This window comes from Balaenoptera musculus, chromosome 19 (genome assembly GCF_009873245.2).
Source record: "Balaenoptera musculus isolate JJ_BM4_2016_0621 chromosome 19, mBalMus1.pri.v3, whole genome shotgun sequence".
In the NCBI taxonomy this organism is placed as follows: Eukaryota; Metazoa; Chordata; class Mammalia; order Artiodactyla; family Balaenopteridae; genus Balaenoptera; species Balaenoptera musculus.
In genome coordinates, this window is record NC_045803.1 from 27,457,770 (window position 1) to 27,528,920 (window position 71,151).

At 47.4% G+C, this 71,151-nt stretch overlaps 1 protein-coding gene and 1 long non-coding RNA gene across 3 annotated transcripts; both read right to left on the reverse strand.

Moving 5' to 3' along the window:
* Positions 1–11,687: 11,687 nt before the first annotated feature.
* Positions 11,688–35,796, reverse strand: LOC118885501. The gene is made up of 3 exons (XR_005017496.1): positions 35,598–35,796; positions 12,217–12,339; positions 11,688–11,726 (listed from the first exon to the last, which is right to left on the reverse strand). It is a non-coding gene; the product is annotated as an uncharacterized LOC118885501 (long non-coding RNA).
* A 1,277-nt stretch (positions 35,797–37,073) lies between these two features.
* On the reverse strand, positions 37,074–53,345 carry SALL1 (spalt like transcription factor 1). Of its 2 annotated transcripts, none has more exons than XM_036834494.1 (4): positions 53,248–53,345; positions 51,518–51,610; positions 39,075–42,502; positions 37,074–37,939 (listed from the first exon to the last, which is right to left on the reverse strand). In XM_036834494.1, the coding sequence occupies exons 2-4, from the start codon at positions 51,591–51,593 to the stop codon at positions 37,499–37,501; spliced, it is 3,945 nt and encodes a 1,314-aa protein (XP_036690389.1). In that variant the 5' UTR covers positions 51,594–51,610; positions 53,248–53,345; the 3' UTR covers positions 37,074–37,498. The 2 variants fall into 2 exon arrangements, with proteins under 2 accessions (XP_036690389.1, XP_036690390.1); XM_036834495.1 differs by lacking the exon at positions 53,248–53,345 and adding an exon at positions 52,887–53,200.
* Between the last annotated feature and the right edge of the window lie 17,806 nt (positions 53,346–71,151).

A 71,151-nucleotide genomic window follows, 5' to 3' on the forward strand; every position in this document is an offset into this window, starting at 1 on the left:
ACTCTGATAATTATCAGTCCTTAAAAATTTGAGGGCCTGAACTTTGATGATCTTTGTCTTCCTTCAGTGATCCAGAAACAGGGAGAGAAAGAGAGAGAGAGGCACAGCCTCAAAGCCATCAAAGGGCATCGCGGTTACCTCGCAGATGTGGGGGGAGCCAGCTTGAGGCCAGTCCCATCCCATCTCTGCCTGGCCACAGAACAAGACAGCCAGGGCTCTTGCGTCTGGGCCTTTTCAAGTTTCCAGTGTCCTAGGTATTTGAATGTTTGAGGCATTTCATTTCATTTTGTATATACATATACATATATACACACACATATATACAAATTACATATATATAATTTTTTACTATTTAATCCACTAAAAGATCTCGAATAATACACAACAGAAGGCCACGACTGGCATTTACTGCCTGCACTTAATGTGTTCTCGGATGTTTCCCTCTCACTTTCCCTGGCCCAGCCCAGAGAGGAGTAACAGGGACCTCCAGACCCACCAGGGGTCCATCAAAACACCTGACCTGGGCCGGGGGCGGGGTCTGTGTCCTGACATCCAGGGCTCCTGAATGCTGCCTGCCCGTTGCTTATGTACCTGCTTCTGAAGTTCCCCCATCCTGGAGACGGGGTGCCGAGGATATTCTTTCCACACATATAAAGCTCATTTTCTGATGAAAACAGGATCGAACCGGGTTATTTATTTTCAGAAACAACCTGTGAGCCTACATTTTCAACCTCTCCTTGCAGTGTCCTGGGGGGCAGCCCTCCAAGGCCAACTTCTCCCTTTCTTTCCCGTATTCATGCACTTAGATAAAGGGACACGTCTGGGGGGATTTTTAGGCCCACTCTGAAAAATCAGTGAGGCGGGGAGCCTTCTTAAAGAAAGCCACAGAAGTAATTTCACAACTACCACCCCCTTGGCCTGCAAATCACTTTTTCTCAAAGCAGCAGCAGTACCAGGCACTTAGGCTGTAGTGCAGGCCTGGGTTGAAGTTTCTATCAGATTCCAGCCTGAGGGGCTGATGAGGGATGTTTTTAAAGTTAAACCTACTCAGAGGGGCCTTGGGGGCAGGCGGAGGTGTCTGTAGCAAGCTCTCTCCATCAGCTCTTGCTTAGAAAAGCAAAAAATAAAACCAAGCAACAACAATAACAACAAACCCCAAAGGAAATGAAACAAGCACAAACCCCGCCTTATTTGTATTTTTTAAAGATTATTTTAAAAACAAAAGTCAGGTTCGTTTTGAAAGGAGGACTGGGGATGGACGGATGCCCAGCTCCCCTGGAAGCCCCAGCAGGGCGGGGCTGCCTCGCTCACCTCCCCCAGCCTCACCCCTCCCTGCCCACTCCGCCCGCCAGACCCAGAACAAGACAGGAGATTTGTGACTGCTGATGTGTGGCCCTTCCCAATGAAGGAGGCTTTTCTTTAAAGAAGTAGCGGGCGGTGTCATCTTCCCCTGAGTCGGAATCATTCACTATTAGCACAATGTGTTATTATTGTATTTTTAATTGAAATGTAAATTCTGGGAACACTCTGACCCAATTTACTCCCAGGGAAAAAAGGGCAAAATTCTCATTTTCAAGGCTCTAGAAATGCAAGTTAGTGTTATTAATGATTAAGCTCTTTTTACCTCCCCCCGCCTGCCTGCCGTGGGGCGGGGGCCGGAATGGGGACCTTCTTATCCGGGCACAATGGTAACGTTACCCCGTCCTCCCTCCGAGCGCATTTGATCAAGGTAGATCCTGGGTGGGAAGCTCGCATATTTCTCCGGCTGGTCCTGGGTTCACACCTGGACCGGGAAATGGCCCGAGTGCCTAGATGCAGTTTCAGGTTTTAAATGACGACGATGATTGATGTGTGATTAAACGATTGATTTGGAGAGATTATTGTCCCGTCTATTTTAAAGAAACTCTCTTTGTAAAAACAGAACCGAGTGGAGACAGGAGGATTCAGGGCTTGATTCAGACTTTGCCCACAAACATTGTACACTCATACCCCATTGGTGGATAATTCTAGAACTTACACTAGAATTCAAAGGGCAGTGAGTATTTGCAGCCCTGACTCTGCAAGCAGAGTCAAGAGGCAGCATTCATACTACCAACAAATATTTACTGAGGACCTACTAAGTGTCAAGCACTAAGCAATGGGTGAAAACGCAAAGATGAATACTTCATATAAGTACTTCTGCCTTCCTGCCTAACTTATAGTGACAGCTCAAATATCACCATCTAAGTGAGAGAGGCATTCGTTATCCCCCAGTCTAAGACACACCCTCCCCCCTCCCATCACTCTATCCTGGCCCTTTAAATATTTTCTTCATAGGGCTGATCATTGCTGGAAATTAGCTTGTTCATGTATCCATTTATTTATGGCACATCTCCTCTGACCAGCCAGTTCCCACCAGAATGTAAGTCCCATAAGGCCCTGCCCTTGACAGCCATTCTTCAGTGTATCCCCAGGACAAATGCACCTGACACCTACCAGTGATTAATGAATCCTTATTAATCAGAGGATGACTACGGCACAAAGTACAAAAAGTCCATCTGACCCAGAGACCTACTATATCTCCTACCATGGCCATTAATTCCACACACCTACTATGTACTTCAGAAATGAATAAACACAGCCTTGGCCCAGAGGGAGCTCAGAGTTAGCGCAAAAGACAAATAATAAATACAACCCAATGTGATAATGCTGTAGACCATGGTTCTCAACCAGGGGCGATTCTACATCCCCCCAGGGAACACTGGGCTACATCTGGAGATCTTTTTGGTTGTCAAACTAGGGGGAGATGCTACCAGCCACCTAGTGGGTAGAGGTCAGGGATGCTAAGAATCCTGCAATGCACAAAGAATTAAGATGGAGAATTAAGAATTACCTGGTCCAAAATGTCAGTAGGGCCAAGGTTGACAAACTCTGTTATAGACAAAGAATCTCATATAGAATTCGTTATTGAGGTGAAAGTTACGTGAACGGGGTGGGTGTGTCCCTTGGCTAATGGTCTGGGTGGGTCTTGCAGAAGAGGCAGGCAGGGCACAGCACTATCACACCCTTAATTCGTGGAGACACCTTTAACTCAAGCCAGACAAATGAGGCTCTGGAAGTCCACTAACCCTCTCTCACTTGTCAATTTAGATATGCAAACTCTTCTGGTAGGAATCCCCTAATCTACTCCATCATTTTAGAGGTGGAAAGGTTGAGGCCCTGAGAAGGGAACAGACTATAAGATCACCTAGTAACCCTTTGGTGAATGAAGGAGGTTAAATCCCTGCTTATAAAGGGGGAGACAGTCTAGTCTGATTGGGAATCGGGGGCATCTTCTCTCTCATTTTTCCCTGAGGTAAAGGAACAGAGTCGTCCCTTGCAACCTGGATGGGTCACATTCACAAGTCAGCAAGGACCAGCTCCAACATCCCTCTTACTCTAGACCTGCCTCTTTGGTGAAGCAGAAGTTGCTAGGGAAGAGATGAGAGCCTTCTAACTCAAGCTTTTCATGTTACACTAAAACAAGTTATTTGTGGCTTCCTAGAAGCACAATGAAAATAAATACAGGTTAAGAGGAGAAAGGATTGGTGAAAGCATGCAGGAGGCGGGGATCTGGGACCTGGAGCCTTCAGGCAGGCAGCGTACCTCAGCCCTACATCAGTGAGCCAGGCATTGTCTGTTATTGGACGATGCCCAGGTTAAATCTTCAGGGGTTGGGGTGGTGGTGGTGATTTTCTTTTTAAAGAAACTTGGCATTTCATTACATCTACTTATAGTCCATAGATCAAATGCTCAAGGCAGGAATGTGGTGGGGCGGGAGGGAGTCAAGGGTGATGTATGGAAGGTCAAGCAACGGAGTGGAGGCGGCGGGAATAAAACCATAAAGAGTCGGTTCCTTGGGGGACTCCACCTTCTCAGAGCCTGGGGCTCTGATGCTGTGGGTTTACAAACCATGAGTCGGGGCTGAGCTGAAAATGCATCTGCCTCCAAACAGCCTGCCTCTACGTCGCCCTGTGAGCTCAGAGCAGACATCTCAGGGTCCCCGCGGCGGCTCACCTCCCTGAGCAGATGTCCCCTTCCACGTGGATTGAGCAAGGTCCCCATTTTTGAAGACACAGGCGATGAAGTGGAGAACCCCAAGAGCTTCCTCTGGAGGCAGAATCCTCCCATTCATTAGTGAGTCTGCAACAGAGCCCAGCCCTGTGCCAGGCACGGGGGGTGGGCAGTGGGGGGTGGAGAAAGAAAAGGAGTTGCCCTACCATTCACGACTGTGTCGTCTAGCTGGGGCAAGGTATTTAGATATGTGTCAATTATATAGCAGCGATTCCTCAATGACCCCCAAAGAAGAAGTCATGCTCTAAGAGTCCAGGGAAGAGAGAGAACTCTGGGCTGGGAAGTGGTCAAAGAAGCTTCTTGAAGGTGGCGGTCAGCTGTTCTGGGGTTTCCTTGAGAGATAGACAGGACTCTCTGGGCCCGGCCCTGAGGGCGGTTCTGAAGATACAAAAGAAGAACAAATTATGCCCCAGGCTAGGAGGAGCTCTCAATCCTTCGGGAGGAGGAAGTTGTCAGGAGTCCATCCTTCTACCCAAGTACGTTTCAGGCAGCATCACTGATGAGCCCATAGGCACCTCAAACCCAACACCTCCCAATCTGAACTCTCCATTCCCTCCTAAGCCTCTGGCTTTTCCTAAAATAATTGTCCCAAGGAATGACACCACTGTCTACTCATTCACCCAACCAGAAATCGGGAAGGCATCCCAGGCTCCTCCAGATCCTTCATCCACTTCTAAGAGCCCGCTGCCCATGTGACCTCCTTAACATCTCCACCCTCTGCTGCAGCGGTCGCTCAGACTCCTGTCACCTCTTGCCCGATTACACTATCAGTGTCCTAATGTATCCCCACACATCCAGGCTGAATTTCTTCATATATGTTCCTTCCTGAAGGAGGTTTCTAAAATGCAGATATGATCATAAAAACAGCTTGTGTATTTAGCACTTACTATGTGCCTGGCTCTGGTAGTAAGCCCTTCATCTCCCCTCTCTCCTGTAGCCCTTGCAGCTACCCTCTGAGATGGGTATTACTTGACTAGGACTTGGAGGTAAGACACATGTTAGCTCAAGGTCACACAGCTCTTCAGTCAGAGAGTTGAGTTTTGAACCATCCCTATTGCCCAAGGTCATACTCTCAACTATAGGCTATCAGCTTCCTGTGACTGCCATGCTGAAAATTCTTCCACGGAGCCTCAGTGCCTTCCGGATGGAAGTTGAACTTGTTTAACCTTGTGGTCTCATTTCCTAGTGCCACTGCCCCTCCATCTTCATCCGCCCTCCCACCATGTCTCACCACCATGTGCCAACCAATCTAAACTACCAGATGTAACGAGCCGCGCTTTTCAAGAAACAGGCCATCCTCGAAAGCAAGCACTCATCCAGCTGGTTATCGCCACATGCTCTTCAAGGCTTAGTGCAAACACCACTTCCTCCATGAAGCCTTCCCCACGTGGTCTGGGTGACGGTGCTGCCTCTGTGTCCCCACGGCGCCCCAGGCATCTGTCACAAGATTTATACTCTATTGTAATCGTCTTCATGCATTTGCAGAGACCAGAGTGTGAGCTTCCTGAGAGCAGGAACCATGCCTTTCTTTTTCCTAGAAGTGATTGGCATGTAGTAGATGCTTGGTAAATAATTGTTGAGTGAATATATAAAGCAGGTCTTTAAAACAAAGATAGTTAGAATGTGTGTTCAATGGTAAGGTGCAGACTTTCAGCCGTTAAGAGAGAGACAAAGACAGAGAAAGACAGAGACAATGAAAGAGACAGAGACAGAGAGAGTCAGACAGAGAGAGAAGGGGGAAATACGCATGGTGGGAGAGGTGTTCCTACAATATTGCTAGCTGCGGCATTCATCTGGAATCAGGCTGTCTCGGAGACTGTACATTCTCAAGGCTGCAAAGAGACAGTGAAGGTTTAGGGATAAGGGAGACCATATTTTTAAGCCTGTATTTTTAAGCCTGGCATCTTAATCAAATATTATCACAGGGCATGTAGCCATCAAACACAGTACTCAGCAGCACGCATGAGTTTTATTATCATCATGTAGTGAAGTCTGACAGCATGGTTTGGCATCCTAGCTCTGCCACGGGCTTGCTGGGTGACCTCAGACAAGTTCCCGAACCTCTCTGTACCTTTGTGTCCTCATCACAAAATAGAGGAGAAATAAAAATATCAACCTTCGGGCATTTCTGTGGCTAGAAAATAAAATAAAACGTGTAAAACAAAGACTTGGAAAATGGGGGCTAATATCATCATTGCACACATAATATCATTGCAAGTAGTGACACATTTCACTAGAGAGGTTTTTTTTTTTTTGTCTAAGAATTTCGTGGCCACCCCCTTCTGATTAGCAGAGGCCTCCCTGGAAAATTACAATGGTAGGGTGGAGAGGCACGGAATGTGCAAGAAGCTGCATCCGCTGAAAAATCCATAAATCAGGAGTTAAACCCAATCATCCACTAGTGAAGAAGAACTATCTGATATCTCGTTTCTCGCTGTGCAAGCTCAGGAGTCATCCGAGACCTGCCATCTTGGGGAGCAAGAAAGCCCCACATTCGGTAACGCAGGGATTAAAAGACTGTCGATAGCTTGTGACAGGCGTTTCCTGAGAAACGCATCCTGGTCAAATAGCAGCAGTCATTAAATATATGAGGATCAGTCAATTTAATCTGCTCTTTTCATATGGATTGATTGGGTTAGCAAAGTAACAGAGCTAGGAGACAATTGACATTTCTGCATCCCTTTCAGACAAGCTTGGGAGGAGAGGGGAGGGGAGGGGGTGGGGAGATTTGCAAACTTCCACCCCTCACCATCGCCCTCCCCCCAAACTTCCCCTGGGCCTCAGATTTAAGCAAGGTGGGGAGCTCACCAGGTCTGGGGGAGGGTCAAAGTCACAGGCAGCGGGAGTGATGTCCAGCAGTTCCCGGGAATGGCCCTACAGCAATTCCCCCTCCTCCCTCCCTCCTCCCACCAGGACAAACTTGATCGAATCGGAAATCACACCTGTGAAGGGGCCACTGAGCCCTACAAGCCGGTGGCCCTGAAAAGCCTCCTCCAGCCAGCTATACAGCAAAGGAAACAAGAAATCAATGTTAACTTGACACAGGCAGTGGAGCTCAAGGAAGCCAAAGCTGGGTTTCTCCTCCTGGAACGTTTCCCAGAAGGAAATCACAAGGGTGATGCCGCTGCTTTGAGAAGGGTTTGGTGGGTGGGTGGAGAGAGGAGACAGGGATTCAGGGCAATACTCCACCCTCTTCACGCACCACCTTCCATCCCCACCACCTGGGGGAAGGTACAGAACCTCCCTCCTTGGGGTGCAACCTACCTTTGGCTTCTATGCGATCCCCGTTTCTCAGAGTTGGAGAGGATCTGGTGAGACCTTGGCTTTCTATGGTCTAAGCTACATCCCTGAGGCCCCACTGATTTCAGCACAGAAGTGGTAGACAGTTCTACCCCCCAGTGCCTGTGTGCCTGGGCCATCTCTCCACTTTCCTGTCTCGGTGTCCCGGGAAGTGTGAGCAGCTGCTCAGCCCTGGTGCAGGTGTGGTCCCGGAGTCCAACCTGCTGTCCTCACACCCAGGGGTGACCCTCCACCAATGGGGTGGGAGACGGTAGATGACCCAGCCTCATTCCCCGGGAAGGACAACACCGAGTTGTGTCCTGCGTGGTCCCCAGACAGTCCCCAGTGCGATGGGGCCCCTCCGCCCTCAGCAGCAACGAGCTCAACAACTTTTTTTGGTTTTCCTTTCTTTCCTCTCTTACTCTGCCTGCTCCTTCAACGTGTCTCCTGGGACCATATCTCAAGTTACCTTCACCCAAGTCCTTTTCTTAGGCTCTGCTTTGGGGGGAACCCTAACTTAAGACACATAGGAAATGGAAGATCAGGAGCCCTTCCAGAGGAGTACATTTGAGAACCCACAGATGTCTGGTTTGCCCCAGACCAAGTAAGATGTGTGCTGTGCCCTGGCCACGCCCCACACAGCAGGAACGGACTTAATTCCCCTGGAGGCATTATCCCGAGGCTGTGCCCTGCTTCCTTCCTGCGGTGGAGGTGCCCTGGAGGAAGGGTCAGGACATCTCTAGTGACAGCTCATAAGCACAAGCGCAGCTCCTGGGTGTATGACATTCTCACTGGAGCCTAGGACCATCCCAGGAGGCAGGGGCAAGACGGAATCATCCTCTCCTCGTAGGACCGATTGGCAAAGCAAAAACATTTTCACAAAGAGTTCTTTGATAAAATTATTTAACAAATGCATGCCAACCTGGCACTTCCTCATTCCTTTACCTTGATAAATCAATAAAACAACGCATCTTTGGGGCATGTGGAATATGTGGGGCATATTTCATCTTTTTCTAGCTCAGGATTTCCCAAAGCGTGGCACGTTTCAGGAGATACAGGGCCATATTACTTAATAACCTGAATCATGTAGTGAGAAAAATTTTCCGTTTTCACTTCTCTTCCCATCCTATAAAGAGAAGCAGAAAAGCTTGATTTGGTGCTAATATGTCTTTAACACTTCTCCAAACTCGGACAATGTCTCTGTTTAACAAGGGCAGGCAACAGTATCTGGCTAGAACTGCCTGATTGCTTTATTTTCCCAGAGGTAATTTTCAGATTTGCTTCTTTTTATGGGAAAAGGAAGGTCAACTTCCATATATGTAAGTGGTACCATCTTTCTCTTTTAAATAAATGTATTTAAGCAAAAAAAAAAAAAATGGAGTTAATTAAAATAGTAACTGATCATGATGAAATTTATGAGAATGACTAAAATTTGGGAAACATTGTTTAAGAGATTATTCCACTTATGGTATCTCTTCCCTGCTTTCAGAGTCAGTTCTCTTATTTGACAAATAAAATGAAAAAGTTCCCATTGAAAAGAAGTAATCAAACTGGAAAAGGATTCTGGAGATCTGTTATGATCTTAACAAGGTCCTTCCCCTTTCCAGAACTCAGTTTCCCCATCTTTAAAATGGGTAGTAGGATGGGTAAGACGATCTCTAATAACCCTATCAGCTCTGATGTTTTAGGTTTACAAATGTGGATGAGCCCCAAGTCCTGACCTTCAGCCCAGACTCTTCCCCTAATGAGCTCAAGGCCTCAAAAACATCATGGCCTAAACTAAACTCATCCTCATCCCTTTAGCCTCTAGATGTTTCCTGCTCTGCCTCCTAACTGGCCGATCTCCATGGTCACTTCCTCTGCTCTGGTCCCAGCCTTCATCCCCTCTCCTGGACTGAAATGACAGCTTTCTACCTGGTCTCCCTGCTTCCCCACTCGTCTGCCTAGAGACAGACCTCACAGATCACTCTGATGGCTGGATCTCAAAGAACAACCCAGTCATGTCAGGGCAACATACAAGCCCCTTACCATGGTCTGCAGGACCTTCCATCTTCTGTCTTCTATTTGCATCTCCTATATTTACATCTACTGCCATCTCCTTTATGTTCACCCTTACCCCTCCCCACCCTGATACTTTAGCTGGCTAATTCTTCCCCATCTTTTAAGATTCATCTCAGGTGACACCTCTTCTGAGAAGCTTTCCTTGATCGACTTACCACCGCCAGTCTGAGATAGGCATCACTTCCTTCTGAGCCCTGGTGTTAACCTGGTTTTGGCTTTTGCCATGTGTCATCATGGTTATCTATCTATCTATCTATCTATCTATCTATGCCAATTCTCTCACCAGACTGCCCAGCTTCTTTGTATGCTCGGTGTTCCTCCCAGGGGCTGGCACAGAGTAAGGTGCTCCACAAATAAACAATAGACCCCTGAATGATTTATTAACGGTTTATCTCATAACCCTGTGACTCCACCACTCTGCCTACAGAGCTCTTTCAACTCACTCGTGGTCTTCCTCTTCATATCTTGGCATTTTCTCAGGTATAACCTTGTGAGGACAGGTTAATTTATCACCTACATCAATACTGTCCCTTTCAGGAGACTCTAAGCTTCTGGAGGACGGGGATTACTTCCTACTTCACTCCCTTGCTAAGAAAACAGGCGTTTGTAACTATAATTGTCCGGAGAGACACAAACGCTTCATAAACATAAATAAAAGATCCTTTAGGCCCCCTTAGACCCCCCTGTTTCTATTCTGTACCCCTCTAGGTCAGGCCATTCTGCCTCTCCTAAACCATCATCTGTGTAAGCTATGCCATGCCATGGCACCAGATACAATTATATATGGAGGGAAGAAATTTCTATTTTGGTCTCAAGAAAATTATGTGATTTTGCTTAAGTTCAATTTTAAAACATGGAATATGACTGAACTTAATGTTAGTACTTAAGAAAAATGTTCACAGTAATTACAGATGAGGATACCTATATGCAATTTATTTCAAATTTAGTAATACAAAAAAAATTCTGGATCCTAACATCACTATTTATAACTTGGCCAGGAGAACTCTGAGAATCCCAGTTATTTCGCCAGAATAGGTTATTCTTCATGTATCTTATTTAAGCAATAATGCATGACAGAGTGTGAATTATGGCATATTAATTCTCACCTAGTGTGCTATTAGGCTAGCGTTGACGGCCGAGAGCTGTCAGTGCAACTAGGCATGAATTAATATCAAATAATTCCCCTGCTGAAATGTCTTATTGAGATTATAGCATTTTATTAGCAAAGGTTATTCCTTTAAAAATATGTTTGTATGCTAATTGGGAGATGGGGGCTCAGCATGGAAAAGGCATCCCTGCTTTTTCCAGTAGCCATTTCTAAAGCTTCCCTTTGATGTCCCCACCGTTTCATCCTTGTTGATACAATATCATCTTTTGGAAGTTTTCTCAGAAGTGTGACACAAAGGAACTCCTTGGCAATTGGGAATATGAACCTAAGAGCTTGCTTTGCCCAGACGTTGCATTCAATAAAATGTAAGTGAGCTTTGCAAACATGAGCACCGCTCAGCGGGGTGCTGAGGGAGGATGCAAGGTGCGGGAGACCCCTGTGGGCAGTGGGGACCAGGTATTGCCTGAGTCTGAAGGAGAGGCTTTGAATCCTGGTTCTAGAGACACTTACCAGCTGCAACCCTCCAGCCAAGCAACTCATCTCTCTGGTCCACAGTTTCCTTCCAATACCATGGGCATTCTGCCCACCTGGCAGGTGTGTCGCGATGCAAAGGTGTCCGCTCCTTGAAGCCCCTCTCCCCACCTACTTGTCTCTCATACTGAAGCCAAAATGAACCCTGCCTGGCCACTCTTCTCCCCTGGGGTATGACTACCAGTCTTCCATTGGCATCTAATTCCCCATCGGCCCCGTTGGCGTGGAAGCCACTTTCCCCTTGCTCGCTGGGTTCTAGCTACTCTGGCCTTCCTTCTGTGGCTCAAACTGGCTGTGATGCTTCCTACCTCAGGGCCTGCACACATGCTGCTGCCGCTTCCTAGCTGGTCCCCCACGCTGCCATGATGTTACCCTTTCCCTGGTCAACTCTTATGCACAATTCGGATCCCTGCTAAAACTAGAGAAGCTCTCCCTACCCCTCCCTGGTAGGCATTCTAGATCTCCTCCTCTGGGCACATTGAGAACATACCCCCCACCCCTTCAAGTTAGGTGTGGCTGTGTGACTTGAATTGGCTGATAGAATGTGAGCAGAAGTGACCTGTGGTGCCTCCAGGAAGAAACACTGAAATGCATTTCTTTCTCCTGTGATTGTGGAAGCTGGGTTGAGATGGAGACTCTCTCAGGCGGAACAGATCTGCATGAGGGAGAAACAAATATGTCCTGTTAACCCCGGAGGTTTGGGAGCTATTTGTTACACAGCAAAACATAAACTAACCTGGCTGATATACACAGCCTCACTCCCACACTTGGTCAGGTCTCTATAATACACCACGAACTCTCCCTTCAGATCACTTATCATGGCTGCAATTACTTAGTTATGTGTAATCATTTGTTTAATGTCTATTTTCTCCATTAGACCAAAAGTCCCATGAGGGCACAAACCACGTCTGCTTTACCCACTACTGTATCCCCAGCTCCTATGTGCCTGGCTCATGCTAGATGCTCAATAATATTTGTTGAATGACTGAATGAAAAGTTGAATGATTCAACTGAATGAATGGTAACATAAATACAAGCCCTTGGGAAACATTAGTCCAAAAAAAAGTATGATCATCTCTCTAATAAGAGTTCAATAGTTCAATAGATTAAAATCTCTGAATGTCAGGTCAAAAGATGGCTCCTACCCTCGGAGTAATATGTCCTCAAACTTGCTGTGTGACCTTGAGCAAGAATCTTCCCTCTCTGGGTCTTGGCTTCCTCATCTGTCCAACGAAGATAATCTTTTCTGAAACCTTGCATATATGGAGCTGGGATACAATAAAGTACGCATTTATGTATTTCTAAACACAGAAATAAATCACGCCGAGTAGGCAATTAGAGCATAACACCATCCCCAGTTATACTTCTCCAGACTGATAGCAGCCGACCTCTCCAGATGTGTCAGTCACCAAACCCTGTAAACTGCCTCATCTACCTGGTATGGCAGTTCCCACTTAGAAACCTCTTTGGGGTGCCATTCAGCAATGTCCACCATAGAAAGGTCCCCACAGAAGCCAAGAAAAAAGGCACATGTTCTTAGAGAGGCTGGCAAGCATCTTCTCTCACTTGAAGTATATGGGGGCTGCTGTGTCCAATCCAGAAACGAGGCTGGCAAATATGATTTCTCATCCATAGGCTCTTGGTGCAGGAGGGGGTCCTCTAGTGTTTGGGGCCCAAAAAACCTTTCCATGCTCCCCCCCAAAAGGAAAGAGGTGCAGGAGAACAGAACAAACAAAGTCGCTCATGAATTACAAAATCAATGCCCATCAGCGCTCGGAGCGGCCACGCTGCTCCACGTGTGGGACAAATGTAGCAGAGAAGACAGTGGGTAACACACACATCAACACGGCTTTGCTCCCTGCACAGAATTTACAGCCATAATTAAGTGCTGAACGGATCCAGGGGGACCTTCACAAGGGACCAGCCAAGCTAAAAGGCTAAGGAGTGATTGTCTCCGGAATGGTAGTTCGAAGGCACATCCTGCCTCCCAAACAGCCATTATTCCATGGAGGCTTGGCCTCAGAGGAGAAATGGCCAACAGGGCAACAAGATCTCCGATAAATCCGTGCTATTCTAGTGGTTCGAGACTCTCCAGTCTTCACTTTGGACTCTCATGGGACAATGAGTTCGAGTTTCAGAAGCTGCCTGGGGTCTGTGTCTATTCTTTTCAGCACGTACCAAAGGAATCCACATTTCCCTTCTGTGAGTCTTGGGGCAGACAAGAAACTGAGCATCACCCGCTCTCCTTTCTGACCCCTTGCAGAAAGCTGACATCTAGACTATGACAAGTCAGAGGGCTGCAACTGACGCTTCCAAATGTTCTCCTAACCCTCGGTGGGCCACTGTCCCTCCCCCCCCACGTCAGGGAGGATCCGCCTTTAGTTCCAGGCTTTGTGCAAAGCACCCACTTCTTCCTGGGCCATATCCTCTCAGATATCAGCCCAGAGGTAATCAACAAGCTGCAGGCATCATTTACAAAAATATCCAGGAGGCCAAGATTTATTGCCTGGCAAAGGTAGTGACTTCTTCATGATCTTTTCTACCTTCTAGATGTCATCTCCTTAGGAAGAAAACCTCTCCTCACCTGGAACAGTGGCCCACCCCCCAAGTGTACCTGCTCAGAGCCCACCCACTGCATTCCATGGGGAAAACCACGTGACTGAGAAACTGCAGAGGAGGAACCCATTGTAGAGATAGAATTACTGAGGCAAGTGGAACAACTACCTGTGATGAAAGGGATCCAAGGCCCCTGGCATCAGAACTTTATGATGCTTGTTGAAATGCACATCCTCAGGCCCCATGCCAAACTAGTATATGAGAACCTCTGGGGCCAGAACCCCAGCACCTACAGTTCCAGCAATCTGGAAATCACGAGTCTGTTCTCATGCTTCCTCACACGCACTCACCCAGCTCGATTCTAATGAGCCATAAAGTCCAAGAATCTCTGCAGTAAAACCTAATTCCTCCCATCTCACCCTAGAGTTACCTTAAAAGGACGCAGATTTGAAAGTTGACAAAGACAGACCATTAGCAGGGGCTAGTTAAACTGGCTGCATGGAAAACATGCAAGTTTTTAAAATCCTTTCCTCCTGCCGGGTATTTTCCTGGTGGTGCTTGCTGCTGTTGTTAAAATCCCTTCTCACTCACTTGTGCAAAACCCAGGAGTTTTCTGAAGCCTCCACAAAGGGGTCTGATATGACCAATCCGATATCATCAATTTTAGGCCAGCCTCAGAGGAAGGTATTTCGGACACATCAGGGCTGCTTTGTCCAGCTGTGCCCTCTCTCCAGGCCGTGAATTTCAATTTCTTCCTCCGGGTTGTCCAGAGGTGTTCTGCTCTCGCCTCCTCGGAAGTACACTTCCCCTCTTGGGGAAGCAGCTGGGCCCTTCTTGGCAGCTGCTGCAGATTAGTAAATTACAAGTTCGAGATTAAAAAAAGAAATGACTAAAGAATAAAACCTTTAGTCTGGCAATTTGAAGTCAGACTACCACAATGAACACCTGTTGAGAAAGACCATTATTAGAAGCTGGAGGTTCTGGGTGAAAAGATCACTGTGAATTAATTTTGATTGCCTCACAAAACTCTGCATAACAAATGATCTCTGATGGGGGTATCAGGGGACTTGCATTTGAAGGGGTGGGGGGAGATTTTGTTTCCAGTAAGGTAATATAAGCTCTGCCACGATATTAAAATCCACCATTGGCCATGCTTGTCTGTATGCCTCTGTGGAAACAGATTGTGTGTGCTAAGGTTACCACGTATTATGCTTCTGGGGAAAAAAGAGAAACAATTGATATCAAAATCTTTTCAAAAGGTTAGTTGAGAAAGCGTGAGGTCAGAGACTCATGACTCCCAAATTGTTCAATCATTTATTTACGTCTGTGTCTATGTAAATGGAGATTTGGGTGTGCTCTCAGTGATTTAAACAACCTTTGTTTTATTTTTTTAACCATATATATGTACACACACACACACACATACACATCCATAATTCTTTTTCGGCAAGGGAAGAATAGAGTAAAAGATGTGCTAACAAATAGATTCGCTTGGAGTTAGATGACCTTTGTACTTTGTAAGGTCATCAGAAATGAGAAAAAGTTAGGCATCTCTAGATCACGAGGCACAGTGGGTGGAAGAGATGGGCAGGGCTGGAGGAGAGGGATGGGTATACCGAATATTAAGTAGTTTCATTCTTTCCTGAAAAGAAAGAGACTCCAACTCAAATATGCCGGCGTCCTACCTGTCTGTCAGCTCCTGATTAAATCGAAAAGCAGGCATCCCATCTGTTTGCCCCAATGAAAAGTGTAATATTCTACTAACCACTTTCGATTATCGCTCAACTTAAGGGTTTCCTGCAAAATGATCCTCGGTTCATTTGAAGTTTATTTGGCACACAAAAGGAAGCTCCAGAAAGCTTTATGCTTTTAAGCTAATACGCAATATACCCAGCTGACTCCATGGCTGAATCTTCCACACCTCGCCATTCATATAACATGAATTTTCATAGTCGTGGACATCCATTTGTCATGAGACATAAAACCTGAAAATATCCTGAGAGCAAGGGACAACTAGGAATATTAACAGAATCTTAATTCTTTCCCCCATTTGGGATAATTTTGAGTCCAGAGTTACATAAAACCACGTTCAAATTATGTAACCATATTTTCCCCACCAAGTATATCATTTTACTAAAACCAAAATTTTTTCTTGCCAAGGTACTGGGGCTTAGCCTCCCATATCTGAGCACACCAGGGGCATGAAGCCCTCACCCCACCCCAAAACCTCCAAGGGAAGAAGCCACACCCACAAATTTGAAGACGCTTCTCCTCCTTGCCTTTGTTTCTAGTTTATCCAAAAGATTTGGGAAACCTTGCTGAGAGGGAAGACTCTTTGGGCTGCTTGCAACTGTGATCTCCCCAGGAGCAAACGCTTGGAAATAGAATTCCGATTTCTGCACGATTTGGAAAGTCTTTGGGGGTTCCTCTGAGACATTAGATAATTGAATATAGCTTTCTCCCACTGAAAAGAAAAATTCCCATCTCCAACGACAGTCCCCAAACTCCCAAGATCCCTGAGCACACTAGTCAATTTTATGACAAAATTAATCTGGAGCGTGACTTATGGAGCCCCAGAGGGAGGTCACTGGGGCCGGTAAATATGTAAACATGGCTTTTTCGGTTTCCGTTTCGCATGAATACAAAATAAACTGCGGCCCTCCGCACGCTGGAAAGTTCTTCCTTAAAGTTAATAAAATCTGTCAACTTCCATAAAGGCTGAGAGGAAGGGGGTCCACAGGTGCAGGCGCTCAGGCTCCGTCTCGAGGAGTCGGGGCAGCTAATAAAAAGCCCTGGGCACTGCGCGGCTCCCTCCCCATCAATTCCCATCAAGCGTTATTACAGTCATCTGCCGCCACGGAGGTGCGTCCCCCGCGCTCGCCCCGCAGAAGCGACAATGACATTTGGCCGAACTGCAGGTGCGGCTGTGTGTGGCCGCGCGGCCGGAGTGGGGCCGCCTTTGTGGCGCTCGGGTCCTTTGATCTGGCCCACAAAGGGCCGCGGAGCTGCAGTCCCCTGCTTTCTGCCCGCGGCTCCGCCCGGGCCGGGGAGGGGGCGGGTGAGGGTGGGAGACGGCGAGGAGGGAGGCGGGAGCCAGGAGGGAGGGGGAGGGGGCCTCGGGAGGGGGTGATCCATAATATTTATTTCAACAATAGCTTCAAATCTTTTTAAACATCATAAGAACACGGCTCATTAAGCCCACAACAGCCTTGAAATTGTGTTATAAAACCGCAAAACAGAAATCAATACATTTGCTAGAAAGGAGGTAATGAAATATATTGAGTTGCCCGAGAAGTGGTTTGTATGAATCATAATATTATTATGTGCGCATCAATTCCATTTCCAATACTTAAAGTTAACCAGCTAGCGAAGAGCGCTCTGAACCCGCGTTCAACAAGCTCTCCCCGGTTACTTGCCAGGCGGGCGCATCCTATAAATAACCTGGGGAGGGGGTCAGATCAATGCTGCCCACCCCAGAGCTTCAGCTGCCGCAGCCCTATCGCTTCCCGGCCGGATCAATACGTGCGCACAATGGCCGGGAGAGCGCCGGGGGCAGGCGGCAGGCCCACCGCTCCGAGCCTCGGCCTCCCTCCCACCAGAGCAGGGCGGCCAGCTTCTATCAGGTCGGCTCTGGCCAGCTGCTCAGCCCCTCCTAGCCAGAGACTGCAGCTTCCCTCCCTAGCCTTCTAGAGAGGAGATCCGGCTTCTAGTTTCCTCTCCCCTGGTGTGTATGGACCTGAGGACCCCAGTCTCTGAGCCCAGCACCCAGTAACTACCCAATGGATGAGCTAAAGTTTGTTTTCTCATGACTTTTTGTTTTTGGAATGGTGGTGTTTTCCTTCCCCTGTGCTGTCAGTGAATTAAAACTGGATGCATTTTTCTTCTCCATCCTGATCTATTTTGAAAGAGGATCTGATTCTGTAATGTACAGGAAGGTACAAGTCAGGATAGATCCAGGTTTTGCGGGGCCTGAAGTTTATGCAGTCTGGGGCTGTTTGGGGGGCCCTCGCGAAGAATACCTATCTTACTTCGGCAAATTTCCTAAAAGCATATGAACACATTGCCAAGGCCCCTCCCAGCCTCAGAGGGGGCTTGAGAGGGCCCTGAACTGGACCCTCACAGCTTCTGAGAGGGCCAGATTCACAGAAAGCCCGGGCCGCCTGAAATTATCTGATCCATGCATTTCCATGCTGCCTCCACTTTCTGGAATGTAACCCCCTGAGGGGTCTGGCCTTGACTGGCTTTTTTCCCTCTGTGTCTCCAGAGCAGAGAAGCTGTCACCTAGTAGGTGTACGGTGAATAGGGGGATCCGGGAGTGGGCTGCTGTGTAGGGTCTGCTGGGGAGCTACGGGATCCCGTCCCAGCCACAGGGGTTTCTTGGAGGCCTTGAATTGGGCAGCCTCTGTGTGTCCCCTCTAACTCGACCTGTGGCATTTGCACTGTGCATTTGGAGTTTGGACTGACCATTAAACCCAGAAGAGCTGGTCACTGCCGGAGTGTTCTCAGGTGGTCAGTAGAACATGGACAGCTGTGGGTAACTTTATGTACACACAGGCAAAGCCTCACACCTAAACAAACGCACACACAAAGCCGGGTCAGTGCAGACATGAGTCCCCAGATAATCTAAATTTGGGGAGATACCAACAAATAGTGTATAAGGGCCCCAGACAGTGGTTCTCAACCTGGAATGATTCCGCCCTCCCCGCCCCACCCCCGCCCCCGAGGGGGGGGACATTTGGCAATGTCTGGAGACATCTTTGGTTGTCACATTCTAGGGGGTGGAGGGGGAAGAAGGTACTGGCCTTTAGAAGATAGGGGCCAGAGATGATGCCAAATACCCCACAATACACAGGACAGCCCTCACCACAAAGAATCGTCCAACCCCAAATGACAATGAGGCCACGACCGAGAAATCCTGAGCTACGGCTGCACCAAGGACAGTTTTCTGGCCAGAACTGACAGAGCTACTGGCCCTGTTTCAACCACAGAGCCTTGGACACTCTCTCTAGGAGAAGGGGGATGGGCAGTGTGAGACCCCATGCCCCTCTCTTGATACGGTGGCTGGGTACCAGGGCCGCATCCAGCTCTCCACTTGATAACCACTGACGGCCATTGTCCCCAGTGTGCCACCACAGCTCTGGGCCTCTGCTCCGGGGCCACCTGAGGACAAGCCCTCCTTCCGACGGATTCCAACACGCCAACCAGTCTCTCGTTTACTAACGCTTGGCTGTCCTTGCTCCTGTCTGGCCTTTGAGGTACCCGACTCATAGGAAGGGCTTGAACAGATAAATCATCAGTCTTGAAATCAGTGGCATCATCTCTGCTCTCCATCACTTGTCCACCCATGCACACCCCTAACGCCCCTACTGCACACACACACACACCTCTCCCCCCACCAGGGACTCCAACGTACACTGGCCCTCTGAAGCTACTGGGTAACCACGTCAGAATCTACACTATAAATACAGAATTAGACACGGTAAGTACAGAATACAGAATGTGCCTATATTTCAGAATCTAAAAGCTGGGTGACAGTAATTTTTCCAGCACTAGACTTTTTCCCCCTGATCCTGTTCTGATTCCCTTGCCTCTTTCTTTCTTTTTTCCCCTCCCCCATGGCCTATTGTCTCATGCTTATCCCAGAATTGATCCTTCCTACCATCTTGGCCATTCTCGGACACAGACTTTGTGACGACCCAAGTTTCTGCTTTTGTTGGCCAGAAAAGATCAGTGGTCACATGAAACAGCACAAATGTGATTTTCTTTGTTTGGAGAGGGGAGTGTCATCTCTGCTACATAATCCCAATTACGCACAATTAGCTGACTCAGGCCAACTCTGACCACTCATTGACCAGGCAGATGGTCACCCGGGCTATGATTTTGTCATCCCAGAACCTAGAAATCAGTTTAATTTGGGCACAGAAAACTAAGAAACCGCCTCCTATTTCCATTTGGCCTAATACCTACAGATAATCCTCTGATCATCTTAAGAACCAAACTAAAAAGTAATCTGTTGGGTAGTTTTTAGATTTCAAATAATTATTTTTTTAAATTAAATTGTTTTCACTTTCAGTTTGTACCTGAGGAATGAGACCAAAAGAAAAATACTGCAGAGCAAAATTTTCCACATTGTAGAGCTCAGAAATGTCTAAGAAAAATTAGCCCTGATGATTAAATTTTAAAACTTCAGAGCATGAAATTTAGGGAAAATGAAAGAAATTGCCCAATCCTGAACATATTAAACTAACTCAAACAAAATGACTCAATCATCCTTCAAGTCAGGATTTGCCATAATTTGGTCATGGTTTATGGAACCAATAGTGAGAAAGTCAAAATGATTTCTTTCTCTGTAAATTTTTGGGGTTTTTTTATAAACACAGAGATTCTATCATAAAATATATGGTTTTTTTATTTAAAACCAAGCACGCAAAACATTAGGAGTTCCTCCAAAATGGCAAGCAATTTATTCTTGTTTACTGTGTTTATGATCTACAGGATGTCCATAAAGTCTGGAAACATAGGCAAATATAAATAATGTGGTCAAGAATATCTTCAGTCTTAAAAACAACTAATATATATATTTCCAGACTTTACTGCCATCTTTTATTATCACTGTCATGTGGACAGTACAAATGAAAATCTAGTTTACATTGCTTATGTGATGCAAATACGTACACAGGTTGAGAGTAAATAGATGTTCCTCGAAATAATAATATCCCATTTGTGTCAACTTTTTGGAGGGCAGATCAACATTTAAATGAATACCAATGAAGATACCTTTGGAAAGTGAAGAATCTTTCTGAGAAGGGAGTTTGCCGGTTTTTGAAGTAGAGGTTTGCCTAGGTTGGATTTCCTTAAAAAGCAAGACACACAATGAGGTTGGAAATATGGCAGATGATGGAGATGAGGATGGGCATTCGTGTCCCTTGGGCTGTTAGGTAGCAGGCTTTACAGGCTTTACACGGTTTATCTCAATGGAATCTTCTTCCATCTCTGCCGCCTGAATCAGGACACATCTTTAGGCACATAAGCCTAATGCAGTGAAGATCCTTGTTTTACTAGGTTCCTAGACATGATTGCAGCATGCATTCATGGCAGGAAGACATAGAAAATGGAAAAAAACGTGCAACTCTGGGTTCTACTCCCAACCCTTCCAAATAACTAGCTGTGTGACCTGGGTTGCATCACTTACCCTTCGTAGGTCTGTTTCCTTTAATGTCAGGTAAAATTATTCTAGGGCTAAAAATGCTAGAATTGCAGTACTATCAACCCCACTGGTAAGGAAGCTCCCTTCGTCTTAATAAAGAATACAACTCACAGATCCCATTGTCCAGAGGTGAGGAAAAAAGTGTCACCCACAACCTGGACTCTCTGGTCCATTGGGAGGCCCAGCTGCATTGACTGGTGCTACTTGAAAGGAACCTTAGGTGCCAATTCCAATACTCTTATTTGGAATTAAAAAGTCAGTCGGAACTGGGGTGTGATAACTTATGTCGTAGCTATGTGTAAAGCTGTCTTATGCCCCGCTTAGATTAATTCTTGAGGGCAACGCTGATGTCATATTCACGGGGCATCACCGTGGTATCTGGCAGGCAGAGAGATACTGCCTAAGTATTTGTTCAGTCAAAGACAAAATTGATTGAAATAATAAATCAAGATCCAACCTCTTGGCTTTTACTTGACTTGGAGTCACTATTTGGAGGCATTCTGCGGTAGGAAGTATGTTTGTACATATTTTGAAGTTTATTCCTTTCAACCTGCTCTTCTTACCACCTGCATCCATTCCAGTCCCAAGGATTTGAATCTTGGATTCAGTTAAATGTGAACAAATCACATGTGCCACACTGCCTAAGTTTACGGCAGTCTCCGATTTGTATGCCTGTGTGTGTGTGTGTGTGTGTGTGTGTGTGTGTGTGTGTGTTCTGTGCTGCCACCTGCATGTTTGGGTGCACTTGGGTCTGCAGATCTGTTTCTCTTGCCAGTGAGGAGTGGGCCTGCCTTTCTACAGCCCTGCAACTCTTGAGAACATTGGCTGTATCATTTGCAGCAGCTGAATCAATATTTTAATGGAAAATTACAAAGAAAATGAGTATTTGGAAACCAAAGGTTGCCGACCGAGAGCAGAAAAATAAAAAAAGACTGCACATCACCTAGAAGAGAGAGACCTAGGAATTGACTTCCCATCCATCTCTTGTATTCCTTTACTTATTTTATAGCCAACATATTCTCTTTCAGCCCCTGATTGCTTATTTTAAATTGTTTTCCATTTCCGAGCCTCTATCTTCCCTGTCTTCCCGCCCCTCCCCACCCGCCCCTTCTCCCAGGCCTCCCAAATGATACAGTCTGTGCCATTAACGATGTAGCCGATGAGAGCCCAGAGATGCTTCTTGTCTTCAGCCAACCCTGGGGAGAGCAGATGAGGAGAAGGGAGATGTCTTCCTCCTGGAAGATGATCTGACGGCAAGCGAAGCCCCGCTGACCCCTCACCGCAGGTATGAGGCTCTACAGAGGAGCCACAGAAAATACTGCAGAAGGTAAGGCTGCCGACAAGTGCAGCACACAGAAGGGATCTAGGTCAGAGGCACGAATCGATCTCAAGGAGTGAATCACTGACCTCCGCCCACACTCACCCTCTCTAAATTGAGTCCCTGTTAACTAAAGATCGCATTTCCATTGTTACGGCTTAGAAACTGATTCCTGATTCCATTTTTTTAACATCTCTTACCCAGCATCTGTTTGGGAAGGCTTTCTATTTCGTCTTTTAAACATCCGAAACACAATTCCAAACATTTCCAAGGTAAACTTGTCTTCCATTCACCATAAACCCCAGAAAGAATGCGGGTAGAAGAAAAAGGCCCAGCAAACATTCCTCTGTTCTGCGTTGAACCGACGGTATCTGGATCATCCTCGGGGATGTATCATAACAAATTGTCTCTCTAACAATCGTCTCTGCGAAGGTCGGGTAAAGTCCCAAAGATCAAAATCTGGGATAAAGGGGAGGCGCACATTTCTCAACAGGAGGGAAGGGGGGTGGTTTGGATAACTTTGCTTATTACACAGGGAATATCCCCCACGAGTTCACATATTGCAAAAGGTGTAAAGGAGGAAAACCTCCATTCAAGGAAGGGTGCAGAGAAAAGGATTCCAAATATCTGAATTTAACTAAATGCTCATCAAAACCCCCTTGGGAATTTAGAAACTCTATTTCTATATGGGCTGAATCACTTCTCTGACTTAGAAAGTGTTTTCTACTGAGCCCCACTAACAGCCTGGGACTGTACCTTCCCCAGCCTCCAAGTCTATGTGACAGTATAGACCCCAGTGGGGATGAACTACTGGATCGTTAAGTTCATCGTTAGAACTTAATTAAAAAATATACAATAGCTGGTTTCACATTCTTTTATTGTCATTTACGATTTTCTAATGAAATCAAAATTTTGGAAGTAAAATATCAGTTGTTCCAGATTCTAGTACCTGGAGTTCTAATTACTCTAAAGCAGAATTCCAGGGCAAAGTCCTATACTTTAATGGTAGAACGCTAATTTGAATTTTACGTGGATGTTGAATATTAACCCTGACACTGTCCTGGACAGCAAGTTTCTCAACCTCAGCACTATGGACCTTCTGGCCAGATAATTCTTGGGTGTGGGGACTGTTCTTGCTGTAGGATGTTTAGCAGTAGCCCTGGCCTCTACCCACTAGGTGCCAATAGCAACACCCCAACCCCGTTGTAACAAACAAAAATGTCTCCTGGGGGCAAAATCGCCCCCAGTTGAGAACCGCTGCTACTCTCATCAAGGGGAAAATTCATTTATTAGACCTTTTTATTCCACTTCAAAGAGAGCACAGAGTTAGAGTGCTTTTCTGGAAAATGGAGCAAAAAAGAAAATAAAGAAAATAAATTATGTATTTCCACCCATTTAATGGAATGTTGAACAACCGTTAAAATACATTTTAAAAGATACTTTAGAAGCATGAGAATATGCTCACCTTACAATGTTAAGTAATAAAAGAGCAGAACATGAGAGTATATTGCCATGTACGTATTCTATAAGATACATGCATTTTTAAATATTGAAAATATTCTAAAGGGAAAACACCTTAAAATAATGAAAACCATGATTATCTATGGGTGTTAGGATAATGCAGTATATCTTTTCTTATTTAAATTTTTGTTTTCCCAAACTGTCTACCATGAACATGTATTTTTATAATTTTAAAGCAGACACAGAAAAAGGACAAGGAGTCTTGCATTATACAGCAGGTTCATGGTATACGAACAAAAAGCGGCAAACACACTGCCATCGTCTATTCCTAATTTAATTTTCTTCCACACCCTGAAGGAAGCATAGCAATTCCTTTCCTACTCATCTGATCCTTTTGCTCGTTAAACCTTCACATCTGCTTCACTCTGCAGCCTTAAGTTTCTAAGGCCAGAATTCATGACATTGCTTATTTTGTTTTACACCTTGCTTCTCTACCCGGATATACTCATTCATTCCATATCCCGGCACTGTGCTGGGTCCTGAGAATTCCGTGGGGAACAAGGTAGGTAGAGTTCCTGCTTTCTTGGAAGATGGACAGTAAATCAATAAACATATACATGAACAAGGTAATCCAGCTAGTTAAAAGAGCTGTGATGGTAATAAAACATGGTGATGTGTCAAAGAGAATATGGAGAAAGCACTCTTTTAGACTGGGTGGTCCTGGAAGGCTTCTCGGAGGAGGTGACATTTGAGCTGAGAGTTAATGAACAAGAGGAGGGAGTCTTGGGGAAATGGGGAAGATCTAGGGGCTGTTTTTCAGGCATGCATTTTTATGTCCAAACATACAGAACAAGCATGGAACATTCAAAGAAGAGAAGAAAGGCCCCTGAGGTTGGAGCTTTGCAAGCAAGGGGAAGAGTAGCTGGAGCCTGGGCTGGAAAGTTAACAGGCCCCAGAGTAGACAGCCTTGGTCCAGCCAGGCTTAGGTCTAGGGGCACTGGAAGGTGGCAACTATGAATCAGAATCTTTGGGGCCAGAGCCCTGGAATCTGCAATTTAAAACAAACTTTCAAGGTGATTTTGATGCACTGGAAAATTTGAGAACCATGATTCTAGTGTATACACTTTTCTCAAAAAGTGTGGGAGTGCTTTGACAGAGGTGTTTAGTGAACTAATTCAGAGTTTTGCTACTCAGAGTGTGGCCCATGAATCAGCATCTCCAGCATCATCTGAGAGCTAATCACAAATGAAGATTCTCAGGCCCCTTCTCCAGAGCTACTGAATCAGAATCTGCATTTCGACCACATTTCAAGTGATTTACAGGGAGGTTTGAGAAGCACCGACTTAAGTCAGTACATTACATATTATAGTAAATCTTCTATAGAGAAGAAAATGGAGACTGTGAATTTTAATGATAAAAGATTAGATAGCAACAAAATACCTGATTATACTATCATGTTTCTCTGGTATTAGGGAGCCCCAGGAAAAAAACCAAGTAAAAATCTGTTCTCAGTTGTGCCAGTGTTAAGCCTCCTTAGACTGCACCGCAGTGTCTGAACTGAAGCCTTGAAATCCTGAACTTGTGGGCTTAAAAGGATGCACTTGACTGAGTAATAGACACTGAAAATTATTTTATCATTTAGATTTTTTTTAAAGGGAGGGAAAGTTATTTATTAAAGCAACTAAGCATAAACATTTACTATGTTTTACTAGTATTTTATATTTTAAAAATACATAAGACAAAGAAATACGAGCTATTATTCGTATTTCTATTGTACTATTGTATCAGTAGAGACTTCTATCGTTAACCCTTAACAATCATCAGTCTTATTCACGTTCCCTCTTCCTCTTACCCAGCATGCTTTGTAATACTTTACTGACCTCATTGCACTTTGTGTGCATCTATACATTCTTCCTTTACTCTGCAAAATCTCTGTCTCTGTCTCTCTCTTTTCTCATTAACACGGAGTTTTAATTTTTTTTAATGCAAGAGCTTTCGCTAATTCCAGGACGGGTCTTGCTGCTTTTTCTTCAGTGGTCAGGAAACGACCACATTTACAGGAGCCCTGTGTTTACTCTGGCTCTCTCTAATCAAGGGATTTTTCTTTCAGCAGACCACAGCTCCTAACTTTATCTCTTTGTCCTTTGAAGCCGAAAGCTATTATTTCTAGCAACCATCAGTAATTCAAGTAAACACTCTGTTTTCTCCCAAAGTGCTACATTGTTAAAGAAAACTAGCATTGGGAAGGTCTCAATTTCTACCAGCTCTCTATTTTATGAAAGGATATTGCAACAAGGCTTGAGAACAGAAGCAAAGTGTGTCTTCTCCATATTCACCAGCTGGCTCCCTCCTCCCACGGTGATGATGGTTGACCCCACCTACCCAAGGGTGTTTCACACATTTACCCCAAAGTATAAGTAAGGATTCATAGGTAAGGAGTGCTATCCTTTTTAACTCTCTTTACTTGGAGGCAGCGGCTGCTGCTATTGTTTTTCTGCCTGCATCAGTCATAAGGATGTTTCTTCTGGAAAAGATCTGATCTTTGCCCCTAACCCCGCTGGAGGTAATTAGGACGGGAAGGAGAGCAGGGCACCTCACCTGGAACAGCGATGGGGGCTGTTTTACTCAGGTGTCTGGGTGCAGTCTGTGGCTGTCTTGGTTAAACTCTTGTTTAGAGGGTTGTTCCCGGATCTAGAGCTTCTATAGCAGGAGGGCTTGCCTGTCCTCCAGACTTCCAGAAGCAGAAGGCCTGGGAAATGTGGTCAAGTCTCTTTGTACGTAGTACGTGGCCTGTGGCGGTTTGGGCTACTTCTCATCTCATTGGCTGTGACATGGCTCTGTTCTCTAATGATGCAGAATGTAAATATCCTACAGCATCAGTGTTGTTATCAGTACTATTAATGGTGCTATTAGTAGTTGGTAGTACAACAGTTTTTAGAGAAGTAGCAACCTGAAGCCACACAAGCCATTCCTCCAGCCATTTCCCATGAGTGCAAGCAACCTGAGGGCAGATAGCCATTCTGCATTGTTCCCTGATGTGTCCCAGGACCAAGAACCGTGCCTGGAGGGGAGCAGGCGCTCCCTAAATGTTTGCTGAATTAATGATTAATTAATGAACTCCACCTAGCAAGCCAGCGTGTTCCCAGGGTCTCAGATGACTTCTAGCGTCCCTATCCCTTTTGGAGCTACACTTCACCATCCTGTGTAGAGATTTCTAGCACACTTCACTGCACTGTGGGCTCCACCACTCCGCAAGCACCAGAGGGTGACCCTGGCGCTCCCTAAACTGCCTGGTACTTAGTGGGTGCTTCACAGTCTGATAAGCTTTTCATAACCATCTAGATCCGGGGAAGCTAACCTTTTTTAGTCTTTGTTATGGCTGGGTCTGAATTGAACCTTCCAAACTCAGAAGCAGGAGAACGTTTTGGCCAGAGGGCAATGACAACTCCTAAAATAGGGAGTGTTTCATTAGAAGGAGCATTGGGCTAGCAGAGAGAAACGCTGAATTTAAACAGTTCTCCGCCACTTACCATACAACCCTCCGGAAAGATCATATTCAATTCCCTAGACCTTGGTTTCCTCATCTGTTTAAAGGGAATGGTGTTACCATCAGCTCTGTCCTGTAGGGTGAAGGGAAACAGTGAATGTGAAAGTGCTTTGTAAAACATAAAGCCTCCAGCGTGCAAATGATGATCAGGGAAACTTCCTTTCCCCAACCTCAGGCCCAGTTTAAAGCCATCATGTTCTTTCCCTTTCCGTATCTAGCATCTCCAGCAGAGGCATCTGCAGGATATCCAGGGTCCTGTCTGAACCCAAAGATCTGCTTCCTGGTGGGGGCCTTCTCCTGAGATGTCCTCGTGCTGTGGATTACCTTCTTCTCTTGACCTTGAAGGCATCTGCATCCTGTTCTTCTACCCCAACCTTCCTCTGCTGAATCAATCTGTAGCTGCATCCACCCCTAACGTAAGGTGGTCCTGCCTTGTGTCCTTCCTTTCCTCCCTTGCAAAATGAGCTGATTGGACCTCATCTAGGGAGAAAAGTCAAATGCGTACAGAGGCCAGCAGGCTGGCAGATGAGTGAGGTGGTCTAAATGGGAGTGGAAGAAAAGTGGAGAACGGGTTTGCTCCCTCTAAAGGGGACAGTGGCACCTTAGTGCCAGCCAATTGTTGAAATGTGGGAAGGCGAGAACACTACATCATCTGACACTCAAAAAAATCCGGAGATTTGAACTTTTATATGAGATCTCCTGACTTGCAAATGTTGGCAGTGCTTTCAAATTTGTTAAATATGCTTTGGGAGCCAGATAAAACACATATGCAGGCCAAACTCAGCTTTCGAGTCTCCATTTTGTGGCCCGAGGTCTCTGAGCCTCCTTTCAGCTCTAAGAGCTGTGGCTTTTCTGGGCTGTGAAAGCTGCTCAAAAATACCCCAAGCAACTTCTACCCTTTCCTCTCCTCTCAGGTCCTCTTTGTGTCTCACCTTGAGCTACTGTGACAGCCTCCCTCCGACCCTCTGTATCTATCTACACATGTGACCTTATTTGGAAGTAGAGTGTTTGCAAATATAATTAAGATGAGGTCATTAGGGTGGACCCTAATTCAATATGAATAGTGTCCTTATAAGAAGGGGAGAAGAGATACAGAAAGAGCCATGCCCAGAGGGAAGATGATGTGAAGACAGACAAGGAAAACACCATGTGACAACAGAGGCAGAGACTGGAGTGAGGTGTCCACAAGCCAAGGATTGCCAGCGACATCAGAAACTAAGAGAAAGGCAAGGAACAGTTTCTCCCCTAGAGCCTTCAGGGGGAACATGGCTCTGCCAACACCTTGGCTTAACTTCTAGCCTCCAAAACTGTGGGAAACTTAAGTTTCTGTCATTGTATTTGTTATAGCAGCCCTAGGAACTAATACGCTGGCCAATCGGGGGGCGGGCACCAAGAGAGGAAGGAAGATCAGCCACCATCATCGTCCCTCCCTCATAGCACATCCAGACCATGAAAACCTGACCCTCCTTGCAGATTTCCTAAGTTTCCTAAAATGTTAACTACTTCCCTAAATGTTTCCTCGATTTTCCAGGAATTTTCAAATCTAGCTTCGTGTGCAAAAAATAAAAAATGTGAATCTCATTGATCCTCTTCACAGGGAAACAAAAATATACCAGCCACTCATGCCTGCAAACTATTTCTCCACTGTGATAATTCAGATGCAACACTTCCCTGCTCTGTGAAACATCGCGAGACCTGCAGTGTGTGAAAAGCACAGGAGAAAGAGTTGACTTGTTTCCCCATGAGAGAGGGCGAGAAGTGGGGAATAAAGCCCCACACACTGGTAGGTGGAGGCACCGTTTCCTCTGTGGGAAAGATATCAAAATAATTTGATCTCTAAATATTAACAAGGTCTTTATAGGGTAGATAATGCTTGTCGCATCCATAAAGTATCCAGTGCTTGCTAAAGGAAGGTACTGGGGTTAGTGTGTGGATTCACAATCTGTGTTCATCCCTGCTACTTCTGTCAACACTGCATGGTGAGGTCAAACAACCCTGGTCAGGAGGGTTCTCCTGTCAGAAGGAGGTGAGAGAGCAGATCACATCCTGTGAATCCCAGAGGATTCTACTTCTCAAGAGACCTATGAGTAGGGAAAGGGGAAGGTGCAGAGATTTAACTTATTTATTGTAGAATTCTGGGCCTGGGGTTGAGCTAGGGAGAGACTGGCAGTACTCAATCTTCTTGGGAAGATTTCTGACGGGACAAAAGGAGAGCAGAATGGTTAAGAGCTGAGCATGTGTGCTCTAGAGCTGGGTTGTTTGGGTTCAAATTCTTGCCAGATGCTGTGCCCTTAGACATTTCACTTAACCTCTCTGTACCTTAGTCTCCTTATCCATAAAATGGGTGCAATGACAGTACCTACCTCATGTAGTTGTTGCAGGGATTAAGTGAGTTAATTCAAGTAAACCCTCTGAAACATCATCTGACACTTTCTAATTGCTGAATACATCTTATTGAAACGGTTGGACTGTGGCCCCAGTGGTGCTAAGTAAGGAACCACCCACAAGTTCAATGGCTTAAAACAATGCCCATCTATTCCCCTAGATCTGTGGGAAGGCTCTGCTCAGTTGCACTCACTCAGGTGCTGGCTGGGGCTTGGCTGATCTTGGTGGGGCTTGGCAAGGGATTGCTCTGCTCCACGTGGCTTTTATTCTTTTCCCAGGATGGGTGGGCATGTTCTTTTCATGGTGATGGCAGAGGCACAAGGGTACAAGCAAAAACATGCAGGCATCTTGGGGCCCAGGCTTGGTGCTGGCACACCATTAAGTCAAGTCACATGGCCAGACCCAAAGAGGCAGGGAAATACACCCTGCCCTGGGGGCAGCAGTGCAAGTCACATGGCAAAGGCTATGGATAAGAGAGGGCTGAAGAACCAAGAATGGGAACTACCATAGTAACTCTTTTTATTATAATTTACATAAGAAGTATTAGACTGAGAATCCAGGTGGAGAAGTTATATCCTGATCTTCAACTGACCAGTTGACCTTGGGCAAATCACTCCTCCACCCAGAATGAGGAGGTGCAATTTATTTAGTTATCTAAATAACTCAGGCTCCCGCTCTCACACTAACTTCTATACAGCCAAAGAAGTTCCTTCCTGGCCACTCTTAACTCTGAAGATTTAGGTAAATGTGTGTGTGTGTGTGTGTGTGTGCACATGCACACATGTTAGATAGAATCTGATCTTTGTTAAAGTCTGCAGAAAACCTCCCTATTTGAGCAGCATTCCTAAAAGAACGCTTCTAGAAATGATTACTCAGGATGATGTACTATTAGGCTATGGTAAGCCCCCTAGTTAGCACAGTGACTAAGGATGCTTAGAAATGGCAGGATTTGGGAGGGATGTTATCTTAGCTACCCCAGAGCTGGGGCCCAATTAGCAAGGGGGAAGGGTTCTTAAAGGGACAGTGTGGCTTTTTGCAAAAATTAAGTTTTCCTACTCTGTTTTTGTTTTCTCTTTTGCACTCACTTGTGTTTAAGGAGAACCCCCTTTATGGCAAAATGCTATTAAAATCTTCCACGTGGAAGCAGCCCGGGAGAGGAGAACACAGGCTCTTCAGCACCACGAGCCCAGCCGAGCCCAGCCGAGCCCAGCCGCTGGCCTCTCTTTACTTGCAGAGTCAGCAACTAGGAAACTCTGCATCAATGGATGCGTGGGTACAAAGAGAACTGGGCAACTGGTCTACCTGTGCCTTCATCAGTACTCTTCCCACTCCCAAACCTGGCCCCCCAGCCCCCTCTCCAAGGCCCCCGGTTCTGTGATTCCAGCTGAGAAAAAGAGGGGAGAACCAAGCTTTTGCCAGTGGTTTCAGACTTTTTGATGGCAACTCTTGCTAAGAAGTACATTGATCATTGCGGCCTGGTACACACACATACATGGCTGAAACAGAGTTTCATTAAGACACTACTAACCCTTTAATACAGAGTGTGATGTACACTGATTTTCTTATTCTATTACCCTTAGACAATAATGCTTGGAATAACCTGCTAGACTGATTTCATAATGCACTAATATTAGGGTCCCAACCCATAGTTTGAAAAACTCTGGGCCAGTTCCAAGGTGTGTGTCGATAGGTAGAGGGGTGGAGAAACAAAACTCTTTAAGACCCACAGACCTCACACTTGTCTAAAACAAGAGGCAGTTGGTTAGAAGAAAACTAAGAAAGGATGCAGCTAATGAACCAGCAGGTGTCTGTATTATTTTGATCTGGGGGACATCACCGAATGGGTGTGATCTGTAAGGATTTCTCCTGCGTGGAACTAGAAAGACTACTGGAGAGAATGGAATCCAGTGTTTCCTATTCCTTCTAAAATAAATATACTTACATTTTTAAAAGGGAGTAACTCAAGTGAAGTGATCAAACAGGTAATAGTATAAGTGACTCTGATAATGTGAAATTGTGAACATGGTAAGATTCTGATGGAAGCTGCTGGGAAATATTGATGGATATTGAAACTTTCAGGGTACACACGGGGAAACTGGTCCACGGATCAGAAAAGTTACGATTATGCCCCAGAGTTGGCTATTGAGCAAGTCATAGCTCCAGGTTTCCTGGGGTCCAACTGTTCCTTCTCTGCATTCTGGGTCTCAGTTTTGTTATCTTGTAAATGACAGTGGCCCTGCCTGTCTCACAGGACTGGTGTGAGATGAAACAGGTGGAAACACCCCAAATTCTAAATACCGAAGCAGCTCTGCGGGTTGCTTAGTATTTCCCCTTCCCATCCCTTCCATCAGGAGAGGAGCCTGCCTGCCGTGTTTGCATCTTTATCCATGTTTACAGGTGACTGGCTGGGCCTCTCACTGAATGTGGCTGTGATTACAAGAAGCTGATGTAACCCCTGGCCTCTCTGCATCGTGTCCACACAGACCATGCTGGGTCAGGATTCAGCTGGACCGGGTCCCACCCTGGGTCTAACGAGGAGGGACCAACTTGTGTGGCCTCCGACGCCATGCCACGTGTCTTCAAAGCCCTCCACGGCACGTAAGTAAGAAGCTGATCCTGTAACTGCCCTCGCAGAGGTGAGTAGCCAGAGGTCCCCCCACAGAAGATGGCCTGTTCCTGGTGGTGTGGATAAAGGCCTGTCACATCCCCCGCCCCCGTCGTCCTGGCTTTAGGGAGGATCTGAGCCAAGATGACTGGAGGTCCCTGAGTCTTTGTTAAACTTGAGCTCAGATGGATGTAGAAACACAAGACGAGCCAAATCATATGTTTAAACAGTTAAGAGGAAACCAGGCTCAGCAAGGAACTGCAACCCTGGATTTAGCCTGGGTGAATTTTCCTTCTCTGGGATTTCCTGTCCCTTTTTTGGATGTTTCTATCTATCAGATGTTCAGTGGCAGTTGGTTTAAGGCCATCAACTCTGCAGTGAAAGAAAGCCTTACACAGTACTTGGGTTTAGCTGCTAAAATATCTACAGCTGACAAACGGACCCAAGGCTAGGCTTACATGACACAAGCTCCAGGCCTCCATCTATCTGCCCTTAGTAGAAAGAGACACCAAGCCTGAAGACGGGGCTTAAAGAAACATCCGTAACAATAAAGGGCGGCATGCAGCCCCGGCTGCCTCGGGGGCAGGGACAGTGGGACTGGTGGGGGTAGGTCCTTAAGGAATGCAGAGTAAGTGAACCCAAAACTCTGTCTCCTGCAACGTTCTTAGACTGCAGTTAAAATTTAACAATTTTTTTTATGTAAATCATCTGGTATGCTCAATTGCATGGGGTCTCGGGGGCGGGGGGTGGTTGGCAAGGAGGGAACAATGGGCTGGGATTAGATAATTTACTTAGTGCTAAAATTCCAGGAAGTTTGTGTTGATCTGGGCCTGGATCTTGTTACTTTTTAGCTCAAATCTAAATCTTTATCTTCCTAGTATACTTGAGAGGACATTTTTTTACTTAGCCATTTTTACAGTTGTAATTTTTTCCCCCTTTCATCAAATAGAGCTGGTTAGATTAGCAGCTCTTAGCACGGAGATGAAAATATTGGTAGAGCCCATTGGGCCCTGTTTTGTTTATTCTAACGGAGCAGGCTTTGATCTAAACATATTTCCTGGGGTCTGGACGAGATGACCTAATTCCTGTCTTATCCGTCTCCACTTTCTGTGAATCTCAGATTGCGTTGGACTGTGGAGTCCTTTGAAATTCACTTTACATTTTTTTCCCACTTTGTTACCCGCCCCTGACATTTGTTTCATTTGGGGTAGCAGTGTGTAACTCTTAGTAAAAGACTTCGATGCTTTATTTTTCTAACAGGACTGCTAAGTTTTAAGAGAGTGGGAGCTTTTTTTTTTTTTCTTAAGTCCTCTCATTCTTGACATTCGCAACACGCCCAAAACAATAAGCAAATAATCTACTGCTAGAAATTTATGTCAACTGCAAATCACTTAGGATTTTCTATATGATACTTTTTTCCTAACTAAAAAGAAAAAAGAAAAAAAAAACCCACTGTCCCCCACCTCCATAAACATCAGTTGAATAAACCCGGGCCAGGAGGATTGAGATGCAAAGACTCGAACTCCAAGTGAGCTTGGAGCCAGTTGGTATCTCCAATTGGTCTGCAGGAACCTGTCCCCTTCCTTACTCTGTGGACCCCATCCCCTTGCACAGCCACTGGCCTGAGGGGCTTTGGGTAGCTTGGGTCTGTCACTGGTCTCCCTTTTTCCTCCCTAGGTCCCTGTCAATCACCAAACTGCTCTTCCAAGTCTGTTTTCCAGAAAGAGGGAAGCCCCTGTGTGTGTCTATGGAGACGGGGGAATGAGGCTGGGGGTGAGGAGCAGCGAAGATGAAGGCGGAGACAAGAAAAAACACAGAAGAATGTAGGGAAGGAAAGACGGGAAGAGAAGGGACAAGAAGGTGAAAGGATGACAGCGACACAGTTGAGCGAGAAAAAGAAAAAGCACAGTTACTGAAAAATGCGGGAAAAAAAACCCCCAGGTTGCTAACGTTTGTAATTTTTGAATGATGGGCACAAGAGGGTCGGTTACATTATTCGCTGTACTTTTCTGCTTTCTTTTTACAAGTCATATTTTTAAAAAAGGAACTGAGGAAAATGTCACCAAAATGAATATTTTTAGTTTAGAAATGTTGTGAATTTGGCTGTCATCATTCCAGGCAGCAACAACCCAGGAAATTTGGTTCTCGGCGATTCCAAGACACACGTCAAGTTTCAGAAGGGGGAAAAGAAAGGCGAAAAAGTGAGGCGAGGCGAGGCTTGGTGGGAGGGGGTGGGGCGGTGCGTTCACATCTGCCTTAAAATAAACCCTGTTGCTTTATAAATATAAATCCATTTCTCTTCCGCCGGGCTGAGCCGAAAGGCTGAGTGTATTTCTCACACTGAGAGAGGAAGCAGGCTGGGGGCGATTTCTTGTTTTGGAAATGAATGGAAAGGGGAATGGGCAGGTAATGATCAATAGATTAGAAAGACAGTCGATCGATGGATGGATAGGCAGGGACCAAAGCGGAGAGGCAAGGGAGGTGAGAGAGACCCAGACGGAGACCCCGAGGCTCCAACCTTGTCCTAAGGGCTTCGGTAGCCTCGGAAAGTCTGTCCAAACGAAAAGACGCGTTTGCTCCCTTGAACTCATCAGAAAAAGCTAGAAGGGAGGAGGTTGGTGGTGAGAGGGAAAAGAAAAAATCGCCCGCTCCCTGCCCCGCCCGCCTGCCTGCCTGCCTGGCGGAAATGGACGCGCAGCCGGGGTGGCTCAGGGCCGTGACCCCCGCACCCGCCGCGGGTGGGAGCCCCGGGATGGGGGCGGGGGTGGGGACCGCGCCGCGGCCAAGGGAGGGAGGGGGCCGGGCGAGCTGGGTCCCGCCGCTGGGCGTGTGCTCGCGAACTGGCGTCGGGGCTCGGCCGACGGGGCCCCCTTGGAGAGGTGAGCGCTGGGCGAGGGAGTCGGGGAGCGGGGGTGCGGAGGGGCGTGTGCGAGACCGTCCCTCTCAGTGGCCCGCAGCCCTCGGATGCCCCGCGGGTCCCCAGGGAGAAGCGCCCCGAGCCTAGAACCACGCAGGCCCGGCACCCCGTCGTCGTCGTGCCCAGCCCTGGGAAGGGGTTGGACGCCTCCTTCGCAGCGGAAACGTCCCCCTCCGGCCCGCGTGTAACAAGAGCTGCCAGAAATCCGCCTTCTCGCCTTGTCCCCCCTCTTGAACGGATGGGTCTCTCTGGGGGCGGCGTGGCTGAGGCTGGAGAGGCGCAATCGAGGAACCTCGCTAACGTGCTGAAACGTCTGGGTGATTCTGTGCAGCGCGCACAGCCCAGTCGCTGCCCTCTCAAGGTTTGGGGGCACCCGTGTCCCCATAAGGTCCCGGCCTGGGGTCAGCGCCCACCTTTCGGCACGCCCCGCCTGGGCCCCCAGACCACCCAGCCTGGGGAGGCGCGCCCTGAGTGGCCTGCGCCCCGATGGAAACTTCTACTGGAAGGTGGCCCCGACGCTTCTGCCTTACCTGGGCGCAGGGCCACCGGCTGCCGGCGGTTCACCGCCTCTCTGGAAGAAAAATTTCGCCGACCCCTCTAGACACCAACTTTCACCCCGTCCGTTTGCTGACCCCAAAATAGTGCTCTGGAGGAAAACATGTTTCCCCTAGAACAAAAGGGAGAGAGGAGGAATCAGATTGAATTCTGATGATGCAATATTCAACTCCACAGCACGTATCCTTTGCAATGGACTTTTTCTTTCAAATATGCGTGTGTGTTTAAATGCCTAAAACCAAGTTGACCTCTTGGGTTGAGGCCCAGTTTCAGAGTCAGATTATATAACCCCCGCTGCCCCGGGAATTCTCCAGCAATGCTTCTCTCAGCTGCCTGGAAAACGACTGAATCAAGGAAAGTGAAAACGGAACAGTTGAAATAAAGCCGAGGTCTCCATGGGCACAAATGTCTTAAGGAAACTTACCTGGCCGATGGAACCTCCTATACCAACTTTTAATTTCATATCATTTTTTCCTTTTGCTTGGGGGCAGGGGGGTTGTAAGAAGAGTGGCCAACAAGCAATTGGTATTGGGAGAATATCTAGATCCTCCAAATTAAAAAAAGAAAGAAAGGAAAAAAGAAAAAGAAAACACATGCCCATGCAAACCTGTTTCTGTTATGCCTTTTACAATTCCTTATTTAGAGAGAGATACACACTCAATTTACTGGTGCCTGGGGAAATGTTAAAATACATTTCGGGGCCCTGGCTAAATAGAAATGCACTCTAAAAACACAGACACAGTATTTTATCTGTTGCAAAAAAAAATGTATTTGATTACTTGAGTAAAATTACAGTATCTCTGTTGTTAGTAAGTATTAAATGTTAAAGAAATTGGACCCCCCCCCTTTCCTTTCAACTTTCCGAGAAAGTGCATGTAACAGTCCAATTTTTTTCTTCCATAACCTAATACAAAATAAACAAACACTATACCTGCTCTCTTGATCAAGAAGGAGCATTTGCTCTTGTAAGGAATGTATGTACATTTTAATGAAAGTGATATTTGTTATTGTATATACAAGAGCATCTACATTTTCTCCACTGAAGGTTGTTCAAGATGCTATACTTAGCAGCATTGTGAAATTCCAGCACACATTTTCTATTGTGAATATACCTACAAGGCAAAATGTTACGTCTTAGTTTCAACTACCAAAACAACACTTGTATTTTCTCTAGAGAATTCTGCGTGCTTATCACTGTACAGAAACTTATTAACATTGAGGACGACTCAAGTAAAAAGCACGATACAAATAGCAGTTCAAAACGGAAAGGGTTAAATCTACCAAAAAAAAAAAAAAAAAAAGCAGATTGAATTTTAGAATAAAAATCAAAAAAACCCAAACCTTTCAAAGAACCACACAGTTCAGTCTGTACTTTCAGTCCTTTCCTTAAATTTGTTTCGAAAGATTAGACAATGTGTTTGCTGATAAAATTTTCCAGCAGGATCAAAGTGTACATTTATATACAGATTTTATTAGAGATCTAATGCATCACTGAGGCATTGCATCAACACCAGATTCATATTAAACTGGATATAGAAAATAAGTTAATGCCAGATTAAGACCGCCTAGCAGGGCAACTTGCAATTGCCATAAATGTTACAGCAAGTTTACAGGACTCTAGTCAATTAGTATTTAGTCCAAAAATACAGAAGACCAAAGTTAATGCTTGCATCCTGTTTGCAAAGCCAGGTTATATCACTAATAAATAAGCTTTCTTAGAACTCTAGAAGTTGAACAAGGTACAAAAGAATGTCTTCAGAATGTTGTAGTTCAGAGATCTGGGGGGACCAGAAGGTGGGGGGCACGGGGCAAGGAGTAGGAGGCAACCCTGGGTCTCATTCTGAATGGGGATGCTCTTTCTCCAGCCAGAGCGGATTTAACTTGTGACGATCTCTTTGCTGTCTTCCACGAAGCGGGTGAAACGGAAGTTGGTTCCATTCTCGCTGCTTGCCATCTTCTCCAGGCCAGCCAGGGGCGCACTGGGCTCTGAGTTCTGGAGCTTCTCCAGGTTTCCCGTCAGCCCGCTAATAGGTGAGCTGCTCCCACTGCCCAGGCTTCCAGGAATTGGAGGGATGCCGCCGTTCTGAATGACCGAGATCTCGTTGGCCTTCATCGCCAGCCCGTTGGAGAGCGCTGCTGCATACTGATTCCAGAAACTGGAAGGATCCCCACTTCCTGACCTGGCCACCAAATCCTTCTGGAACATTTCTGGGAACTTGACGGGATTGCCTCCTAGGAATGTCATGGGGCCATCCACGGAGAGCCGGCGACCCCGGCGGGCAGGGGTGCTGTTCCACATGTGAGTGCCCATGTGTACCTGGGATGGGGGAAGAGACGAGAGGAGGGAGAAAAAAAGGGGAGAGAGAAGAAGGGAGAAGCTGAATAGCTGAATCTGTCTCAACTCATATCCCAGCACTCGACAGGGCAAGTGGCTGCAATGTCTATTCTTATTACCTGCCCGACAGTGGGAAGGGTAACAAGAACCGTCCACTCCAGTCTGCTGGTAATAAGGTGTCTGCTCTCTGTAGCCCTGGGCCTCCTTGCCTCTGCCTGGGCAAGGATGCCTTACTTACTCCTTTTTTATTACCTGTATTTAGCTTATAATGGCCTCAAGCAAGCCAGTCAGTTGCAGATAGCTCCTTTCAGGGTGAGAATTGTTATGTCCACTCTCATTGCCATGGTAAGTATTGCATCTGACACCTTTTACCCTATAAATGTCCTTTTCAGATGGGAAGAAAGTGCCCCTCACTGATTGCCCATTGGAGGGCCTGTGCGTGGAGAGAAAAAGCCAGAAAGTAATTATTCATTTCACATTACTGGCCGCAATCTCTAGAGAAATACTCTGTCAACAGAAAAATGTACACAGTAAGAGTGTTCAACTGTTGCTCTAGAACTTAAGCATATTTGCTTTCTTTCCAACACATATCAGTAGGAAATGTTGTATGATCAATTATCATAATACCCATTAGCAGAGCAGTGACGTTACTGTTCTTAGAGAGACAAACCACGCTGGACTGCAGAGTTATGAAAAAATAGATGCCAACGCTGAGGAGAACTGTAATTATTAAGTGATACGGGCAGCACACAGGCCACATGGAGGTCTTTAATCAATACCCCATGGCAACGCTGGGCTGTCTGACTTGGTAGGTAAAGCAATTCATTTGGTGCACTTAGCGAGTCAACAGGACTAGGCCGCCGCTTCGCTTAGGTACCAAATTATTCAATGCGCTCTGACATTCAGCAAGCTGCAGCCTGCCCTGCCGTGATCCCGACCTGCACGGGCACCCACATTTCTCCACATCAGTCACATGCAACAGGTTCCCTTTCGAGAACTCTCTCCCTGACTATCTGGACTGAAGACTCTGGGAACGTACCTTACAAACAGTCAATGGCCACGAGAGAAAGAGGGCTGCTGGGGTGGGTCTGGGTGAGGTACAGATGGAGGGAGGTACCTTAAGATTGCCTTTTGTTGTGAAAGCTCTTCCACAAATAGTGCAAGCAAAGGGTTTCTCTCCAGTGTGAGTTCTCTCGTGAATCTGCAGGGCACTCGACGAGGAGAAGGTCTTGCCACACGTGTTGCAGTAGTGCTGTTTGGGGGTCCTCCTGGGCAGAGCTGGGAGCAGAACTGGGGACGTGGCGGACGATGACAGAGGCCCAGAAGGGACGTGACTGGTGGGGGTGTCCTTACTGTCCTGAGGAGTCACATGCACGAAGCCGTTGACCTCTGTCTTGATGAGAGACGCCAACGAGTTGGCGGGAATCACCGCCGAGTTCTGATTGGGGCCAAGGTTGGAACTGGGCTCAAAGAGCTGTGATGGTAGATCTCGCATCTGATGTGTCAACATGTGTTGCTTCAAATTACCCTTGGTGGAAAAGCCACGATTGCAGACTGTGCAAATAAATGGTCTCTCTTTGGTATGACTTCTGTAGTGAATGTCCAAGGCACTCTGACAAGCAAAGGTTTTGCCACAAATGTCGCAAGCAGTGTTTTTAAATTTACCCCGGTCTCTGAAAGGGAAGAGGATCCCCAAAGAATCTTCTTTGATGATTTTCTCTGTGTGACTAGATGTCAAATCCAAAGCCCCACCGTTCACTGGGGTGGGTGACAAACCATTGGCAAAGTCGCTTGCCCCTGCTCTCTGTGGCTTCTCCTCGGCGCTGGGTGACTTGTGGAATTCCTGGGTGCTGTTGGATGGGGACAGAGCCTGCATGGAGGAGGTAGACTCTGAGATGGCCGGGCTGCCAGCACTTTGGCTCTCCATGTCACCACCCACCGAGGACGAATCGTTGGTCAGGACGTCCCCCTCGACCGACCCGTTCTCCACTGACTTCAGGCTGGCCTGCAGCTGCTCTGCCAGGCCGGCATTGATCATCTTCATCTGATTTTCCAAAGCAGCAATGCTCGACATCTCTAGAGGCAAAGGCGAGGAAGACAGGCTGTCTTGGGACGCATCCGCGGACTTGGGCGTGTCCGGGATGCTGCCCTCAGGACAGTCTTCCATGTTTTCATCGGAGAAGTTGTCTAGGTCATCAAAATTTTTCTCATCAAAGGAGCCCGTGTCAGACTCCATGGACTCGGGGTAGCTGTCAGGGACCGGGGTGTTGGGGATCTGGCCCCCCATGTGCATTCGGATGTGCTGCTGCAGGACAACGGCGTTCGTGAACTTCTTCTGGCAGATGGGGCAGGAATGCTGGACTCTGAGCGGGGGCATAGCACGATGGACGCTGTAATGGGTTTTCAGGTTCCCTTTTGTGGTGAAAGCCCGGCCACAGATCTTACACTTAAAGGGCCTCTCCCCGGTGTGGGTGCGGTAGTGCATCTTCAAGGCGCTCTGACAACTGAGGACCCGGTGGCAGATGATACACTCATTGGGGTCAGTGGCCTTCTTGTCAATGTTTTCGACCAGCTGCTGAAGCTTGGATGTCTCTGAAGCCTGGGCTGAGTCCAAGAGTCCCCCAAAAGGAAACTTCGCCTTGAAATGCTCGGACATGAGCGGCAACAAAGGGTTGGTGAAAGTCGAGGCACTGCCTGGGCCAACGTCGGATGCTAGGGAACTCAGCACGCCGGTGCTCACGGCTGGGGCTGAGCTGGGGACCACGCCGCTCTCTTCGCTTTTGCCACTGGAGGGGGGCCCAGTGGAACCTTCCGCTTCCTCTGGGAGCCCACCCGGGTTTCTCGAGGCCGGCTCGGGAGCCCCGGAGTCACTTTTGACGGAGCCCGGGGGGCTGGCGGCAGAATGGCTGATGGGGATGGGGGCTGGCTCTTCGGTCTTGATGAAGGAGGTGAGGGTCGGGGGCAACGGCAGGCCGACTGAAGTGGTCAGAGTGGGCAGGACCGGTTTGGTGTCTAGCCAGCTGGTGACCGGCTTTTCTGGAGGAATGGACATGCCGTAGGGGATGCCGGTACTGGTCGGGATGTTGTCCAAATGCTCAGGCACGGGATAGGGGTTCATCTGGATATGAGGGTATTTCTCTTTGTGGCGCTGAAAGTGGACTTTGAGGTTCCCCTTGGTGGAGAACCGGTTCCCGCAGATGTTGCACTTGAACGGCCTCTCTCCGGTGTGGGAACGGAGGTGGATCTGCAAGGCACTGTCGCTTCCGAAGACCTTCGCACAGAACCTGCACTTGTGTTTGAAGAAGGCCTCGTCCGAAGCGCTTTTTGCTTCGAAGGCAGTGACATTTGGTGGCTTGCTTTTTCTTTGCTGGGCCAAGGCAGACAAGGAGTTTAAATCCTCTGCCGTCGTTCCGATGTTGGGCAAAGGGCTGGGGAAAACCGAGTTAACAGGGGCCGGCTGAGGTAGAAGTGGATTAGATGCAGGACTCAATAGACTGCTTATTGCAAAAGCTGGTGAGGAGGATGCCGAGACTGCGGGGTTGCCGGCATGGGCGTGGGAGGCACCCGCACCCGAAGCCACTTTTTCCGAGGATGGGGTGGGAACTGCCGCCGCCAGTACGTGAACGCTGGGGGAAGAGCCGCTGTGGGGTGGACCGATGGTGTTGCCAGAGCTGCTCTGAGGTAGCTGGATGGGGGGGAGCCGTTTCACACCGCTGATGCTGGCAGATTGGCTAGCGAGGCTCTGTGCTAACCCAGCTGCTGCCGCCAGCTGCTGAGATAAATGGGAGCTGAGTGTGGACAAGGGGTTGGCAGATGTTCGTACAGTACCTGGAGAAGGACTAGAAGATGTTGGCAAGTCTGTGTTCTGAGAAGCCAACAGCAATATTTGGTGACGAATCTGTTCGATCAGTTGCAGCTGATGGATCTGCTGCTGCTGCAGAGCTAAGAGCTGCTCCATCAGGGCCGGGACGGCCAGCTTGCCTCCGGAGGCCCCATTGCACCTCGCTTCCTGGGAGAACTGGGCCACCGCCACCTTGGTGCTCTGGAGGTTCTCGATGATGACATTGCTGTTGATCACGGAGAAGTTGCCCAGTGTTGTCAGGTCCCCGAGTTGAGGTAGAGAGGTTGTGATCGCTGAGGTACCTGTGCAGGAGCTGCCGCTGCTGCAGCTTGGGGGGGCGCTGCTGTCGCCACCGCTGCTCAGGGGGCCACTGGCGCCTTTGTGGGCCACTGGGGCCTCCACCTCCATGGACTCTTCCCTGTCCGGTCCGTGGGGTTCCGCCAGGTCACTGCAGTCTCCTTGCTCTGTTTTGTTAGCCGTGTCGTTCATCTGTTCCTCGGGATGATCCGGAGTGGGGCTGGGGGAGAAGGTTTCAGGTGGGGAGGCTGGACTTTCATTTACAATTAAAACTAGTTGGTTTTTAGTACAGTTCTTCTTGTGGAGCAGAAGATCTGACAATTCAAAGAACTCGGCGCAGCACCGGCCGCAGACGTGGGCATCCTTGCTCTTAGTGGTGCGGTTGGGTTGACCCTTCTCTGTGTCTCCTGCAAACGTCAAAAGGAGCAGGGTTAGCGAGTGAGCCAGGACACCCAGACATCCATGACTTCAAAAAGAGAGAAAGGGGTTGATCAACTCTTTTCTCCCTGCGAAACTCAAAACTGTGGCCCCTGAAAAACAATCAATATTCCCTAAGAACAATCATGATTAAATTTTTAGGCTGTTGGAGGACTTCCTATCAATCTGGTATCTCCGAGAGCCATGACCTTCAGGTAATCCATCAAAATATAAAATACTGCGAACTGCAGACATTGGTGCATAATGAAATTCCATAGCAAAATATTGATTTCCAATATTTTATACACGTTATTGTCTACTCATCCAGAGACGGTCCAGCCACCATCCTGAGGACTTATTAGGCTCTTGAGTTTCTGTCAACCTTATTCATTTTCAACTGATTCAAAGATATCTGTGACAGTTTGTTCTGTCACTAAACTAATTTGTAGTCATTCAGGTTCCAATCAGTGGTTGACAAGGGGGAAAAAAATGCACATCACCAAGTTGAAGACTGACAACTTGAAAATCACCTCCAGCCCCTACCTAGAACCTGAGCTACGTCTGATCCGTGACAAGCACACTTTAGCCACATCAGTAAGAAATCCTCCAGACCGCTCAAGACTCAGTTGAATACAAAAGAGAAAGCAACGTGCGCCACACACACATAAACACACACACACACACACACACACATGAGAGAAACACAATGATCATAATCCGTTACAAGGCCTGCCTGGCACCTATATATCACCCTGTGGCATGTTTATTTTTAAAATTAAAGAATGCAACTATGGCTACCATCCCACTAATCAAGGAATATATGCCACTATGCTCCAAATGGCAACATTATGCCTCTAAATATTTCAACAAAAGTGCTCTTTCTATGTATAAAAACTGGCACAGGATTTACATTTCTGATTAAACATCAACTTAAAGAAAGATGTGCAGTTAAGGGGAAGTGAAGAATTATTCTTGGTTTCCAGTTTGGAAATGCTTTGCAATTCTCCTTGTCTGAATGCCTTTAAAAACAGTTTGCTCTTAACTGTTATCAATTGTTTAACAGATTGTCCTGAACCTTTCATTATAAAATCCCTTTATTTCATGTTTGTTTCCACTGGTTGCTCAGATTTCTTCTCACTAAGATCCATTTTAAACATAAAAATCTCCAACTCCAAGCTAACATCCTATTCAAAGACAGGATGGCGTCCCATTGTTTGCCCAGCATGGGGAACACCAACTTCTGTTGTACAAATGGTGTGTGGTCATCTCCGAAGGCTGTGAAAAAAAAAAAAAAAAACTGTTTAATTCAAGGATTACCTCCCTGTGTGCTTTTCTGCAGAACTGAATCAGATAATAGTTAGTTTCCATGACTTCCAAATTGAATCTCCCAGAAAACTTGCAGGGGGAAAAAAAAAAACTAATTGCAAATATGAATAAACGCAAAATCAAAATGCTTTTTCAGTAAACTTAGAGTTGACTCAAAAGAGCCTGCCATTTGCCTCTTTGTAGTAAACATGAAAAAAAAAAAAAAGGAAAAAGAAAAGAAAAGCTTGAGTAGTTTTGCATTCCAGAAAATATAATTAATACCCAAATACTAACTTCTGAAAATTCCTTAACTCTGTTTGCCTTGAGTGATACCACAGTTGATTAGAAGCCCTGGTAAAGTATGCCAAATGTATGCGCACTTTATTCACTGGGAGGGTTATTTGAGTAGCTAAGTTATACTTAACAAGCTAGCTTTCCTAATACCCATCTTTTAATCTCCGCAAGGGTATAGTGCAAAATGCATTAACAATACCAAACAAATCTTGGTTGGAGCAGAAAATACCAATAATGATTCAGTTTTAATTTAACGTTTAATCATCCTAATTGGCACAGGATTCCTCTGCACATTCAAGGTGCTGTTTTAAGCCCTTTCTGTCTCTCTCACTGCTTTAAAATAATGTAAACAAAATACGCTAAAGTTATGTTGCTTAACTTGGGATGAAAATAATGTGACAAAAATTCTGTTTAAAGTTGCTTATTTTGACAACCAATTTTAAACGATGCATCCATTTCAGATGCTTATTTTAAACTAGGAAATGCAATTCCTAATATATTCAACCGAAATGTTATTTCTTTCTCTTTGCACATTTCCATATGTAATGGTTATGTTTCCATCTACTTTTACAGCCAATTATGAAGGAACAAAAGCTATTCTGTTTGTTCACACATTTTCAACAAAATGCATTAAAACTATTATGTCAGCATGTTCTATTAAGCTCTGCATTCAGTGGAAAATACTTTTCAACCAGCTCACATTTATCAAAACATAAAGCCACTTTAAAACACAGTTTTGCTTGGTCAGCTGGGCTTAGACAAATAATGACAGATTCAGAACTAAATAACTAGCAAGGGAAATCAGAAAACTGACTTCATCAATTGTACACATTACAATGCAGTTGCTTCAAATATTTAGCACATCTGTGCTCACGATTAAAGGGCATTTTTAATTCTTTATAACTTGCAAACATCTGATATTCTCATAATATAGAGAGAAAATAAAAAGGTTACTTTACAGGATTTAGCTGATTATTACTTTCCTGTGCTCCAATTCTGCATTTGTGCTGTTTCAAGACTCACTTGAGAATTTTCAAGTTTTTTGACCTGAACATTTTTACATTTAGGGTTGTGCTAACTGGATGGAAAATATAGACATTTAAAAATAAGTGCCTGCCTTCTTCTAAGAAAGAGACTGTGTTTAAAAAAAGCTGCCCATATTTTAGCTTAGATTTTCACATTTTAATAAGCTGACATTTGATCTCACTGTAGAGTCAAATAATTTAATTTCCTGATGTTTATGAACACCAAAAAAAAAAAAATCCTGATATCTATTTTGATTTATTTCAAAATCAGGTGTCGCTACACTATAATCGTTCTTAACTTTAAATCTATCTGCCTTCTGAACAGAATTCCAATGAAACAGCTTTATAAAAAAAAAAAAAAAAAAAAAAGACAAAACATGAGGACTAGTTTGAATCTTTAACTACCAAAGGAAATATTTTAAGTTGTAATAAGATATACACACACACAAACATGTTCTAATTCATTTTTCTGACCATTTGCTATCTTGCATCTCTCTCAATAATCTGTTACACAGGATTGCAACTGGTGACCCCCTTATAGTAAATACAGTTGCCTTGTTCCCTGTACTATGGTGAAAACAATATTCCAGTTCCTCTTCTATGGATTTTGCATACAAATTAATTTTGTAATCGTGGTCATATAGAAAAATTTAAGAAGTAGTGGTTTTCTAAGTATGTACACACAAAAAGATATTTGGAATTTTCTGGGTTTCTTTTCCCCGCTCTGGGTCAGGAGAGGAGGTGATCTTATAGCTCCAGCCAATGTATATGAAAATCCCAGATGTTTTAGTTCTCATTGTACTGTTTAGGTTCTTGATGCCCAATTCAAATGTGTCAGTTTTCATCATCTGAACTAAACATTGCAGAATAGGAGACAGAAAATTGAAGTGTTCCAGTGTATCTGTCTGCTGAGAAAACAAAAATACAACTATGCCCCACACTGAAAGGTTTAGCCATCCAGGAAAACAAAACAAAACAAAACAACACAACAGCCCTACTGTACCATGTTGCGTTTTCTTTTTTGGAGCTCCCCGGAAAGACCCTTCACTTTACTTCCCATTACCTTCAGATCACATTAACATTCTTAATAAAACCTCACAAGATTGTGATTTTGGAACCTATCATTTTAACTGGTTGCTCCTTTTTGTAGACCAATTTCGAAAGGCTATCACAAACATTTTTGATTGATTGGTCTTTTCTCTTGTTTTCTTTTTCTTTCACAGACCTGGGAAAAACCTGCATCCGAATGTCCAGCTTAAGATTCCAAAGCAATTTTCAACACCGCCACATATGCTCTGCATATTTTCTGTAATGTCTTAAGTTTCTTCTATGGGATATGCAACCACATGGACACATTTTACTGGCCTCCTTCAAGTCCCCTCACTGTTCTGGCTGGGATTAGCGTATTCTCGAGGTGAAGAATACAAGGGAAAAATCTCTGAAAAAATAACAACACGGACAAGACAGTCCTTTGAAAATCGTGATACCAGCCCACCTAAGGTACACAATAAATGAAAGGGGAAAATGTCTTCCCCTTGGATGAATCAAACTGAACACTAGATGGGGTTCCAGTTGCAAGGGTTTGTTCAAAAACTTCTTTGTGGCTTTCCTCTTCCAGTGACGCGTAAAAGAGACTGCTTAAGGCGAGATCTAAACTTTGACTACATAAACATTGGCAAAGGCACAAGAAACTAAATCCCTGTTGTTTGAGGGTAAAACTGAGCTATGGGAACTACCTGTCAATCTTCCCCTTTGGGGGTCTGGCATCTGAGGGTGACAGGGGAATAAGGTTAGGAAAAGAAGCCAAGCTGATAAGGTGAAACTAAAATAAACTTCGAACTTCCTGCTAAGTGACTAGCAAGACTCAATTTGGGGGTCACTGGGAAGATTCTGAAGGACATATTATGATCTGGACCTTGTCACCTCTGCATGGGAGGAGGCTAGCAAAGGTTAAAACAGCTCGACACATCTAGGTTTTCCAAAGCCTGGCACACCGACTTTTTTTCTTTTGGAGGGGGAGGGGTGCTGGTTCTTGGGATAATTTACCATCTCCTTCGTTCAACTGCTCAATGACTGCCGTTTTGGTAATCTAAGAATATTTGGGAAGACTGGGCTAGCTGTATCAGGAGGTACCTTAGAAAAACCGAATTAAGTCTGCAGAAGGAATTAGTTCTCGTTACTCCACTGAGCTTGGCTTTTCCCAATTTCAAAAAAACTGAACTTGCTGGTCAAAGTCTCCCCCAGCTTTTCGGTAAGATCTCTGCGTTAAAAATTTGGGTTTCTGCTTTCTAAAGGACTGTGGGTCAAGACAACTTGCTACCTGCGAAAGTAGAAAGAAATGAAATAAAGTCCCCAAAGAATAACCTATAAATTGGCACTCGTGCCTATAAACCATAGGTGAACCTGGATGTAAAATAAATCACAAAACATTCGGTATCACAAATCCACTTTCACACACGCTCTCTCGTGTCCATCCACCCTTCGCTTGTTTGTGCGTTTGTCACATTTTTGGAAGTATGTACAGCCTGCAGCAAATCCCCCCTAAACAGTTTGCATTTTCTCAACCAGAATCTTCCATTATACCACAAACTTAAAATAGGCCTGATTAAACATGAGTACTTTCCAACTGCCTTATCGTGCAGGTGTCGGTTTTTCAAAAAAAGCAATTAATTACAGTTCTCTCTAACCTTTGGGCCCAGAAATCAATGTGTTGCCATTAAGCTGCTCACAATGAGTAAATTACTTCGGTAAATAATGGAATTTCATTATTAATATAAATAAGAGGAATTTTTATGATACTTTATATGAGAGGCAGGGTGTTATCTCCAGTTCATGATGCTTTTATCTTTCTTCCAATATGATCTTTTCCCTGAAAAGGCTGGGCACCGAAATCCTTTCTTAATAAATGAATGGAGTCTGAGTGGGCCATCCATGTAGTTCCAGGAATCTTAAAAACACCACCCAAAGAAGAAAAACCCAACACACACACACACACACACACACACACCCCTCTGAAATCCAAATCTCTAGTAAAGAACCCACATATAAAATCATTAGATTCTAATGTGCCCTTTCCTCAGAATTATTTATCTCGGTAAATAATTTTCCCAATGGCAGTCATCTTTCTACAAGTAATTCGAGACTTGTTGAATATCATTTAAGAGACAAGTAAGGTGCCAAAGTCTTGGTTTCATAGGAAACAGAAAAATCCCCCAGTTTATTTTAGGGTTTTATAGCTGCACCAAAAGTAGAAGTAAAATATGAACATCGTAAGACTGACCAAATAATCTTGTTTTCTTGAACTTGTTCCGATGAAGTTATCCTCGGGGCTGCTGAGCCTGGCTGGGATTTTCTTTGTACGCGCGCACACACTTAAACACACACAGGCGTGACATGCAGCACAGCAAGCCTGGCTGCTCCCGGCCTTGGGAGTCGCTCCTTCAGGGCTGTGGTAACTGGGGTCTACAAACTTTTCTAGCTCCCACTCTGGGCCGAGGTCACGAAATTGGAGGTGCCAGCATCTGCTAAGGGCACCGCCGACTAGATTTCATTTGGTATGTTCAGCATTTCATTTGCCATATTGTAAGCCCATCTCAAGATAGAAAAAAAAAGGAACCACATTGTTTAAGGAAAGGTTTATCTTCTAAAAATTTAACAATTTTGTGTAGATTAAAACAAACCGGCAAACCAAAAAACAGAACCCGACAACTCTTTGAAGTGTATTTTCTGGGTGGATAGAAGAATGGGTTGCTGAATATACTGCATGAAAGGTGGTGACTTTTTAAAGGTAACTTGGAGACAAGTCATGATCTCTCAGTTCTCTGTAGCTCACAACTATTCCCAAATAAAAAGAACTGGAGTGTGTAAGGCCCTCCTGTAAATCAGACATGGAGGAGGATTAGTTGTGTACTAATATTATTACAACATACTAAATCCTGTAACCCTATTACAAAATCTACCCTCTAGGCAGCTTCTCCTAAACTTATTGTTCAACCATGTAAAAACAGTCATAATCTAAAACCATTACAACTGGAGAAAAGGAGGGGGGTAGGGAGAGGTGAGAAAGGGGGCTGGGAGGCGAGTGTTTCCTACGGTGCCCCTAACAGTTTACTGCCTCTTAGGACAATGAACCAGCTTTTGGGGATAAAAAAGAAAAAAAAAGAAAGGAAGGAAGGAAGGAAAAAAGTAAAAGAAAGGGAAAAAAGAAAGAAAGGAAACTTGATTCAGTGACTTAACTAACTTACCTCAAAGCTCAAATAAACTAAAAAAAAAAAAACAGTCCTAATAAATAATAATGGTCAGAGGTAGTGAACTCCTTTTATGCTATCGCTTTATGAGAAGCCTTAACTATTAAAAACTCCGGATTCAGAAGGCGACAGGAAAAAGGCAAAGATCTAGCAAGCATCAATTCTCCGGGAAGCCTGAGCCTTTATTTTTTCTTTTTTGAAAATATAGAAAATCAGTACACATTTATTAAAAAAAAAAAAAAAAAAAGACTTACAAAACTCTTGCCTCTCCTCCCATGAGGTTTGGTCCTCTACAAACTGTTAACTTTAACAGTATTACTGTGAGGAAGGTCTCACCAGAAACTTTAGGAAAGATGGGTGTGGGAGTGAGATGCAGAAGAAACCAGCTGAGAAAACCCAGAAAAATACCGTGGCAGCGGCCTTGGGTAATTCACCTCACTGTACCTCGACTACCCGGTCTCGCCTGGGGTGGAAAGCGGGGATCAGGGGTTCTTCTCAGAGGACTGAGAAATCGCAGAGGCTCTGGGTAAGGCTTGAAGCTCGAGAAAGTACTGGGGTGGAGGGAGCAAATATTGTAAACAAATTCCTTAATCGGTCTCTGTTCTCCCCAATTTCTTAAGGGACCCCCCACGCCAGGAGTCCCCTTTCAGGACAGTCGGGGTTTAGGGGGTGGGAGTCCCTTCGCTTCTCTGCCTGGGTTCTGCGCGGGTCCCTGCGCCCCAGCTCTGCTGAGAAGCAGGCCTCTCAGGAAGGACCCCGGGACCTTGGGGCCCGGGCGGCCGCAGAGTTTAGGGGACAGAGGTGCCGACTAAAGGGCACGCTTTGGAGCCCTATCGGGGTCCAGCTCCCTCCTCCACACCCCAAAATGACGCCCGGGACTGGAGCATCCCGAGTCGCGGAGACCGCTTGGGGGTTGCCCCTCGTCCTTCCGCAGCCGAGGGGCAAACATTGTGCCCAGGGAACCGAGCCCGAGCACCGCTCCATCGCCTCTGGCCCTGGGCCTGGGAGCTCGGAGGCCCCTAAAGTGAAACACCTTTAGGAATAAGGAAGGATTCGAGGTGTCCTCCCTCTGTACCCCCGATTCCCTGCCCGGATCTCTCCCACTCTCGGCCTTAGCTCCCTAACACAAACTTTGTTCTGGACTTGTTCGTTCCCTTCGGGATCCCTCAGTTGTCGTCTCCATCGTAAGAAGCTAGTGCCTCTGTTTTAGGGGGATTCTCTCGTGGCTAGATAGCCCCCCAACTCCGGAAAAAACGACCCTTACGACTTCTGGAAGTACAAGGTACCACGATCCTCAGCGGGAGCCAACCGAGTTTAAAGATTTCTTGGGGGCGCGGGGGATGCATGCGTTGGGAGAAGAGATGCTGGGATAAACTTGGGTAGCCGGACCCCGACACTTTGTTGCCCCGTCTGCCGGCACTCAGTCTGGGGAGCACCCAGCAGCAAAGAGCACTCTCCACTCCGGCCTCCACCCCGGTGTGTCAGGCGCGGGCGCCCCAACACAGGTCCCCATCTTCTTGCAGCTCCGAACTCCCAAAGGCACCCCATTCCGCGGTGCGGGCCCAGGAGGAGTGGGAACGTTGGGGGGAGGGGGAGCGCGACGCAGGGAGCTCCCCCCACGTTCCGAGTTGAGCCCAGAGCACAAAGTAAACTTCCTTCCCTCAGGCAGCAGGGCCAGGGCGGCGGAGGCCAGGCCGGGGCCCCGGGCGCGGGCCGGGAAGCCCGTGCAGCCCCCGCGCAGGCAGGGGCCGACGGCCTCTGCCCGCACCCGCGCCCCGCCGGGCACCCGGGCCCCTGCCGCAGCTTGGCGGAAAAGCCGGGACGGAGAAGCAAGGCCGGCGTGCCCTCTCTCCTCCCCACAGGAGGACCCAACAACTCCGGAAAGATCCTGCCGAGAGAAGTGTTTGCTTTCCCCGTTGCAAGGGGGGAAGCCCAGCAAAGGCAAATTGAAAATTTAAAAGAAAAAAAAAAAATCGCGGAGTCGAAAAGGCGATTCGGGACGCGGCGGCGGCGCCGCGGCGGGGCGGTGGGCGCAGGGGCCAGCCGCGTGTGCGTGGGTGCGAATGCGCGTGAGTGTGAGTGCGAGTGCGTGTGTGCGCGTGTGTGTGTCCGCGGCGCGGTCCGAAGCACTCACCATCTCGCCGGGGGAGCGAGGCCACTTCGGGGTCGGATTGGAAATGTTGAGGCTTCGCTTGCTTCCTCCGCGACATGCTGGCTCAAACATCAGCTGGGGCAGAATAAAAAATTACTAAAAAAAAATCTTCTCAAAATTACGGAAATCGAGCGGCGGCGGCGGCGGCGGCTCCCCCCGCCCGCCGGCCCGCCCGCCCCCTCCCCGGCTCCCCGGCCCCGGGCGCAGCGCGCATGTGTCCTGCTATAATTATGATTATCAATAATGCATTGCGATTAATCATAGAGGGGCTCTTTGAAAGGCGATTGGCACCGGGCCAGCGCTATTCAAACCCGCTCGCCTTAATCAATTAGTTCGTGATTTGCTGCAGACCCCTGTCTCTCCGCGCGCTGGCCCAATAAGCCGGCCGCGGGGCTGGCTCTGCGCGCCGCGCCGCCCGACACTGGGTTAACCCTCTTCGCGACCGCCAGGGACTCCGCGGCCGGGCCAGCGGGGGCCTGCCTCCTCGCCTCTGCGCACCAGGCACCCCGGCCTGAGCCCCCCTCCCTCCCTCGGCCCCCCCATCCAGGGCTGGGCCGACCCAAATTAGCATGCCCTCCCCGGAATTAAGCCTCCCCGGGTGGGGGGTGGGGCCGGGCGGCGGGGCCTGGGGACCCGGGCTGCAGGCGCGCGGCGAACTTCCCAACTCCGGCGCTAGGCGCGCCGGCCCGCGGGGGGAGGGAGTCCCGTGGCGGGATTTGGGGGGAGGAAGTCCCGTTTCTTGAGTGTTTCTTCGTTTCTTTAAGAGCTCCCAGAAAGCAGCCCACCCCCACACCCACTGAAAAAAAAAATATAAGCGAGTGGGGAAGAGCCAGCCCCACGCCGGTCCGCCTCCCGCCCGCGGCCAGGCCTCCCTCCCGCTCGCCGCCTGGCTCGGCGCTCCTTCGCCCCGAGTTCTCCATCCCCTGGATCCCGGGTTCGCGGGGCGCGGAGAAGAGGACCAAGGAAAGGTTTGGGAACATGACGGGTTTGGGGCTTTGGGGGGAGGGGCAGCTCTCCCGCCACCCCGATCCTCCTCAAAGGGCCCCGATCCTCCAGCCTCTCGCTTGCTCCCTCGCTCCCTTTCTCTACCTCGGACATTCCCAGGACAATTAGGGCTGAAGTTTTCGGGAGAAGCGGCCCCGAGCCCGTGGGATAAGGGGGCGGCCCGGCTCCGCCCAGGACCCCTCCCGGACCTCCCCCTCGGCTGCCCGGGTTGGCTGCAGGGTGCGTCACTCCGCGGGGAGGCGGTGGCGGCCGTGGCGCCGCAGATCCCGGGGCGGGCGGCGAGCGGGGACCGGCCTGGGATCCGAGTTCAGCTCCAGCCTGGGGGAGGGGAGGGGCTGCCGCTTACCCAGCACGCTGCAACCCTCCCCTGGCCTCGGGAGGCGCGGGCCTGCCCCGCCGGGCTCCGGGCAAGGCCAGTCCCCGGGACCCCTGGGCTCCCCGACCTGGGGGAGGGGGCCGTGCCCCAGGCTCCTGGCGAGGTGGCCGAGCTGAGCCGGGAGTGAAAGCAGGGGGTCCTTGTCCGCAGCTGTCTGGCCCGGCAGAAGCTCGCCTCCACCTCTCAGGCACTTGCCGACAGCGGCGCCCAAACTTTTCGCACCAGCTCCATCTCCCCAGGCTGGGATGCAGCCTCCCCACCCGAGCCCCAGAGCCCGGAATGGGGATCCCGGGGTCCGCACTCCCTCCGCTGGGCTCGGGCGCCCGCGAACCTGAGGTTCAGTCCTCGTCTCAGCCTAGCTCTTCCCCCTCGCGCCTCAGGGTCTCCTCGCTCCAAGGTTCCCGAAGTCCTGCGCCCGAGGGACAAACTAAACTTCGGTTGAGTAATGGGGAGGAGGGGGGTGCAGATACACAATCCCTGCCCTATCTCGCGATCGGGAAAGGAGAGGGCTCATAAGGACGCCCCAATTCGGGAGCGCCCTGGAGTCTGGAGAGGAACGCAGTCGGTTCGCGCGAAGTGGGCACCAATCTTCGGGTAGAGTTTCGGGTACTCCGGACCCTACTGCGCTCCCCCATGACTCTCTCTAGCTTCTTTGCGTCCCCCCCCCTTTTTTTTTAAACCTAAATCTTTTGTGTGCGGGTGAATGTTTCTGTTTTCCTCCTGGCGACTTTATTTTTCTTGGTATAACTTCTCCTTTCTCCTTATTCGCCCTTTCTTCACCTTTTCTCCCGCTTATTTTTCCTCTCTTCTGCCCTCGCTCGGTTCCTAACACACACGCGCGCACACACACACACCCTCTGCCCCTCGCTCTTTCTCCCCAGGTCCTGTTGGTTACAGTAGATTTTGATAAAAAGACAAACGAAGCCATCAGTGGGGCTGATGTTGAAGAATGAAGATAATAATGTTTCCATAGGTGGTGCTTCAAATGCCATTATTTCTCACTGAATATTTAAAGAGATTCCTCGGCAAAGATGGATCTGCGTGCTCCTGGGGTGCGAGCCGCTCGCTTCCCCCAGACACCCGGGAAAGTGTGCAGGAGCACGTGTAAACCCTCCCCCCCCACACACACACACTCCGCAAACTGTGATCCTCGCAGACACCCCAACCCGCGCTCTCCCAGGTACACCAACGCGGCCGTATGCACTTGCACACTCGCTTCTCCGCTTATGCCCGCGTTTGGAGCCGCCCCGCATCCGTCTCTAACAATCCTGGCTTCTTGAAAGTCCGGGTCTCCCGGGCACCGCGTGCTGCCAGGAACCAAGCGGAGCTGGCGATCCCGCAAACCCCTCTTCCCGGTTCGCGCCGCGTGCTCCGCGGGAAGCTCTCGGGGGGTAGCTTCGCACGTGTTCGTTACTTGCTCTATGTGTGATTAAGATTAAGGGGGGGGAAGCTTTCGCTCCCCCCCGCAAACAAACACCAAAACAACCAACCAAACGAAATGCACACGCAAAAGCAGCTTCGCGATGTTTAATTAAAAATGGGCGAACAGAGACGAATTAATTGGGGAGATCCAAACTTTAATAACTTTTTTCGTTCTTTTGCGTCCTCGAAGGCGTAGAGGCAGGGGTCTCGCTCCGTGCGCAGCGTCCCCCGCTAATTTCTTGTTTGTTTTCTTTCCCTCTGTGGCCCGGAGAGAGGAGAGGGAAGGTGGAGGAGGGGGGATGGGAGGAGGGGAATGGTCGGAATGGCCGGGAGAGGAGAATTGGTCTTTATTGTTGACGGCAATACATCAATTACGGGCCATTGTCTCAGGCCCAAGTTCCGTGGTTCGCAGACACGGGCGCCGCACTGCCAGGGCGCACGGGTGAGGCTTCGTGTGCCGCGAGGCAGAGAAATAATTAAATTAATAAAAACGGAGAGAGAGTGGGGGTCGATTTGCACTTTTGAGCGGGTCGAAAGAAGGCTGGGAGTGCGAGGTGCCACAGCTGGAGCCCATCCCCACGCCCTGCTCATTCAAGAGACCTGTGCGCTCTACTGGGGGTCGCGGGTCCCCGCCTTAGGTGGGGCAGCTGCTGGGGAACTCGGACTGACGGGCCTGGCACTTAGGGGCTGCTCCACGTCAAGGAATGGGGGTGGCCCGAAGTGAGGCAGCGGCTGCGCCAGGGTCGTGACCTCGTGGGCCGACAGGAACCGCACCCGGGGGCGGCGATTGGCGAGCTGTGGAAACTCACATCTGGGGGGCTTGATGCCTGTGTTTGTACCAACACGTGCCCTCAGTTTTCCCAACACCTACGGAGTCCTTGGTGGGTTGGTCTGGGCCGAAGGGCTGGGCCCCAAGGCTTCGGGCCACAGCCGAATTCCCAGCGAAGGGGTTTCCAGGCCTCTCCCCTTCATCCCCTGATCCTGGGACGGGGAGAGGGTGTTGAGCCTCCCTTTTTCTGAGGCCTGGTTCTTCCACCCGCAAAGCGACCTTATTCCGGCCCAGTGTGACCCCGGGTTTGGGATGGAGCCTGGAATGAGGCCTGGCCTGGGCCCGGGACGCTCCTTCTCTTTCCGCCGGCGCGGGCTGGACACTCTACTACCCTTGAACTGAAGGTCGGCCCCACTCGCCCTGCCCCGCGCCCCTGCTTCCTCAGCCCCCCGGCCTCAGGCCCCGCTGGCCCCCCGGCCGAAGTTAGGAGGGCAGGAGAGGAGGTTTCGTTTTCTGGTGCCACGCAGAAAGCGGCGAAAAGGCGGCCGCGGCGTCCCGGGGGCGGGGGTGGAGGCACACCGATGGTATCAACATTATTGATGGGGAAATATTAGGGGCAGGAGCCCGGAGATCAGGTTCCCAGTCCCTCCCCTACCCGGAGGTGGGAGGGACGGAGTGGGTGGTGGCAGTGGTGGCGGCGGTGGCGTGTGCTGGGATGCGGACGGCTGAATGCACCCGCATTAAGCACCCTTGGGATTTATTTATATTTTTCTTGTCTGAAAGTTGGGGCGGGGGGAGGAGGAAGGATTGACTTGGCTAGTACCCTAGCCCTTAAGCTCTTTCCCAGGGTTGGGGCCAGAGTGGTGGGAGGAGGGGGCAGGAAAAATGATAAAAAGCAAAGACCAAGTTTGGAAAGCCCACCGTAGGCTCGCTTATTTTCCAAGCCCCGGTCCTTCGCTTCCCCGAGAGTTTCAGAAACTCCTTCCTTAACCGAACTGCTGTCGCTCAAATCCTAATCTCTCCTCGGCCACTGGAGAGGCTTCGAACCCGAGTCCTGGGGGAGCAGACTCAGGTGGGTACCCCCGGCCCCTGCGGAGACTCTGCCGCGAGCGCTTGGCGCGCTGGCTCTCCAGCAGCCAAGTCCCGGCGGCGGCGAAAAGGCGCACTTTCTGGGGGAACCCGCCGCCCGCAGCCAAGGGCTATCTCCAGACCGGCGCCGGGTGCAGCGCGGGGACCAGGCGCCCAGGCGCCGGCTCCGGCGGGAAATTCAGCCGTGGCGAGCGGAGGGCGGGCTGGGTAACCAGCCGCGCGCATCCCAGCCAAGGGTCCCACAGTACTGGCAAACTTCGTCTTTCTTCTCTTGCAGGGCCATCTGCAAGCCGGCATTTAGAAACTGACTTCGCTGGCGACCGCAAGTGCCTGTGATTTTTTACTTTCCGTCTACACTGAGCATCTTGCGCTTAAATTCACTGCGCCCTGCATGCAACAGTGCCTCGCTAAGGGGTCTCCGGGTATAAAATGCCTCCCAAAGGAAATGTATCGAGGTAGAGAAAGTGAAAAAGACTAATCAAATTTATAAAAAGAAAACCTTTGCTTCCTTTTGGTTAAAATCCCTTTGCGGTTTTCTGAGCGTGAAAAAAAAACAAAAAAAAAACCCATCACCATGCGATAGAGTGTAGCTAATTCCTGGAACCTATTAGGAGGATGTCCAGAAAGCCCAGCAGGGCTCACAGATTTATTCCCATCTTTGAGCTCAAGAAGTAGGACTTTTGGATCCAGTGAATAGTAATCAGTTCTTATATCTTATATGTTGGGAATAGGTGTGAGATCTCTGGAGCCCTGGACTCTGTGTGCATTTCAGCGTGTGACTGGGGGGTCTGCCAGGAAGCTCATTTTCATTCATAAAAGAGATCCGCTCCAATGACCTCCCTATGGGACGCCTAGATGAACTAATTTAGCAAATCTCTTGCAACAAACTTCAACCATATATATATATATTATGTACATATATAATATATGTACATAATATATATATATATATTCTGCCTCTTTCTCTAGCAAAAGGTCCCTTTTTAAAAGAACAGATCGACAATACCCAAAGAGAGGTGCATCTTGGTTTTACAAAAAGCTGCATACAGTGAGACCTTGCTCCGGGATGGCTTCTCTTTGGTCAGTGTTCAGAGAAGAAAGCACCGTTTGGTTTCTGTTTGATTAATCAAATGGCCACATGGAGTTTCAGAACCATCCTGGGGTCCTGGCCCTTGTCTGCCTGGCAGCCTGTGAGCAAGGCTGAACTGTCACTCACATTATGGGTAATTTACAAATCCCACAAGTCTCAGCTGAGCTATGACTTTCTTAGGGAATATTTCTCTCTACTGAGAAAGGGCTTTCTCTGAGGGAGAGAGGTGTTTCTTCTTGGGGCTGCAGTGAGTCAGAGTTGTAACTTTACCCCATCCCCACAGCAAAGTTCAATTCATCCATCTGGTGCAGTTCAAACCTGCATCCTTTATGTGTGATGAGTTAAAAAAGGGTGGGGGGGGGAATAACCCACCCCTCTCTTCTCCTTCTTTCACCTTTTCCAGCTCAAGGAAATTTTCTAAATTGTTGCACTGATATTTCTTTCTCCCAATGTTCATCCTCATCTCTCTAGCCACAGTTACAATTCTTTCCAACTTAATATCCAGTTTAACATGGAGTTTTACATTTAAGAGACTAAAATTTCCCAATTCCAAACCTGTGTCTCCCTGCTTCCTTGTGCCTTCTCAAAACAGAGGCAATTATCTCTTAAGTTACAATCCTGAAACCATCAGCACCTTCACAGTCATGTCAGAAACTAGCTCCAACTTCTTCTTCCTCTTCCCATTTATAATTCTCATTCTGTCCCGGCCTCCATTCTTTCATCCTGGGTTCCCCCGCCCCCAGACTCTTTGACATACTTTATAGTAAAACCCAATCCCTGGAAGCCTTCCTCAGAATCTCGCGCAGGTTGTAATGGACAGAACTTTTGCTTAGAACTTGGCTAGAAACTTGCTGTGGCCTTTTCCCAGGGCCCCCAAATGGGAAGATGCCAGCAGATCTCTCCTTCTCCAGCCCAAACAAAAGGATTTCAGGAGAATTGGGGTGGAAACATTTTCCAGCTTTGTTTTTATTTTCTCTTTCCCTCCTGGACCCCCTAGTACCTCCAGTTTGGGAGAACAGTTGCTGAGAAAACCAGCCTCTTAGCTCAGCCCCCCTTGACAATCTCTCCTCTCCTGATCTCAGATATTTGCCACGGACCAGCTTTATTCACATGTCCCGCTTGGGCGTTGGAGTCAGGCTCTTGGGGTTCCCATCCTGGCTCTGTCATATGATGGTGTCCTGGGAACACAGTCCTGGGTGTGCACCCATGTGATGGGTAGCTTTGTTCAAATTAATTTCACTAGCCTCTGTTTCCTGCTCCATCAAGTGCAGCTAATGCAGAGGAAACACAGAGCTTAAGAGCATCCAGCAAGGACTGAGCTTTGCCTCCTCCTAGCAATGTGACCTCCATCTGCCTCTAACAGTTTCTCATCTGTTAAATGGAGATAATAATAGTCCTTATTTCATAGAGCTCTTGAGGGTTAAAAGAGTTAATATGTATGAAGAATTTAGAATAGTGGCTGGTATATAATTAGCACAACGTAAGTGTTAACTACTATTGTTACTACCTCACAGGCTTGTTGTGGGAATCAAATGATACAATATGGCTAAAATATCATTCTCTATTCATCCATCCATCCATCCATTCACTTATCTATTTATTCATTCACTCTACAGAGTAACATGTGAGGCATGGGGAATAACAGCTGTGAAACAAACACTATCATTCCTTTCCTTGCTTACAGACAATTAATCAAACAGATTATTTCCTGGGAGCCTGTTATTATTGCCTGGCTCAGTGTTGGGCTGAGGGGAACAGTATAGGAGCAAGGGTAAAACAGTGCATAATCTTAGGGTATTTCTAACATTCTAATAGGAAGTCCCAACTAATAAAGAAGATTGAAACTAGAGCAGGTTGTGCGTGTACTCAAGCCCTGTTTTGCATGTGGGTCCTTTGGGCCGGGGCAGATCATCTTCATGCTTCTAGAAGGTTCGTAAGCACCAGTGGCCATGTAAGTGGCCTGTTGCTTAGGTGCCAGGCTGTATGCACCTGGTTGTTTTATTTGGCTCACATATTTGTCTTTTTGATGGTGTGATCTCCTCTGAGTTGTGCGGAAAACAAAACAATTAAACGGGTGCTGTTTTTCTTTGGGCTGCTTGAAAGGTCTAAATCACTTACAGTGTTTACTTAGACCGCCCATTTATGGCTTTTTTGCTCTCCATTTTTGTCAGATTATAAAAAATTAATCATGGTCATTACAGTAGACCATTCTGTAGCCAAATCTAATGGGTGGGATGGAAAAATCCTCCTATCAGTCTTTCCTGCTCTCCCCAGTAATTGGTCTATTCTGGATACAAAACCTCTGGTGACTGCTGCATGGACCAACTTAGTATTAGTATTGTAACCATGTTGTGACCAAATGTAGTTTAACATTTACTGGTGGAATGCAAAGTGCTCTTGTGAACCACCCCCCTTCCCCTGTGCTTTGAGATTAAAACACATTTTATGGTTAGAATCTGGAAAAAGAATGAAAGAGTCTGGGCCAAGATACCTGTTAGCGGTGGAGCTGTTGTGTAAAACGGGAGAGACAATAGCACATGTGTACCCGTTTTCGGTGTAACATCGGCTTCCTTGGGAAGCATCTGACAGCAAATGCAGTTTAAGACAGTCGCGGATGTCAGCGAGCAGAGAGTGAGGTTTCTTTTTTCCCCAGCGTTGAGGGAGCAGACTCGATTTAATCTGTCACTTGATGTCCTTCTCCTCAAAAATAGTGCCCGGGGGCCCTCCGGGGCTTTATTTAGAGGCTCTTAGGAGCTTGGCAGTATGTAAATTATGCGTGAGTGTCCTTCATAGTTCCCGGTGGTCACAATCAGAGGGATTTAAACATGATTTAGCCTTTCAGATGATTTGTGGGAGCACTGGAGCCAGCCAGGGCAGTGGTGATAGTCTAGGCTGGGTTTCTCACCATTGCATTAAATAGGTTTCCATGTCTTGGCTGCTCTGTCCATTCTCCTCCTGGCCTTGGAGTTGGTCTAAGAGTAACCCCGCAGCGTTGGTGGGTGACCTCCCAAATATCTTTACTACATCAGGGAGTTCTGAGATTTTTCAAAATGGAAGGTTTTATAACTTTAAAAAATACAATTCAATCTATAATGACTGCAAAGCTTCCCATTCATTTATTCTTTCATTTATTCAACCAACATTTATTGAGCACCTACTATATGCTCCATGTAGGCATTTTAGGCATGAGGAGACAACGAGCTTGGAGAAGTTTGCTCTTTTCTCGTCTTCCCTTTTCCTCTCCTCTTCCTTGTTATAATGCTTTCAGGAGGGTTAGGGAAACTAAATATCATTTAAAAAAAATTTTTTTTTCCAATTGAAGGGATAAAACAAATTGTGGAATATCCATGCAATGGAATATTACTTAGCCGCAAAAAATGGATGAACTACTGATACTTGCAATGATGTGGATGAGTCTCAAAAGTATTATTCTGCATGAAAGAAGCTGGAACCAAAAGAGTACACACAGTATCACTCCATTTATATAACATTCTAGAAAATGCAAACCAATCTATGGTGACAGAAAGTAAATTAGTGTTTTAATGGTTGCGTGGGGATGGAGGGGGAGGGAAGGAGAGATTGTTAAGGAGCATAGGGAAACTTTTGGGGGTAACTGAAATGTTTACTATCTCGATTGTAGTGATGGTTTCACAGTTATATACATATTTCAAAACTGATCAAATTGTATACTTTACATATGGGCGGTTCAGTGTACTTAAATCATAGCTCAGTAAAATTGAAGAATTAGGTTTCGCATTTCAAACAATGTTGGAAATGGAGGTTTTAGATAAGGAATTTAAAGAGAAAATGGAAATTGCCACTGTCACATTTAAACACTTGAACCCTAAAAATTCTTTGGGGCTTGGTCACATTCATTCTGGGAAAAAGTATTGGCTTGATGGGGATGGCACTGGGATTGGCTCCTGCATTGACCCTGGAAAAAGCATAAAGATTTCCTTGTAATTTTGAGTAGTGTTGACTCTCAAACAAACAAAAAGTCCTTTGAATGCCAGGTCCTAATCCAGGCTCAGAATTAGAGGACCTATGGGTGGTGAGACAGGTCTCAGCCCCCATTGGCAGGTGCATCCAGATGCAGTTCAGGGTCTGAGGCACTAACACTATTCAAACTGACTTATGGATTATTGATTGGCTGATTATTTTGAAATTCCATAGACCATGCTGGCCATGAAGGACCATCTTTGGTGAAGGATCAGTTTCTTTTTTTCTTCAATATGTCATGGACCAATACTTTTGTAGAATACAATAAAAATATATTACTAGAAAAAATTGAATAGTAAATAGAGTCACACAAAATCTAAGCCCCAAATTGCATTACAGGCATACCTCGGAGATAATTGTGGGTTTGGTTCCAGACCACGGCAATAAAGCAGTTATCGCAATAAAGCAAGTCACACAAATGTTTTGGTTTCCCAGTGCATATAAAAGTTATGTTTACATTATACTGTAGTCTATTAAGTGTGCAATAGCATTATGTCTAAAAAAAACAATGTACATACCTTAATTAAAAATACTTTATTGCTGGGACTTCCCTGGTGGCGCAGTGGTTAAGAATCTGTGCTCCCAACGCAGGGCGCCCGGGTTTGCTCCCTGGTCAGGGAACTAGATCCCACATGCGTGCCACAACTAAGAGTTCGAATGCCACAACTAAGGACCCTGCCTGCCGCAACCAAGACCTGGTGCAATCAAATAAATAAGTAAATAAATAGTAAAAAAAAAAAATACTTTATTGCTAAAACATGCTAACCATCATCTGAGTCTTTAGCGATTATAGTAGTAATGTCAGAGATCACTGATCCCAGATCATCATAACAAATATAATAAGAATGAAAAAGTTTGAAAAATTGTGAGAATTACCAATACGTGACACAGAGACACAAAGTGAGCAAATGCTGTTGGGAAAACGATGCCAACAGACTTGCTGGACACGGAGTTGCCATGAACCTTCAATTTGTAAAAAAAAAGTACAATATCCGCAAAGTGCAATAAAACAAGGTACACCTGTGCAGATTCAGCAACATGAAATTATTCTGGCAAACTGCCAAAGTAGCTTCTAACCGCTTACTCTCAGTTTCTCTGGTTATGGTGTGGCAGACTGACAACAAACTGGACCAAGCCCTGGTCCGAGGACCACAGTTTGAGTAGCTCTGGCGTAGTTCAGAACCTTGCAGCCAGTGTGGTCACAAGGGGAGTGGTGAGATACTGCTTCCCCTCAGTGCTCAGGGAAGCTGGATGGGGCCTGGGGAGCCAGAGGCCCCAAGAGCCAGTTGCCTCTGGTCACAAGGAGCTTCTTCCTTTTATCACACGGAGCCACACAGATGTTCCAGTGGTCTCTGTGGAAAAGGATAGGAAGCACCTTAGACCAGGGGTTCTCACACTTTAGTGAGCAAAAAAATTGCAGGGGTGGGAGCAGGGGCAGGGCTTGCTAAAAATGCATATTTCTGAACCGCAGCTCCAAAGATTCTAATTCAGTATCTGAGGAGTGAGGGCCAGGAATCTGCATTTTTATCAATACCCTAGTTACACGATAGCGGACCCCCATGCATGTGTTCCAAGGACCTCATTCTGAGAAGCACTCATACATCCACATACTGCAGGTGGATCTGTGGTGGGGTGTTCTCCATCTGTATGTACTTACTCCTCTCCGTAAGCTACATTTAAGACCAGAAATTAAACCGAGAGATGCTTCTGTTAATGTTCTTAGCTTCAGCAAGAAGCACTGTTTTATTTCAACAGAGAAATAACCTCTTAAAGGACTTGGGGAGCTCACAGATTCTTTAGGAGGGCAAGAGAGTCAGGCTCAGTCTGTCTTAGATTCAATCTCCAGAAGAGCTCCCAGGAGACGTCATTATTGCCACTGGAGATTGTCCCACTGCCACAGAAGCTGGGCAACTCCCCCCCCACCCCCACCAGCACCCCTGCCACTCCTGGGACATCCTCAGCAGACTGGGTTCTTTTCTTTAGAGGCCATGGCCCCCAAGTCAAATTCGCCAGCAGGGGCATTTGGTGACTGCTTCATAGCTGCAAGGGAGGCTGGAGAAATGGATGTCTGACGTTTTCAGCTTCTGTCCCAGGGGTGATCTAAAGCTCTTGTAGTGGGGTGTTCCCTGAGCTGGGGGAACCAGCAGGATGTCAGGTGTCCCTGCAGACTCAAGGCCTCATCCCCCATTGTCTTCTTTTCCTGAGCATCACAGAAGGCCCAGAGAACACTGTTAAAGGCGACAGTGAGCTCGCCTGCAGGCACGTAGGGCAGCAACGGCCCTTCTGCCATAGGGCTCTATCCCCTGCATTTGAAGGGGGCTCCTTTGTCCTCTTAGCAGTTCAACCTTACGTGTTGGAGGATGCCTCGGAAGACTCATTAGGCACCATCAGCCCTCAGCAGCCCCCTGGAATGTTCTCAGAAAAAAGGGAGGGAGAAGGTAGCTGATATTTGTTGCACACAGGCCAGGACTCGGGCTGGGGTGGAGTTCAGTGCATGCATTAGCTACATGAATGCCCCCAGGAACTCTTGCAAGCAGTTTCTATTTTTCCCATTTTATAGATGAGAAAACTGAGGCTCTTTTGTAATTTCCCTGGAACCACAGAGCTTTGGAGCTGCTCGATGCCTGAAACCAGGTCTCATGACATCTTTATGAGAAAACTAAACTAAACTAAACTGAATGGAACTAAATGCCAACAAAAGCGTTTTCAAGTTTTAGGAGGCCCAGGTGAGGAAGGGACTTGGGGTGGGATTTAGGAGTTCACAGCATGGACATAATCTGGACCTCCAACTTGATTTCAAAAGATAGAAAGGTAGAGTTTGAAGGTGCAGGTTCATTAAAATCTCAGGAGCTGTGGCTGCTTTGTATTTTTTTTAATGGGTGGTCTTTAAATGCCTTTGATTTGGAACTGATGAAACTGGTGAATTGCTTTGAGCAAAGCCAACCCACCCCAGTGAAATAAACCATCTCTGGTTCTAGATGAGTTCATAGCTGAAGCTGAAGCTGGTGAGTTCATAGCTGAAGCTGGTCTCGGTGGTCTCTCAGCCACCAATCCTGCCTTCGGTATGATCCAGTAGTTAAGACAGGCAGAAACTTCTGTTTCTTCTTTTTGCCCTGATGACTGTAGTTGAAAAGTAGTATGGGTGTAGTAGAAAGAGCCAAGATCTGGGGAAAGGATGTCTGAGTTAAAACCCTTGCTCTGGTTATTAGCAGCAGGATTATCCCCAAGTCTCTTAAGCTCTTGGAGCTTCATGTCCCTCCTATATAACCCGAGGGACTTCATCTGTGTGGTCACCTGTCTGGGAGGTGGTGAAGAACCACAAGACTGTCGGTTCCACTAGGGCAGGACACCTGTTAGGCATTCAATACATATTTGTGGGATGAATGAATCTAGCGAGAGAAAGTTATGCATCTGTGCACACTCTAAAATGCTGACAGATGCTAGCAGCCTTGCACTGTGGTGATAAAGCAGTGTCTCAAATTGAGTGCATTCAGAAATGACCTGGGGATAGTGTTAGAATGCAGATTCTGAATGGGAAGGTCAGGGCTGGGGCCTGAGATTCTGAATTTCTAACAAGCTCCCGGCCGATGGGGATGTTTCAGGTCATGGACCACTCTTGGTGTAGTGAGGGTTGAACTAAGTGTCCAGCAAATGCACAAGGCATGCGAGGTGGGGATGGGGTGGGTAAGGGGTCCCCTAGGCCAGTGATCTTCCAATAGGAGCATGGCTCAGTTCTCCAGCTCATCCTGGTTCCAGAAATGTCCCTAGTCCAAAAAGCACATGCTCTTCTTCTCATGCAGCAGTGAGTGTGGCCTGGCAGTGGTATCCCATGTTGGCCATATTTGGTGAAAATGATCCCTCTGGCTGCCCGTCACTCTGAGTCACCCATGCCTGGCACTAGCATTAATAACCACTAATACTTGTTAGGCATGGTGTGTGCTCAGTCTGCACAAGCTTGGCACGTGAGAGGCGCTCCAGAAAAGGTAGCTGCTGCTGCAGATGAGTATTGTTTTATGAAATCCTCTCCATCTCTTTTAGTTCTCTTGGCAACTGGACGATGTGGGTGTCCATTGTGTGGTTCTGGAATGTCTCTCTCTAGATCCTGGACATACCAGGCTCATTCCCACCTCTGCACCTTTGCTTGAAGCAGTGGTTTTCCCCTGGGGGCAGTTTCCACCCGCATGGGCTTTCGGCAGGGTCTGGAGATGTTTTTGGTTGTTATGACTGGGGGAGGGGTTGCTACTGGCACCTGGTGAGTAGAGACCACAGATGCCACTAAGAATCCTACAGAGCATAGGACCACTCCCCACGACCAATAGTTATGGAGCCTAAAATAAATGTCATAGTGCTCGGGCTGAGAAACTCTGGATTAGATAGTTTTTCCTCTAGAGAATACTCTACCCAACTCCACCTGTGAATACCCTAGAGGTCTCAAAACTGACTTTGGAGTGGAATAATCTCATTATGCTATTTTCTTAACTTTTAAGGCCTATAGCCTTTTTTTTTTTTTTAACATCTTTATTGGAGTATAATTGCTTTACAATGGTGTGTTAGTTTCTGCTTTACAACAAAGTGAATCAGTTATACATATACATATGTTCCCATATCTCTTCCCTCTTGCGTCTCCCTCCCTCCCACCCTCCCCATCCCACCCCTCTAGGTGGTCACAAAGCACAGAGCTGATCTCCCTGTGCTATGCGGCTGCTTCCCAATAGCTATCTATTTTACGTTTGGTAGTGTATATATGTCCATGCCACTCTCTCACTTTGTCCCAGCTTACCCTTCCCCCTCCCCATATCCTCAAGTCCATTCTCTAGTAGGTCTGTGTCTTTATTCCCGTCTTGCCCCTAGGTTCTTCATGACCTTTTTTTTTTTCTTAGATTCCATATATATGTGTTAGCATACTGTGTTTGTTTTTCTCTTCCTGACTTACTTCACGAAATTGAGTTATTTGTAGTGAGGTGGATGGACCTAGAGTCTGTCATAGAGAGTGAAGTAAGTCAGGAAGGCCTATAGCCTTTTAGTGCTGTGGGTTCAAATCGAGGCCAGTGAGAGCTTCCCTGCCATCCCCACTGCCGTTTACAGTAAGGATGCTGTGGGTGAGGTGACTGTTTGCCCCTTCAACATGTGTAGGGAGGGAGGGCGAAAAGGGCCCCAGCGGCTGTGTGCCTGTGTTGTCTATTTCAGAACGAGGCCCTAGAGCTCTTGTCTGCTTCCCATCTCACTCTGACCAAGCGCAGCAAGGGACGCCTGGCGGGGGTGAGGAGGCGGAATGCTTAGCCCCACCTTGGCTGCAACATCCAGACTTTTTTTTTTTTTTTTAAGACAGAAGAAGAAGGAAAAAAAAAACCCTGTTAGGCAACTACTTTGGCAGCATAATGCCTTTTCCTCTCCAAAAAATGAGGAAGGCCTGATGCGGTGTGGCCTCCCCGGAGTCATTTAATCTGGAACGGCTCTCCACAGCACGTGGGTCTCTGCAGCACCTCCCTGGGAGCCAGGAACCACCACCAACCCTCCACCGGCATTCCCCGGGAGATCTGCTCTCTCCACGCGACCCGTGGGAATCAAAGCGGAGGGAGGCTCCTTGGAGATGGCCTGGTTAGCGCCAGCAAGCCTGGGAGGGAGCTGTTAAACAACACAAGGAAACGCCCACCGGGCTGTGGGAGGCCAGGTGACAGGCTGGTGGCGCGATGCCTCCTGGAATTGGTTTCTTCGCTGTGAGCTTGCGCGGGGGATGTTTCTCAGAGAGGGCAGACAGGCCTGCCGGGGGACGAGCCTCCATCCTGTTTCCGGCAGCCTTTCACTGCTAGTGACGGTGCCATCCGTGTCAGGCTGAGAAATGGCCATGCCGCAGGCACCTCCGTCAATGCATCTTATTGATCGGCTGTGCTCCTGCCTCCCTGGAGCGAGGGAAGAGGAGTAAAAAGTCAGGAGCCGTAGCACAGCCCCAGCCGTGAGGTACTGGTGGCTACAGCTGCCCCCCTGGGTGCCCGTGTACAGGATAGTCCTCAAGGCTGCTCCCCAAGGCTGATCACCAGTCTGTGCCCCCCACGGGGACCTCCCGGGCCTGCCTGCACAATGACCTTTCAGAAAGATGCCTGCCTCTTCTGGTTTCTTCCCTCATCGAAGTGGTGTGACTGTGATTCATTTGCCCACCATTGACACATTGGACCCCTGTTAAATAGGATTGAAAGCAATTAATCTGGGGTGAAACGCCTGAGAATCCCATTCGTAAATAATGCTTTCTGTTAGCGCCCCCAGCACTGGTGTGCCAGGGGAGATTTACATACCCAAAGCCTACAGCCCAAACTCGCGGGAAAGTGTACCCAGCCCTCTGCCTTTGCAAATGGGATTCAATGGCCATGATCAATATATCGCCATCAGCCTCAAGGGGCCGTGTTTATGGCGCGTACGTAAGAGTTTACAATGTAGAAGAGATGGGATCTACCACCAGCCCCAACCGGGGCATAACACCCATCTTCCCAATAAAAACCGCAAAGGTACTTTAGCAAAAGTTCTGTTCTGTGGCTGTTAAGGCTGCAGAGAAAGGTCTGTTGAGAGTAAGGCAGGCTGAAATTAGAGTCAGAATGTGTGAGTGTGAGGTGTAGGAAGAGGGAATCCTGGAGCAATCGGCTGAGGTATAGCTGAGTGGTTAAGGGCATGGCCAATCCTGGCAGTGAACTGTGGCTCCATCACTTGTTAGCTAGTTGACCTTGGGCAAGTCACCTAAGTTCTTCAAGCATCATTTTATTCATGACAATAATAGTACCTGGCCTCATAAGGCGGTAGATAAAGAACTAACGTGAGGAAAATGTGCAGCGCGCCCTTGGGGTTTAATAATAGCTCCAGAAATGTTAGGAAGAAGAAAGAGATGCTGTTGATGATGATGTCGTTGATGGCAATGATCCCTTTTTGTCTGAAATGTACCCGATGACAACGTACAGCCTCATGTGACTCTTACCTGTCAGGTAAAAAGCAGGCTCCACCACTTCAAAGTGTGCTTGGTGGTAAAGAGGCCAGGCAGAGCGGTTGCAGGACATGTCCCTGGGATAACTGTTTGAACTCTGGAGCTGGACCTCTGCCCTCGAGCCCTTGTCCCTTCACCTTCATCTGTCTTCCTCGTGCTGCCCATTGTCTGGGTGTCCCCAGACTGGGGAGTGATTTTCACGTTAGGGCTGGCGAACCACGGTTCAGAAGGAGAATTTGCTGCCAAAATCATCACTCAACATTCTTGTTTGTTTGGTGTGGCTGTTGGACGGTCTGTGCCTTTCTTCCATTCTGCTCATCCGGTATTGCCAATTCACGGTGAATACGGCAAACAGGAGAACCCAAGCAGCCAGAGTCTGAGTGTGGAGGGAAGAGTTGCCAATTCGGCAACTAGGATTCTGTGTACCCTTGCTGGTCAATTCAAACCTTGTGTTTAACTCAGATCATCCCTTCATGGGGGCCATCTGAGTCTGTAATCATCTCAAGAGCTGATATGTACCGAGCCGGGCATTCAGTGCGATGCTTTCCAAGTGCAATTTCAGTTAAGCTTCACAACAGCCTGACAAAGGAGGCCCTTTTATCTGGCAGCCTTCTTGGCTGCAAACAACCCAGGCTGACTTGCCGTTCCAGAAGGAGGGAGCTTATTTGGAAGGACATTGGGGGCTACCAATATAAGAGATAACTCTTGCACTTCAGGAGATTTTTCCTCGTTGGTAATTGTCAGAAGGCTGGAACTCAAGGCTGTGGAAAGGGGCAGGAACCCAGTGAGCCCCAGAGGGCCAGGCGGCAGAGGAGAGCTGGTCCAGGTGCCCCCTGTGTTGCTCCAATCACCATAACTAGTCACTCGATCACCTAGTCACTCGATCTGGATTTGCTGAGTTTTGCATCGAGACCTGCCATGTGGCTAGGCCAGGGCAGGAGAAAGAAAAGCTCTTGTCTGTTAAGCATCAATAATGCCAGGCAGGCTCTATCTTTCACCAATACTACACTGCATTGGGAATCCCCCAAAGGCGTTGAATGTTGGGGGGTGATGGATTCTAGAGAGCCTCCATTGGCAAATATCCCTCACAGTAACATTAATGGCCTCATTGTACAGATGAACAAACTGACGCTCAGAAGGGTTGGGTAGATGGCCCAGTTTCACACAGACATCAAGTGGCAGAGCTGGAATGTGCACTCAGAATTCTCAGAGCCCAGACACTAAGCTCGTAACCACTAAGCAGCTCTTCCTTTCAGTAGGGAGTACGTGTGTTAGGATGAGCTCAGCTGACAGTAACACGATATTCTTCTCAGACTGATGCAACGGTAAGGGAGTTTATTAGCCTCCAGACCCAGCGCTGGTGAATCCAGGGCCTCAGCCATGACATCAGGGAACCTGTGCCAGCCTCATCATGTGGCTGCAGGATGGTAAACACAGGCGTCCAGACTCCTTGCTTCCTTGTTCGTATCTCATGGGGAAAGTGGAAGTAGACTTTCCTATTCTCTCTCTCCCTAAAGTGCATGAAAGAACTTTCTCAGAAGCTTCCAGCAAATCTCTCCCTCAGTCTCATTGACCAGAATCAGGTCACGTGACCACAACTAAAACACAGGCTGCTTGTGATTAACCTCAGACCTGTCACTGGAGCCTGGAGTCAAACCCCAAACTGCATGACCTTTCCAAGATGACAGAGAAGAGATTCAGATATTGGGGAGTTGAGCGTGGTCCACTATGGGAATGAGAATGCATTTAAATATCCATAAATGCGTGTAAGTTTAACTCACGTTTTACTTATAACAAGGACCCAGGCCAGTCAGTATACTCACCATACTGATGCCTATGAACCAGTTTCTCTCTGTGTCTAGCTAATAAATGCTTTTACGACATAGCTGCAGTATAAACAGAATGAAGATACATTATTTGTTCATTGCCCTTTCCAGCTTGGACTTAGAACTGGACCAATCTATGGCCCAGACTCACCTATCACAGACACTCTGCCCTGGAACTTTGCTGACCACCTTCCATTACCTGTAGAGGCTCATTTTATTTTTCAGTGTTGTTTTTAAACACAGCTTGTCTCCTTCCAACACAGTTACTGGCACCATCCCGGCGTGACTCTTGGTTTGGGATAGGGCAGAGAAGAAACTCCACCTAAGGCATGACTTTTTCCAAGTGGACAGACTTCCCAGAGCAGTATTGTACATTAATCAGGATGCTGTAGGTTGCAAGCAACAGAAGCTCAAGTTGAACCAATTTACGGAAGAGGGAAGAGGGGACCTAAACATATACTAGAGTATCTCTGAAAAAATGCTACAAGACCTCAGGAACCAATGAAATGCGGGGCTCAAATGACATCAGAATGCTCCATCTCTTGTTGTGCTTCTCACGGAGCACCTGCTCCATGCTATCTGCATGCAACTGGCCTTCTTCCATTTCTGACACCTTCATGGAAGGGGATGGGGCTGTCTAGAACAATCCATGCCTCACTCTAAGATGCCGGATGCTCTTTTTCAGTTTTAATTTCAGGGATCGCTGAAAGGTCTCTGATGGGCTCACTGAGGCTCAGGGGCCCATCCCCAGGCATGTCACCTGTGCTCAGGAGTCACAGTGGACTTACAGAGTGACTCCCTCAAGGACCATGTGAACGGTGGGAGATGGGGAGCAGGGCGGTTCTGGGAGGACAATCCCAGAGACTCCATCACAATCATCTAGTGCCATTGAGGGGAGGGGGCACCAGGAGAGAGGAAGGGCATTTTCCTTGTGATTCTGTGGACTTGGCTCTGCCTGGAGTTTTCCAAGGAGACCAGAAGTCTCTGTGACCTCACCCATTCTCTCCTGAGGATTCTCTGAGAAAGCTGCTAGACCTTTCAGGAGAAGGTGGTTAACAGAGCTGGACAGATGA

What these genes read in the sequence shown, in the direction of transcription:
- SALL1 (XM_036834494.1), bottom strand. Translation starts at nt 51,593, where the DNA reads ATGTCGCGGAGGAAGCAAGCGAAGCCTCAACATTTCCAATCCGACCCC. An exon ending in CTCGCTCCCCCGGCGAGATG is followed by an intron (nt 42,503 to 51,517) that starts GTGAGTGCTTCG and finishes TGACGTTTGCAG; the next exon opens with GAGACACAGAGAAGGGTCAA. An exon ending in CAACAAAAGGCAATCTTAAG is followed by an intron (nt 37,940 to 39,074) that starts GTACCTCCCTCC and finishes CCCCCATCCCAG; the next exon opens with GTACACATGGGCACTCACAT.